Source organism: Parambassis ranga, chromosome 2 (genome assembly GCF_900634625.1).
Source record: "Parambassis ranga chromosome 2, fParRan2.1, whole genome shotgun sequence".
Taxonomy (NCBI): domain Eukaryota; kingdom Metazoa; phylum Chordata; class Actinopteri; family Ambassidae; genus Parambassis; species Parambassis ranga.
The window spans coordinates 26,207,121-26,276,696 of NC_041023.1; the positions used below are offsets into that span (position 1 = coordinate 26,207,121).

The following is a 69,576-nucleotide window of genomic DNA, read 5'->3' on the forward strand; positions in this document are numbered from 1 at the left end:
CTGGGTCAGAGGGGTCACCGCATTCTAAGGCTTCATTGTATAACAAGGAAGCTAAGCACTCATGTATGCAGGAGGACAGGATAGTAAACAGGTCCACACTTCTTATCCAAAATACATCTAAACACTTAAAACATAAACACTCTATAACTCCTCTATAAGGTCACCTGAGATGCTCCTTTCACTGTGATGTGTTGTGCTACCATTACACTTACAGTCCTCTTCTGATTCAGGTGGACTTATAAATAAAATGTAACACAATATTAGGTCTTTACATACAGCAAAACAGGAACTGAATATGAATGAAATACTAGTTGAGAACTACAATATATCTCTGTGGCAGCACAGAGTCAATAGTTTCTAAACTTTTACTCTGGCTTCCATTGTGCTGCATTTTATTGTTCAGGGAGCAGACACTGGAAAGCAGGAAAGCTGGTTGGTTGCTGGATGATTTCTATACAGAAACAAACCCTCTTTGCTGAGGGCATCACCATGAACTCAGAGGACAGGATGTGGCCATGTTGAGACACCTGCCTCTCCCACCAAGAATACCGATCCCTCTGCTGGACACCAATGATTTTAGAGACAGACAGACCACCAAACCAGCAAACTGGAGAAAAGGAGAAAGTGAACATTGCTCATTAATGTTATTTTAATTTTATAGGAATGATCCTGAATACTTTTCAGAAGCATTAGTTCATTATTATTATTGTGTGTGTGTGTGTGTGACCACAGTGTGTGTTCTGAGTCTGGAAGAGTAGAGAGAACTAAAAAGCTGTAAAGCAAGCAGTGATGTCACACAATCTGCATAATGTTAAGATAAACATGACTCCACACACACACACACACACAGATAACTCAGACACATACAGTGTTATCATAACCTCCAACATGCAACCGATGTATCACCTACAGAAAGTCTTTACACACACCCACACACAGGCTGAGCCTCAGCTCTTCCTGCCCTGTCTGCCAGCTGTGAACAGCATACGTGCAGTCTCTCACACACTCACAGGCCACAGCCTTTTTCTCACACCAGTTATTAACACAAGACCTGGATGATTCTCAGGTCTGGTGATCTAATGATGTATGGACTAAATTTATTATTCTTTATTATTCTTAATAAAGAATAATAAAGATCTAGAAATTGTAAATTCTAATGTCTAGTTTAAAAACACATGTTTTCAACATTTTATTTGATTGTATTCCTCCCATCAGCCTTTCTTACCCATTGCCCTTTTCCTGTATTTTAAACCCTGTATTAAGAACATAAGAATATCACATCTTTGATAGATACTATGTAATTAAAGGTGCACACCTATTGCTGTGGTAACCATTGCTGTGGCATGGTTACATGATTAAGTTTCCACACATGAAGAGACAAAACAAAAATAAGTCAGTTTATTAATCACAGTGACCAGTGTGAAGGCGTCTTGCACCCACCTGTGGTTAAACCCATGAAGTGTGAATCTTGTAAAATGTGTTTAACAGTCTGACTCCACAATATTTTTATAACCCTAACCAAGCAGCACCAGTGTTTAAAGCCGATGGCAGGTGATGATCTCTCTAATATAATAATATTATATGTGAGGATTTGATATTGTGACAGACATAACACTGTATATCTGCTACCTACGTTGGGAGCACTGAAACACTGGTCATTGCCCTCAGATTCCAAGTCGTGGGATGATAGCTGATTGGTTTTCAGACTAAGGAGCTCCTGCTAGGTGGAGTTTGTTTACTTACTGTTTACTAACTGCTTTCTCCTGCGTCCATTTTCACGGTCATGCAAACCAGTTATAAGACTGTTATTGATCTGTTATTGCTTGGGAACCAAGCCTCACACAGTGGGTTGTGTTGGCCAGAAGACAGGTTGAGTTAGTGAGGTACAGTTGGAGGTGGGGATGACGTTATCAACAGCTCCATCAAGGTACCATCAACTCACAGTGTGGCAGAAGAAATATAAAAATCTGAATGTCTAGCTTGACTGTTTAGACAAATATTGAGCTCAGTGCTCCATCAACATCAGCATCTGGCCAAAGCGTCACGCCGACCTTAAACTTGAACTCTGACTTCCTGATAACGTAGAACAACATATTTCCACCACCTTTGACGCATTCAGTACAAGCTTGTAACAACATCCCTAACATTTCACAATGTGTGGAGTGAAACTCTCTGTATCTTCCTTCATCAAGTCACACAGACACGCGTGCATTACAAGCATCAAACTACTCATGACCTTGACCAAAAAACTGTAAGCAAAAAAACTGTAAGCATTGTGAGTGTGCAGGCTTGGAACACAGCAGCACATCTGTCTGACAATGTACAAATGTATTATTTGAACTCTATACACATGCTCCTCATAGTGTTGCATACAGAGAAATGATCCCTGTCTGGGCTGTGATTAGGTGCTGTTGTTGTTTGGTGGAAAGGCAGAGAGCTCAACACTAACATGGCTGAAGCCTAAGACTGTTTATCAGAAAAGCAAAGCTATCCTCTCTCTACCAGTGAAAACATGAAAAAGAAAAAGAAAGTCTTTACCGCTGGAGGCACAAACCCCATGAGTTACGTAGGAGGGCTGTTGTGTGTTTTCTTCCCATGGGATATTGTTAGTGGTTTTGCACAATGTTTCATTATCATTCAGTGTTTACTTTCACTTTGGTGTGTTAGTGGTTTGTCTTGCTGTTTTAGATTACTTTCACTTTTTATTTGGTTGAATTTATCTGGGCCGGGCTCAGCTCAGAACAATGGTGATTATTGTGGATTCCCAGTTCTTCTCAGTTGATGGAAGTATTTACAGGAAGTGCAGCAGACAGAGATTTGTTCAGGCAGTAGGTTGGGCAACATGAGTGTATGAACAAACAGCCCATATGACTGTTGTTAAGATAAGAATGTATTTAAAGATGAATAACATGTTAGCTTTCTACAAGTGATGTGAAAACATTTTGATTGCCCTCTGGTGGCTGGCTGAAGTACAGATCATAAACCCTGGCTCACCTTTGCTGGTATGGAAAGCCGTTTTAGTAATAAATAAATAAACGGCATGTATTTATTCAAACAAATAATAAATAGATCTGTTAGGGCTCTCTGGGATGTTCTTCACTTACACACCCTGTCCTCCAGGTTCTTCACAGCATTGATCAGCTGGTGTCTTTTCAGGCCTGTGGTTCTGGACACTAACATCCCAGTGCTGTGTGATGCAGCTCTTGCAGTAGTTGTGTCCACATGTTATGGTGACTGGATCAGTGAACACATCCAGACAGATGGGGCACAGAAACTGATCCTCAGAGAGCGGAGTGCTGGCTGTGGCCATGTCTAAGAACAAACAGACAACCATTAAAACAAGTTACCACTGTCAGCAGAAGTCATACTCAAAGGTCTCTCACCTATTTGATTAAAATGGTTACATCTGTGCTGTTTTGGCAGCTAATAATAACAACATTGATGTGTGCATATTGTTGTAAATCAGTCTATGCATCATGTTAAAATGCTGAACAAGACAAAACACTAGAAGTTAAAACGTGTACACAATATTAAAACATACAGGTTTGCAATAATGCTATTTTTATCACAAAAACACATCCATCTTAAAACAAACAAACAAACAAACAAAACACATTTGAAATGTATTTAATTTATCAACATACATAGACAGGTGAACTATGACCATGGTCTAAGCTGACAACAGCAAACAGTGGTGTGTGTAAAGTTAGCTTGTGACAGTCCACCACCAACATAGCAGAATATCACACAGTTTATTTGAAAGCCGCTAACAGTTAGTGAATTTGCAGCACATGTAATATTTTTTTTAGACTCAAGAGTACAGAAAACTCATGTTTAATATGTTTTCAGTACATAAAGTTGATCAGTCTCTTGTTTAAGGCTTAAATGGCACAATGTCCCAACAGAAACAGAAGCTACATTTACTTTGAAGGGTTCCTCCTGCTGACTCTTTAAGCAGCACTCACATCACTTACCAGCTTTATTTTGAGACTGTTGTGCCTTCAGTTTCAGTTGTCTATTACAGAAAGAAACAGCAGCCCTTCTGCTGTGAGTTACCTTCACTTTCACTAACTGTAGTGCCCCACCTATTCCTGACATTAGGCACCTTGTGGATGATCCCACAGAAGTGTCTGCTGGCTTTTGATTCATTCACATCACTCAATTGTCATTGAGCGAAAGGTCTGAAAAACAAGAAAAACACTAAAAACACTTCATTTCCTGCAAACTCTTAGATTCTTCCTCTTTATAATTGTTACTAAATGTGCTCATTCACATGTGCTGTCAAAATATTATGTTAAACTCACTTTTTGTAATGGTTTCGTCTGAGCAGTAAAATTATTTTGAAGTGTTAAAATAAAATAAATGATAAAATATTAAAAAATGACTCCATCTAGTGGTTGAATATGATACTGTGAATGGAGGTCTCTTAGTGGTATGAATGTACCAAGAAAAATAAAACAAAAAGAGGAAAAATAGAAACATTTTTTAGACTAACTTCCATTTTTATTTTAATTGCACAATCTTGTCCTGTCAACATCTAGATCAACATCATCAACATCATTGTCAAAATCTATTTAATGACTTTGCATCTGTCACCAATATCTCAACATGCAAAGATGCTTTAGATTAGTCACAGTTTTGCATTGAGTCACATTTTATGATCAGCGCTCAGAGCCTGTCTGTTATGATGCTGAACATTCATTTAGTCAGAGTAGTAAGTTCACTGTATGTTTTCCACCTTTGATCGAATCAGACTTGGACCTAACAGCAGGTGGCTGGTCTTAGCTGTCCGTGTCAGGCCGTACCAAAGAGAACCTTCCAGAGGGGTCTGGTATGAACCACCTTTCCCATAGATCCAAGTGGACAGCAGGGTAGTTCCATGGTTTGAATGGTCCGTTCCAGTGCAGCAGGCGCGCCTCCTGGAGGAAACTTTCAGAGTAACGTGCATCTGGACTCCAACCTGTACACACAGGAAAGTGTTATAAACTGCAGTTCACTAGATTTTAAATAACTAATATGAAACCAGAAAACAAGATGATGATGTAGTGTTATTATTATTCAGTAGTGATGGTCTTACCGAGGTGTCTGACGTGCCACAGGGGGTCCAATGTGCTGTGTTTGGCATGAAAAACTATCAGCATGGGTGGAGTCGCCACACCTCCCGCCATGGCGCTGCTGTATATGTTCTGCCTGATAGATAGAAGGGAAGATCAGACTGATGCTTCTACTCAGACTAGAGACGTCTAATAAGGATGGAAGAACCATGATGCTGCTTTTTGATATAAGCTGCCTTTTAATTAATCCAATTAGGACACACATGGATTTTTTTTTACCAGGCTGTAAACATGTTTTCTTTGTGCTGTAAAGTTGGACCAAGTGTGTAGATTTGCTTTTGACATTGGTGGAGACCTAAGATTCCAACGGAATTTAACCCCTTCTGCACCCAATGAGAATGAGAATTTTTTATTTTAGGAGGGGATCAAATTATTGGTGGGGACGCGTCCCTTCCGTCCATGCTAAAACTACACCCTTTAGTTAGATGTTGTAACATGAAAGCAATTGATTCACTTTTAGTGTCATCTCAAGTGGCCACTTAGGGAACTGGAACTATTATTTAAACCACTTAGATTTCTTTATATGAATTTTCACTCATACAAGGTGTTTGTCATGCTGTAAGGTTGCAACATAAAATCAGCATTATTTCTTGAAGCCTGTCATTCCTATCCGTGTTTATATTGCCAGTTGTGTTATTTTTGTACTAGATTACCATTTAAAAGTAATTCTCCAAGGGAATCTGTTTAAACCGTTAAGCCTCAGATGTAGCTTAAATGCAGCATTAGGATTTCAACAAAAATGTATTTGGATTGTGCTGAAATGTACCTGAAATTCTCCTCCATCCATTTCTCCAGCTGTTTGGTGATCTTTTGTTTCTTCCACTCTTTGATATCTGCCACAAACACTCCAGGGTTAAAGGAGCAGTCGCTAGGGTTGATGCCCAGGTCTTTAACTTCCTGCTTCCTATAGTCCAGAAAGCCCATGTAGGTGGTCTATGGGATGAGCTCAGAGTAGAGAACACCATATCTCAATTACCGAAGCCACACATGTGTAAATACTTGTCATTTCCCTGACAATAGTTTAATAAAAGCAGTAGATATGCACCTGCATGCCAATGCTGCGCACCATCTCATGTGTGGACGGCAGATCACAGTCTGTAGCAAAAGCAGCAGCATGTCCTGGTTTCAGTTTGATATTAAACAGGTCCTTAATGTCCCCTGAAAAGCAAAAAATTGATGTAAATCCAGTTTAAATTCAGCACTGTCACAGTGTAACATACTGCACTCACAGCTCATCATAGTCATGCACATACCCTGCACAATGACATCATCGTCTAAGTATATCACCCTCCTGTGGTTGATGTCAAGCAGAGGCAGGTAAAAGCGCACAAAGTTGAGCTGCAAGACAACAGCAGTTCTTTCACTTTTTCTAAGACAAAGCATTTATGCTAGTACAGTCTTTTTATAGCTGCTCACTGGATGTAAGAGGTCAGGTCGTGATGAATCTGGCTTCACCTTTCCTTGTAGAATCATTGGGTTAAATTCCAGTATCTCATACTGGATTCCTTTCAGTTTTGTCTTCTCTATGTACCTCCTGAAAAAAATACCAGACATTTATGAAGATAGAAATACCATTCTGTGGCATATCAGGTGCTCCACCCTGATCTTCACTCCATGGTTTTAAACAATCACATTTACAGTGAAAGGAGGACAAATGCTTGTTAAGGTGAAAAACAAAACATCCCCATGAAGAATGGCATGCTTCACAGTAGCAAGTGATAAACCTCGTAAGTTTGACAGCATCGCGAAGAGTAACGATGTAGAAGAAAACACTGGCATCTGTGTTGCTAATGACGCTGTTGATGGTTGCCATGGTTGCACCCATACGCTCCTCCGATGCGCAGATGATGACAGGGATGACGTGATGCGTCTCTGACATGTACTGACCTCTGAGGCTCTTCCTGAGACCTGAGAGGAATCAAAGACGGACACTTTGAGCTGAGACTGTTGTATCAGTTTGCTGTGATTTCAAAGCAGGATTGGGCATTTAGTAAGAAGTTATTTAACAGAGTGTGCGCTCAGTGTGCTTTTAACAGCTATATGTTTGATTTGCATGCAACACATAAACAAACTGCTGTACCTGAGAGTCTAGGCCGAGTGGAGGCTCTGAGTGCACTGTGCAGAAGGAGGCACACCATCAGTACCAGCAGCACCAGGAGGACCCTGTTGACTGAAGCAGGGAGAGGCTTGACTCGCTCACTGTGGCTCTGTTATCTTATATTAAATAATAAAACATTGTCACCATGAGCTGTGTAATGTGCATGTCTCACAATCTCTGCAGTCATATAAAACATATTTTATGAATGGCTTAAAATGTGGCAGGTCTAACTATAATCCAAACTCTTACAGGCAAACAACACATTATCTTGTTTTTACAGGACACTGAAAGCAGGCGGGGAAAGAAAACAAACAGCTAGCCAAGCTAATAAATTGCTTCAGGGAAGATTTGGTGTAACTTCCTGTACAAAATAACAAAATAATACTTTACGTTAAATAATGTAAATAATTCAAAGGAAAGCATTAATGAGCTTTAGATAAGTTGATGGATGCATTTATGAAATGTGTACAGCTTCTCTCGCTCCTTGTGGTCTTTATGCTAACTTTTAATTTTATTGTCAGTGCTCCTAACAATGCCTAATCTTCCTGTGTGTGCCCTGTCGTCACCAGCTGTCTGACTGACAAAAACAAAAATAAACAAAAAGCCAACACAGGAGCAGCACATACCCATCTGCAAAGTGTTACAAGCTGTCTCATTTTTGGCTGTCCATGCAGGTACCATAGCTCATGTTGACTGGCACATGTTCCAAAACCCTCCCCTGTCTGCACAGCTTGCTATCTGACTGGAAGATCCAACCATTACGGAAACATTATTTGTTTCAATCATTGAATTTAATGCAAAAATGTTCCATTTTCTGAAGGAGCTGTTGAAATTATGTATACGTGGTTTGTGTGTGTGTTTCGTCAGCTTTTCAGCTTCTCACTCAGTGGATTATGGCCCTCTGTCATCTGGTTACCTCATCACACCCTCCCCCCTTCACACACACATTTAGTGAATGTGCATTTCTGTTCCCATCCCTGAAGAGAAATTATGGGTCCTTCACCGACAGCAGCTGCCACAGCTGGCCTTTATTTTTTGACATGTGCGTGAAGCAAACCACTGAATCTGTTTCTGCAGCTACAGGACACACAAGGCAGACACAAACAGCTCCACTTTTCTCATGTAAATGTGATTCACCTGAGGCAATAAATCAGTCATATTGCATTCACATAACACACTTACTTTTTCTCAGCACAGCCATATTTCATATTTGCCTCCAGTGACATCTGCAAAGTCACACAGAGAGAGATGAAGTGAGAGCGATGGAGTCACTGAAAACCGAATAGAATGACTTATTCTTTGGCTGTAACAACATTATATGGAGAGTTGAAGGACTTGGCTGTTTCCGAAGTGACGTGGTAATCCTGGAAGCTGCTAACAAAAGCTAGAGGGGCCTTAAAACGTCTGCAGTATTTATATAGATGACAGATTTCTTATGTTTCTGAAGTGGAAAGTAAACTTGGCGTAAGAGGATGGTTTCTCCTGCAGACATCTGTCTGTTTCTTGGCCAAGTGATGACCACTCTTAACAGGTTCTGTATCACTCACCATTTTTACACTGAAAAAAGGGAGAGTAGTATGCACAGACTGTTTCTCTTTTTTCCTGAAGCATGTATTCGATTACAACCTTTACATTCACCTGGGTGTCATGGTTACATCACTACACTGTCAGTACCCATGACAACTTGATATGAGGTATTTAACATTGGGTGTTGAATGCTAATTGTGTCCTTCTCCACTGCAGTGTAAACGAGACATTTTCTACCCTGTGCTATGTGTCTTCTTTGACACTGACAATAAAGAGTTAATCATCTGCTTTTATAGGATATAATAGTGTGTGTTAAACATATGCAAAGCGAATCTAGCAGTGTACTGATGCATGGGAAATTTAAACCCTGGTTGGCACATGTGGCTGCATTTTGTCCAAAAATGATCCACCATGTCCTTCCTTCCTGAAGCTCCATGAAAGAATCCTTTGCCTTCCAGCCCTTCAAACTTTTATATAACTGCAATAGCAATGGTGGAAATACATGCTGTGATCCCTCTCTGATTTCTCCTCATCTCCTCTACCTGAACACAGTACGCATCATCAGGCCTCTTTAATGGCACTAATGAACTTTCAGTGCAAATTAAAGACGGAAGCAGCTCACCTACTGACAGCTGCTCTCCTGTTTGCTTTTCATGTTACAGCACTTTCTTAAAAAACCCTCTGCCTCACACTGAACTTGAGTTTGCCAGCTAACATGAAATAAGACTTGCAGGTTGTGCCATGCATTTGTTTCTGGTTTGTTTGTCCCCGTTTAGAGCAGCCCCCAAAACATCTGGAACAGATTAGCTCCAGATACACTCCTTCCAGAGAGCAGAACGTCCTGTCTCAGGTCCACAGTGGCAATTTTATCATACAAGACTGAATCAATGAATTCATGCTACATGTACGGTAAATGTAAATGTACATTTACAGTTGCAGAAGTGAAACACACACACATGATTTAAAGTCAGATTTTTTTTAGTTCTATCACAATAAGTAGATGTAGTAGTGAGTGAGGTGGACCCAAACCAAGTCACAGAAGTCATGACACTGCAATAAAAAAAGATCCTAGCTGGGATTAAGTAGGACAATTTTTCCTGGACACTAAAGGTCTGTAACATTTAACAGATGCTTTGGGGGAGTTTTCTAGTGTGTGTGAGCGTAAAACACCTTTTCATATTTAAAGTTGGTTATTTCAGTGTAACAGGACAAAAAGTTCTGACGGTACAACGGGGCTGCAAAGAGAGCCATGTTTTCACAACATACATTCATGTATAACAGTTTGAGGCTAGCTATGAACGTCAGAGATAAAGTATAAAGGGGGTGTGTCACTTAGACCGATATGCACATTTTTATCTAAAATGTCTGAAATGAACTCACCAGAAAGACAAAGGGTGGTGGTGTTGGTCTGTCTCCTTCCTGGAGTTTTTAGTCCATGTTGTAAAACGTCTGAGGTCTGAGACTCACCCTCACCAACAATCCCACTTCTTCTCCTCTCCCACCTTTTTTTTCTTTCACTGCCCCTCTCCCTCCAGATGTGACTCATCATGTTCCCCAGCATTTATATACCTCCTGCCCTTTAAACTGGATTAGCTCAGCTCATTTCCCTGACCTGCATCCCTCATATTGAACAACAGTGTCTGGCCCTGATTTGTTACTTAAACCACAATATGAGGAAAAAAATAAGGCAAAATGACACTGACACAGCTCCATTATAACAATAGACAACCTATGGAATAATTTGTGGGACTCAATGTGTTATTTTGCTAAGAATATCCCTTCACAAGTTTGTAATCTGTGCAAAATAACTGATAAAAAAGGTTCTATGAGTGAGTCAAACTTCATGTTACCAGAAACACTACATTTCCCACAATGCCACAGGCATCGCTCCACTGGAAAGGACAACAAAGACAGAACCCTCTGTGGGTTTGACCACATTTGTTACTCTCTTGTAGCCACAGTTTTATTATTTTACTTATCTGTGATTTTATTATTTTATATTTTGTATGTTGTTAATCAGATGTTTTTTACTTGTAGTGGAATGCTGCTGTGTACTTTCTCTTGTACGTGGCAATACTTAACATTTTTTTTTACCATATGGAATATCCATTATCTTCTTTATTGTGTTATTATTAAAGATAAACCATATAACTAGAAGAAGCATTTCCTGAAGAAAATGCAAGTTTGATTGCAGCAGCTGAAGCATTGCTTTGAACGCTTTATCTGAACGATTGCTTTGAACTCTTTGAGAATATGAAATCTGATTCTCATACAAACACATTAGAATTAATAAACAGAAGCTGAATGATGGAACAAGAGCTGAATTACTCTGAACATAAGCTGAAATCATTAAACTGAATCAGTCATAAAAGCAGCTGAATTAACCTGAACAGTAGCTGCATAATTGCTTTGAATAGCGGGTGAATTGTCTGATCTTGGACTAATAGTTGAGGCTTAGGGAGACTAAATGATTTTGATGTGTACATGTAGCAAACAGCTCCATAGAAATGAATATGGCAGATATCATGTGTAATGATGGCTAAAGACTACAAATATGGCTGCTTTGTATGCTTCTTGTGTGTCAGCCTGTCACCATGGTAACAGCCCTGTCTGCCTAATTAAGCTTAATTAATGTTGGAGAGACAGGTGTGTCAGCCTCCTTTACTCCTCCTGCACAGATGTCAGAGGTAAAAAAATAAGCTTTATGTTGCTCACTTAAACGATCACTGCTCAGAACAGAGAGGGGTTAACGAGAGTCTTCGCCTCACCGGCAGCTCACCGCTGGACATGAATCGTGTTACGGCATGTAGCTGACAGTGACAGGGCTGGTTAACCTCCAGCAGAGCCACTTGGCTGTGTATTACGCTCTACACCTCTGACTTCAGCTACCAGACGGAGTCATGTCATCTTCAGAAGTTTTCTGATGACTGTGGTGGACATCTTTGTCACATGGTGTGAGCAGAACCATCTGCTGCTCAATGTGGCAAAGACTAGGGAGCTCGTTGTGGACCTGAGGAGGACCAAGGTTTTGGACGAAAAACTTGACTGGACTAAAAACACTGAAGCCTTCTACAACAAGGGCCAGAGCCGCCTCTATTTTCTGAGGAGGCTCTAGTCCTTTAACGTCTGTTGGACTATGCTGAGGATGTTTTATGAGTGTGGTTGCCAGTGCCATTTTGTTTGCTGTTGTGTGCTGGGGCAGCAGACTGAAAGCAGCGGACACAAACAAACTCAATAAACTGATCAGAAGGGCCGGTGATGTTGTGGGGGCGGAGCTGGACTCCCTGACAGAAGGATGCTGTCTAAGCTGCAGGGGATCCTGGAGAACAGCTTCCATCCTCTCCACCACGTGCTGCTGAGGAGTACTTTCAGTGCCAGAATGATCCCTCCTAAATGCACCACTGAGCGCCACAGGAGGTCCTTCCTTCCTGTGGCCATTAAACTGTACAACTCCTCCCTCTGAGATCAGACAGTCTAACACACTGTCTTGTAATTATATCCATACTGCATTTATTGTAGACAAGATTTTACTGCACACAGTATTAGTTGTATTATATATGACTATCAGTCTTCACTTGCCTGGATTTAACTTGAATGTTTATTAATGTTTAGAATTTATTAGGTCTTATTTATTTAACTCTTACTATTTTACCTTATTTTATATTTTTAAGTATCTCAATGTTTATGAGTGCAGGAACTGGACTGACCTGGTCTCCACACAACAGCCATTTCGGAGTCACCTGTGTTCAGCCACCCAGTCTGGCTGTAAATAAACCGCTCTCTGCCACAGTATCTTGTGTTTACCCTGTTAACCCTTCTCCAAGTGTCCTTTTCATCCACACACCTGACACCATTATTCTCCTCTTTGTGTTTCTGTCAATAAAAACATCTGCAGGCCGAACCTTTTGTTTTGAATTTCTGCATGGAATGCTGAGACCCTGAACTGCTAATGATGTAATGAGTCAGATTTAACATGTGCTAGATATTAAATCCTTTTCTGGGTTCCTACAATGTGATCGCTGTATACAATAGAGATCATTAAATAAAACCAACATTATATTAAACGTATCCTAATAGGCTATAGTTAAATAACGCCTGCTTCCTGTAAAGCTGCTGTGATTTCTGTTTCTTGTGTTTTTTTGCATCTAAAATATTTACCCTAAACGCCACATTTTCTTTTAAGCCGTGTTCTTTTTGTCCGAGGGTCCTTTAAAGCAGCGTCACGCGTCACGCTGTTGCCACCGTTACCAGGGAAACGGAGCAGCCGCCGCGCTCGGTAGAAAAGCCTCAAAACGAGGTGAGTCAAACTCGGTTTATTAAACTCCGGATTATAATCCACTCTGACGTTAGTTCCTGTTCATATTAGCTAGCGTTAGCCTAACTAATCCGAAACAGTTCTCTGGTTTAATTTTTCTAACCGTTACCTTACCTTGTGGCTGTTTAATTTGTTGGAAGATTATGATAACTAGAAACGAATTTCCTGAAGAAAGTGAAAGTTTGATTGCTGCAGCTGAAGCATTGCTTTGAACGCTAATGTGAAGGATTGCTCTGAATTGCTGGAGAATCTGCAATCTGAATTTAATTTGCTGAAACACAGTTAAGAAGTTAAAAAGATGAAGCTCTTATTTTGAAAAGTAGAAAATGTTTGAAAATTAGGAAGATATTAAAGAGAAACAACTGAAGACAAGAACAGTATGGAGTCATGACCTTAAAGAATAAAAAAATGCTGTCTGTTAAGGGCATAGTGTAAAGGTTCAGGCATATAACTGGCTAAGAAGGTCAGGGGGCCGAGCGACTGTGTAAGAGGCAAAAAGCTGTGTGTGTGCGAGCAAAGGAAAAACAAGCCTGAGTTAGCTGGTCAGTTAGGAAGTTTGTTTATTGCTACTGTAGTATCGGCCAACAGTAACCTTTTAGGTCTCCAATAAAGCACCGGCTTGTTTGAAGCTTTCCCATTAATGTAATATAATACCGGAAGTGATCCTGCGTCCTGTACTGCTGCTGTACAGGAAGAAACATCCAGGACATGTCTGCAGTGCTTCTTTACATAATGTCATGTTTGCCTTGTTAACCTGTGAGAAATCAAAATATCGAACTTTTTTTCCCTGTAAATGTGGGATTTATGCTGTTTTATTCACTGTGTGTGTTTGTGTGTGTGTGTGAAAGATGGAGAGTGTGCTGGAATCAGACAGTGAGCAGCAAGTCACAGGAGGGGAGAGTCAGGAGGAGAAGAGCACAGCACTGACGAAGGAGCTCCTGTGAGCACACACACACACACACACACACACACATTTGTATGTCATAGGTGTAGCAGGTGTGTGTTCTCCTCTCTCTGCAGCCCTCAGTCCTACAGGACTAACTCCTGTGATGAGACTCAGCTTCTGGCCATTGCAGAAAACTTCCGGCGTCAGTATTCTCACCTTTATCCCACCCGCAGACCGCTGCTGCTCTGCCCCACCAATGAATGTGGCGTCAAGGTAACACGGCCATAATCTCATCACGCACAGGCCGAGCCCTGCCTGTCTTAATATCTGTGTGTGTACGTTCTGATGTTTAGAAGTTTGTGTCGACGAGTCTTCGCCCCACAACCACGCCCCACAGCAGCCTTCAAGCCTGGCAGGGATGTGCGTCTTTTGTGGCTGACTTCCTCAGCCTGGAGCCACTGGAGCCGCCCACAGAGCTGGTCAGAGATGGAGCCAATCACACGTGTGTGTGTGTGTCTGTGTGTGAGTGTGTGTCAGACTGTGACAGTGTGTGTCTGCTCTCTCAGCCCAGCTGCCTGTCATCCCTCACCTGGGTGCTGCAGACACAGAGAGCCACATGTTTTGAATTTGCCACCCTACTGTGCAGCCTGCTGCTCGGCATCAACTATGATGCGTACTGCGTCAGCGGCTACGCTGTCAGAGAGATGTGTCTGCTCGACCAGAGCCTGCAGAACTGCCCCCTGCTGGATACAGAGGCCAAGGTCATCTCATTCCCTCTGTGCATTTTATACCTTAAATTGTTGACTCACACTTGTGTGTGTGTGTGTAGAGTGCGATCTCGGAGCAGAACCTCCAGGAAAGTGAAAACACAGTGAAGCCTCTGAGGGAGCTGAAGAGTCGTTTTTTGACCCAACAAGAACAGAAGAAGAAGGAGGCTGAAGCTGCTCTGCTGCAGAAACAGAAGCTGCAGGAAGTAAGAGGAAGAAGCGCTCATGTCAGAGCTCAGATTCACACATGAAGAGTCAGTGTGTCAGCTGATCAGACATCACGGAAGTTTTTGTTAGCATTACTGTTATGTTACTGCATTTCTGTTACTGCATGCTGAGCTCCTCCGGTTCCTCTTCAGGAGCTGCAGTGTGAGCAGCGCCCTGACGACCTACTGCGGGGCTTGCGGGTGCACTGCTGGGTGCTGGTGCTGTCGGGAAGTCAGAGCATCCAGGAGAACTTCTTCATCGACCCTCTGACCGGGAACACATACCCCACCCACAGCAACAACTTCCTGGGCATTGAGAGTGTGTGGAACAACTTCAACTACTACGTGAACGTGCAGGACTGCAGGAATGGCTGTGCTGTGAGTCCAGCACAGATCCAGACACAATGTCAGAATCAGTGGCAGATTAAACACTCTGTGTGTGTGTGTGTGTGTGCAGGAGATGGAGTTTGACCTGGAGGATTTAAAGATGTGGGAGCCACTTTTATACGGTTCAACCAGCAAGAAGCAGCTGGATCTGGCTGTCCTAAAGAAGAAGGAGAGGGAGGTGATGAGTCAGATCACCAAAATGGAGCAGGTACCTCGTGTATATGTGTGCACATTTTTAGTTTCAAATTCAGCACCTAAAACAGTTTAGAGGTAAAATAAAACACTAAAAAACTAATCTGTGTTCCAGCTGTTGAACGAGGAGGTGAAGCCCAAAGTGTTTGAGATGCCAAGGTCCTGGGTCAACAGCGCCCACATCTCACACACAGGTAGGCCGTGCAGTCACTCTGTTCTTCACTCACACCCAGCTACCTCTCACAATTCTTACCATAAACATGAGTGATGGTGTGTGTGCTGTGTGTGTGCTGTGTGTATGCTGGTGTGTGTGCTGGTGTGTGTGCTAGTGTGTGTGCTGGCATGGCATCAGCACTGATGACTTTGTCCTCTGTCCTCGTCACTTCCTGGAGAACACCTGCAGCCGGCACTTCAACCTGTGTGGCTCCTTTTGAACCCAAACACTCATGTGGAAATCTTTTTTGTTTATTATAAGAATGCTTTTTTGTAGCTCCCTTAACAACAAGCTGGACAGATAAACTTCTGATCAGAGCAGCCCTGCACACGCTGAAGCACAGCACACAACAACAGCAAGAATGACACACTGTGTCAGGAGACAGGAGAACGAATTTAATGTCACAAAGGTTGTTCACATGTATACAACTCAGTCCCACGTGCACACAAGTATGCGACTTGAATGATACTTTTGCTGTGTGTGTTTGTGTATCAGTCACAGTGCACTGTCAGATTTGATCTAAAACTTCAGGACGTCCTCCTCTTTATAGCTATGGCGGTATCACCTTCACTGCCTCCTCTTTCTCACACAGACCTGCAGAGCCGTTTCCCCGGAGGACAGAAGACGACCCACTTCAGGAAAGCAAAGCTGGAGAGGTTTGCTCCGTGTCTGAGGTCCAACGGCCTGATCACGCGCCTGACCACGTACAGAGAGCTGGACTGTGAGTGCAGGGGAGAAACTCACAAAACGTACAAATGGCTGATCTCACTGCTTCCTCTACGTGTGTGTGTGTTGAAGGCATGGAGGAGGCTGTGGTGAAGGAGTGGTATCATTATAGAAATGACCACCTGGAGGAGAAAGAGGTCAACAAGCTGGAGAGCGTCACCATAGAGCGCTTCAGACCAGGAAGACGTTTTGACCTCATCAGTGAGTCTGCATTAGTTCTCACTCTGCAGACTCTGTTTCTGTGCTTTAACCCTTCGGAGCATCTGTGTGTGCTGCTCAGGTTACGGTTACAGATCCCTGACCAGGGGCACTCAGCTAGAGGTGGAGTTCGGCAACACACACCCAGACAATCTGGTGAGGAGGGTGCTGTCACCGGTGGAGATGATCGACACCTACGAGGGCCGAGCCGACTTCCTCTATTACCGACACGCCTACTTCAACCAGGAGAAGCCTTTAGACCCGGATAAGGGGGGCAGGAAGGGAGAGATGGAGAATCTCAGGGTAAACAAGAAGAATCTGGTTTGATTCACCTCCCAGAATCCCACTCTCATTCAGCTTCTACAGCTAGGCTGAGTTGTGTTACAAGAAACAAATAAGATACACAACAATATTGCATTTGAGGGTTTACCTATTTTATATTAATATTTTAATGACATTTTTAATGTTTTAATTTTAGCTTTCATGTCATGACCGTGTGACTGTGAATGTAAGCTGAGAACGACAAACGAGACCCTCCTTCTGATTCTTTGTCATTTTTTGAAGCTTAAACTTCATGATGTTGTGTTTTCTGTGTGTGTGTTGTCAGATAGTGGTGGAGCGTTTCCACAGGAACGAATCCAAACCAGCCAACGAGGACGTGGCTGAGCGGGTGTTCCTGGTGGCCCAGGGACGCATCGAGCTGACCTATCATCTCATCGGTCAAAGATTCATCCCCTCAAAGAGGAGCTTCATCAAACCCCGCAAGTCTTCAGACAAACAAAAGGACCAGGAATTCACACTGGACATGGTCTCCACCTTCCAGGTACACACACCAGGACAAATCCAGACACTGTTAGAATCCTTCTAATCCAAACGTGTGTGTGTGTATGTGTGTCAGGTGGATCTGTCAGAGCGGCCCCTGGGGTTCTGGGCTCTGCGGAACATGCTGGAAGCTTTAATAACGGATGAAAAAGAGGTGGTCGGCCAAATCACCAACGCAAAGATGGAGGTAAGAGAGTGCTCAGAAACATGTACATGGACACTCACTTCAGCCTCCTTCATGCTCCACATGCTTTCTTTGTATTGTGTTTAGAATATATGAATACATGAATTATCATCTTTGTATGTGCTCAAATCAAAGATACATTATCAGGAGTCAAAAATAGCATCTCTGTGTCCTAGTCTGTGTTCTTATGTCCAAAATAGAACTCTTAAATGTTTAAAAAGACTAAATACAACCAAGCAGCAGCCTCCAGAGCTGAGAAATGAAGCAGAAACTCGAGTTCCACCCGCAGCCTCTGGGGCCGGGCTCCAAAAGCCATTGATCCTTACAGAGCTTCAAGTGAACTGAGAGAAACATGTTTACAGCCCAAAACATTCATGGATTCTTTCTGTGTCACTGCGGAGCAGATGACAAAGATCATGACCTGCAGAGAGGAAGAGGAGAAAGGAGTTCAGATCTGTGATCCAGAGGCAGAGGCCCGCAAACGGAGGGCAGAGGTGACACACACAGACCCACACACACCCGCAGAAACACACACAGCCACACACACACACAGACCCGCAGAAACACACATACAGACCACACTCAGTGTTTGAGCTGTTTGTCTGCAGCTGCAGGCGCAGGTGGAGATGGAGAAGTTACAGAAGGACCCCCTCGCTCCCTTCCTGGTCCAATACGGCTGCGACAATCCAGAAAGCATCACAATGGCCTATCAGGACTGTCTGGCTGATTTTAAACACAGATTAGAAAGGCAGACCGCCCTCATACAGGAGCGCCTGGAACAGGTACAGCCTGGTGTAACCATGAAATCCATACTTCAAGTGAGGTCTCAGTGATTTCACATGGTCTTATTCATATGTGATAACCTTGTCCATTGTGTGTGTGTGTGTAGGAGACACAGGAGCTGCAGAAGAGGCAGCAGTGGTACCAGCAGAATCAGCCGCGGCTGAGCAAACAGCAGGTAGACGGATACAAAGACTACTGCTCTGAGAAATCACTCCGAATCTCTGCCACCAGGAAACGCCTCAACTGGTACTCACACACACACACACAGAGACACACAAACACAGAAACACACAGTGATTTTAAACCCTGCCACATGCTTAGTGATGTGATGTGTTTGTTCCAGGCACATTGGAACAGCTACTGAGAAATACAAGGCTCTGGCTGAGAGGCTGCGGAACGACCCCCGGGTCCAGGGTTGCCAGATCTGAGTGACATTTCCCAACCCAAACTGACACGTCATAAGCACATGTGACTTTACTGCTGCGCTAAATAAACAAAGTAACAAAAACAAAAACTTGGCCTGAACGCTGATGATTAGTAAAGCCAGGTGAGCGGGTCGATACATCAAACCTCCAACAATTGCCGGTCTGAATGTGGCTGATGTTTATGTTAATGTAGATTGGTTGAACTCCACTGACCAGTAGGATTTCATGTTGCCAGTGGACCAATGACTGTCATCCTTGGTGCCACTCGATCATTTTAAAACTAACTGAGGGGGAGGACACTGCTGTTTTTATTTAAATTAATCAAATGACATTTACTTTTTGCAAAAAACAAAATATATAAAAATATTTAAAAACCAAAAACGCCAAATGCTGTGAAAAGCAGCCCAAATTTTACCCAATGCCATTTCTTCCAGCCCAATGTGTTTAAAACAACAACACTGCCTGGGTCGCCCCTCACCTGGAGAACTGAGGCTCAGCTGACTCTAGAACATCTTCAAATTGTAACAGAGAGTACCAGCTGTGGTATTGTTCTTGAACTTGATTGAACTGAATCCATTGGTGTCACCGATGTTTGACATGTGACCTTCCTCAGCCTTCTGTTGTCTTTAACCCGTGAGTGTCTTGCTTCAGTGATGCTAGCTCCCCTGCTAACACAGATTAACTGCTGCCACCTAATTCATCAAAACCATTGACAGTAAAAACTATGGACAGAGCCTCCGTGACGTCACCCGTTTGTTTCTGAAGAGCCGTTTTGAGGCTCAGTGGGAGGTTCCGGGACGTGATGACCGCCGCCATGTTGGCAGCGTCACGTCAACTAAAACTCCGAATATGGACAAAGAGGGGGGGCACGAGCGGGGTTTAGGGGGGCGGGCGATCGTGGAAGCAGGAAACTCACGCTGTGATACGTCAACTGTCTGTCACTCAAGCGGCAACGCCCATAATTATGCGTAATTTTAAGTCCGAATACAATTGAAACGAGTGAGTTGTAAAAAAATTCACCCCCCCTACAACTGACACTAGAAGAGAACCAATCATCTGAGACCAGAGCGATTTTTTGTACCAGGCTGTAAACATGTTAATTTCTGCTGTGAAGTCGGCCATTTTAACATGGGAGTCTATGGGAAATTACTCGCTTTTGGAGCCAGCCCCCAGGTGTTGCAGCGTGAATTACAAGTTTTGACACTTCCGCATGGGCTTCCACTTTGAGCCCCGAAGGTTGCCGCTTGATCAAAACAAAAAATCTGTGTCATCTCCAACAGTGTACCCAGTTATAATAGATGAGATGTTACACAGCTGTGTGTTTAGATAACAGTAGTTTCCAGGCAGGTGCAGTTAGCCAGCGCAGCTCATTGCATTGATCTGGGGTTGCTTCATATCTTCACCTGAGACAACAAGCCAGACAGCTTATACATGAGTTCCTGGAGTTTGGACTCACTGCTGCTGTCCACTGCAAACAGTGTTCTGGTGATAAAAACATCAACGATTTATTGTGCTTTATTGCAGTGGTCCCCAACCACCGGGCCGGGGACCGGTACCGGTCCGTGGGTCATTTGGTACCGGGCCGCACAGAAAGACTGAGCAAAACATATATTATTCATTATCTGAGTCTGACAGCTGTTTCATTTATAAATCGATCAGATTCATCCGCCTGTGCCTTTAAGCACCTGCCCAGACGCTTGTCTCGGTCACGGGATACGGCCCCAAAATTAAGCCCACAAGCAGCAAAAATAAATAAAAAACAAACGTCTTTGGAGAGCTTCTTCGGAAAGGGGAAAAGGCCTAACGAGGAGACAGAAGAAGAGGAGCCTACCCCTTCAAAGAAAAAGAAACCCGCATTTAAAAGACTATATCAGGAGTCCTATTTAAAATACGGATTTATTGCAACAGGTGATTCTCACACACCAAGTCCGCTCTGAGTGACATGTGGCGACAGACTCGCAAATGAGGCAACGAAGCCTTCAAAACTGCGAGACCAAGCACCCTGCATTAAAAGACAAGCCATGGAAGAAAACATGAACAAGAACGACTGAAGCAATTAATGACGGCCAAAACAAAATTACGGAGTGGACTGGAAACACACTTCGGGTGTCATGTCTCCCATTATCCCCAGATGGGACCGCCTCATTGCTGGGAAAGCTCAAAGGCTCCCACTAATTAAGCATAAGAGTAAGAGTCTGTTTATGCACTTTGTTTTTTTTTTTGTTTTGTTTTTTTTTCTGTGCCGGTCCGTGAAAGTATTGTTTTACATGATACCGGTCCGTGGTGCAAAAAAGGTTGGGGCTGCTTTATTGTACTTTTTCTGGTTATCAACCTGATGCAGTTGTATGTAAATAATACACTTTGTGTAGCAGATTGTAAAGCCCACTCTGGGTCAGTCTGTTCATTCAGAAACTGAATTGGACTGATGTGCCAAATAAACTGTGTTTTGTCCTAATGTGTCTTCATTAGCTGCTAGCTAGCTAGCCATGTGCTTATCACCCCAGCTGACCTGACAGACTCACAGTGTCAGACACACACACAACACATAAATCCTCTCTGTTGTTTGTCTGAGGCTGTTGTACAGTCTTATTGATTGAAATGTGGTCTTATTATTCATTATATTCTGCAGAACAAACGTAAAATGGAAGAAAGTGTGGGACAGATAAAAATAAGCAAGCATCCAAACAATGACATAAATAAAAGGTTTTTAAAGTACAAACTTCAGGCCTATTTTTTTTTTATAGGGGTTTATAGTTTATTTAACCATTTAGGTCGTTTATCTATGATGAAGAGGCGGTTTTCCCATAAATAATTGATTATACAGTTACATGATAGAGTCATCAATAAAGGCTTTTAGGCTCTGTATGTAAAATAATAAACTGATTAGTGCATTACAAAATAGAAAAGCATTTCCTGAAGAAAATGCAAGTTTGATTGCAGCAGCTGAAGCATTGCTTATTTGAATGATTGCTTTGAACTTGCTTGCTTTGAAACAATGAGATTAAAACCCAAAAAATGCTCTTTTACTTGAGGAATGTCTTCTTGTGACACTGTCCTGACAGAGAGGTGGTCCTTATGACTCAGATCAGGGGTGCAGTCTAAAATGATGGAGAAATATTTGGATATTTTGATCTCTGTCACAATGTGTTCTATTATTTTAAAACTGATGGAGTCTATCAGTTCATTTTGGATTGTTTTGCCAAGATAATGTACATGGCTGCCAGCTCCACTTTCCAATACTGGAGCAACAGAAGGTCCGCTTGAAGCTGCTGCATTAGTGCTGGGTGGTGCTGCTGAGGTGGAGGTGACAGGAGAAGGAACCTCAGCAGTGCATCTGAAGACAGAAGAGCAGTATGTGACAACAGTCTAATAATAAACACATGATTTCAAGAATAAAATAACATGAAATAATATAAATGAAAAACCTAGAGATACATGCATGATGCAGACTATACTGTATAATATACAGTGTACTTTATCTGATATACAAATTATATTGGTAACAATGCCAACTAGAAAAGGGCATTTCCTGAAGAAAATGCAAGTTTGATTGCTGCGGCTGAAGCATTGCTTTGAATGCAGATGTGAGGGATTGCTCTGAATTGCTGGAGAATCAGAGCAATTCAGAGCTTTGTATGCCTCTGTGTATGCCTGTGTGTCAGCCTGTCACCATGGTAACAGCAGAGGAGACCTCAAAAACCACTCCAACTTTGAGAGCCTGGTGTGCGGAAACGATCTGGAATTAGAAAATTCTGAATACAAGTTTGATAGAGCAGCATCTAATGAGCGTTTCAAGACTAAAATGGATTCTGTAGCTTAAAATTTTGAAACTGCTTAATATTTGAAAAACTATAATTTTTTTTTAAAAAAACTTGAAGTTGACCTGGAATGTCCTTTGTGTACGGAAGAATAAGAAAGAAAGAAAGAAAGAAAGAAAGAAAGAGGGTGAAGAACAATAGTTTGCCTAGCAACGGCAATCAAACTAATTAACAGTGAAATGCTAATTAGCAACATGCAAAGAATCAGTAAACTGCAGTATAATACAGCATGTGGCAATGTGTGCTTAATGTGCACTTTAGACTATGAACTGTAACACATCAAACAGCTAGGCTTACAACTGTGTAGAGCATTCTGATTGACTATAACAAGCTGGGAACACGTCAGATCACCATGTCAATGCAATAAGACCTGTTGAATAGATCTCATATTCACACGTTTGCCTGAGGAAGGAATGATGGGGAGTTACATGACTATTTCCATTACAACTAGGCTCGTCCATAACATTAGCTGACATTAAAACTAACAGATAGTGCTAGCTATTTATTGATTAGCAAACCATGTTATGCGAATTGTTAATAACGTTATCAATCATCGTTCTGCAACAGCAAAATCATATCACTGACCATCTTTACCGTAACATTACCTCTGTCTTTGTGGCGTTTTTCCTCCTCTTCTTTCCTTCTTTCCTCCCCTGGGCACCGCACCAGACAGAATCAGGAAGTTTTAACATGTTGTGGCCTGTTGACCAATCAAAACACCGTGTAGACGGTAAAGTCCATTATTCAGAGGAGGAGGGGGGGTCTTAGCAAAGTAGACTATATTATTATTATTGTTGTTATTACTATTACTATTTAGTAGGCTTTGCTATGCAGTTAAATTAATGTGGGCTTATTCTTTTCTGAAGACATTATACCAACTAGTTTTATGAATAGTGGAAGTTGCACTTTTTTTCTTCCTCAATTTCTGGCGCCCCCTGGATGTACGGCGCCCTTAGCATTTGCCTATACTGCCTATGCCACGGGCCGGGCCCAGGCGCTGGTAAACAGTCCTCTCCAACGTGTCTACAACAGCTTTACCTTTTCTCTTAATCTGACGGGTAAACCACTTCGTGATCATTCACATCGAGCCTGCATGGATGAAAACACTTTGAAGCTGTTGGTGAAGCTCACTCAGGAGGGACAGTTCAGCTCTCTGGAGGAGCTGACGACATTATGTGGCTTCGAGGCAGTGCAGGCTGCCAGCAGAAAACACTTTGGCCGCTCAGGAGACACATTGCTTCACTACGCTGCCAGACATGGACACCTGGATATTGTCGAGTTTCTGATCAAGCGGGTAGGCATGGATGTAGAGGTGTACAACAACGACTACAAGAGACCGCTGCATGAAGCTGCCTCAATGAGCCACAAGGAATGCGTGAACTACTTACTTTTGGAGGGAGCCCAAGTGGACAGTCTGAAGAAGGCTGACTGGTGAGGATGGACCTTGATTTGTGAGCATCAAATGTCCTGGTAGTGGTGTGGCGCCCTCTGTAGCTGTAAAAAGTGAACTGTCGTGCAGTTGTCCGCAGCTCCCTTCGATAGCTCAGTTGGTAGAGCGGAGGACTGTAGCGGTATGTCACCGAAATCCTTAGGTCGCTGGTTCGAATCCGGCTCGAAGGAGCAACCTTTTAACTTTTTTATTGATTTTATTTTTAACAAAAAAGCACTTTAAAATGTCCTTTTGGAAATCATCATTTATTTTTACTGTGTTTCGCTGAAATACGTGAATATACAAGGCACATCTGGATTGTCCATGCAATTGTTTAAGAAAAGCTTTTTTTCTTTTGAGAAAAGAAACAAGCCAACTTTGTACTAGTTTTGACCAAATTTTCATTGACTTTCTTACGTTTAAATGGCATAAAACCTGTCTTATTTAGTCTCTATTTACTCTGACTCTGAAAATGATCACTCTGGTAGTGATAAGGATTTTTACATTTCCATTGTGACTACAGCTGTAATAACTTAAACTCTGCTCTGTTAGGACTCCTCTGATGATGGCCTGCACCCGGAGGAAGCTTGAAGTGATCCAAGAGTTGCTGTTCCATGGCGCTGATCCCACACTGAAAAACAAAGATGGCTGGAACTCCTTCCACATCGCCTGTAGGGAGGGTGACCCACAGGTTGTACAACACCTGCTTTATACCACACCGGACATCTGGAAGACGGAGAGCAAGACACGCAGGACACCACTGCACACTGCAGGTGAAGCCTCCTTACATAAATGTGTGCTGCAGTCGTAGCTGAGTAAGTTCTTAGATTTAACCTACATCATATCTGTCCATTATCTAGCAATGCATGGCTGTGAGGAGGTTGTCAGGATCCTGCTGGAGAGGTAGGTGCAATTTGGATGGATGCATCTCTAGATCTTTTCTACAGAACTTAGTGTAAATGTATTAACATAATATTATAAATTATACTTGACTTTGAGTGCAGAGCCTGACCTTACCTGGTATTTTTCCAGATGTGGCTACTCTCCAGACTGCACTGACAGCTGTGGAGTCTCTCCTTTCATGGATGCTGTCAGAAATGGACACATCTCTGTAGCTAGGTTGCTTTTAGATAAGCACCAGGTACAACAAAGGATTCCAAAAGTCATCCATGTTTAAATTCTCACACAAACATTTATGTGTAATCTCTTGAACTGACTTTCTGACTGTAGGCATCTCCAACAGCAGCTGACACACTCGGGGCTCAGCCAGTGCACCAGGTGGCTGTTACTGGTCAGGATGAGGCTCTTCAGTTTCTGGTGCAGGACCTCAATGTAGATGTAAACCAGAAGGCCACTAACATACAGCTCACTGCCCTGCATTATGCTGCAAAGGTAACATCAGCCAATTCCAGCCATGGGTGCCTGTAATATAAACATTATAAACATTATGGTGCAGATCAGTTAATTTATGAAAACCAATACTAGAAAAAAATGTAACATGAACAGCATCTGTTGAGATTGTGTGAAAACAAATTACCAAGCAATATGCAATATATTAGACAATATAGCCTAACCCTAACCTCGGTGTCCACTAAACATAAGGTTGGTGGTTCAGTCCCCGCCCTGTCGATGTGTCCCAATTTAATCAAACACTCAAGCCTGTCTACAGATAACTCAGCTTAGTTTTGCACACACCTGTATCTTGGATGCACATATGCACGTAAAGATGGATGTTGTTTGACAGTGATTGGGTATATATGTTGTGTAATAAAACACGACCTAATCTCAGTCCATGTCCTTGCATGTAAATGAATGGCACTTGCACTGCCTTCTAACATATAAAGTGCATTTATGATCAAAATGTAACATTCACATTAGCAGATGAATTTTATAATGTTTAGTAGAAACTCTGATAAATAGATAATGGCTAAAAATAGGTAATGATAAAAGAGCTGAAATGATTAGACAGTAAATAAATACAGGATCTGAGAATAATGAATACCTAAACTGCTGGATAAGAACATAAAAAGGTTCACAAAAAACGTAAAAAAAACAAATTGTTGATTAATTACAGGGTAAAAGAAAAAAGGGTTTTCAATGTATTGGTTGTAGTATGTATGAGGAGGCCCTTTCTATGTTTACATCACAGATTTCTGACAAAGCATCTGTGTTTTTCAGGAGGGCCACACGTCCACTATAAAAACCCTGCTGGATCTGGGGGCGGACCTTCATGTTCAGGACACAAAAGGAAGAACCGGTAAGTTTGTTACCTAAACTATATGTTATCAAAGCCTCTGAATCTGTACGTTGTTTTGCTTGTTTTGCTTAAATTGCTGGATAAGCAACGATCACAGATAAAACGTATGATTCATTCAGCAGGCAGTATTGAAGGCGACTGAATGTTCTGTTTCCATCTCACTTTCTCCTCCCAGCTCTTCACATGGCCTGCATCGGGCAGCATGCAGCAGCAGCCAGGATGCTGCTGCTGCTCGGGCTCAAAGACTCTGAGGACGCGTCTGGTATGACAGCACAACAGCTCGCCAGGAAACCAGCCGTAGTGAAAGTGTTTGAAAGTGGGCTGCCAGACACATCGTAAACAAAACCTCTGTTCATCTTAACACAATTAGTTGTCCATAATCATTTAGGTAGAGGAGGATTCATGTGACGGAACTTTACACAGAGTATCTGTAGGTTATAGTAAAATATGAATGCTTACTTTAATTTATGTTTTTTAAATGTCATTGGACACTCAAGTGGAAACCCTCTGCTCAGATAATAAAGACTCCAAAGAAAAAAAAGCTTTTCCTGAACAATTGCATGGACAGATGATAAAGGGAAGATTGATCATTTGCACCACTACACAGCTGGTGGACAGTGTTATTTTGTCTTTCTTGTCCATATATAAACGAGCATTGGCTCCAAAAAACGCCTGCTCTGCATTTATTATTATTACAGTTTGTCAGTAGCTACGCCCAATAATAAGCAGGTTTCTGCAGATATAACGTGGTGACACAACTTTATTATGTTTACTGGGTTTGCTAAGAAGGTGTGTCGATCATCAGTCTTGCTGACGCTGGCAACACAAATAGTGACGCTGCTTCATCACTCTTCCCTTGTTTGTGGAATTACTGGTATGAGTTGATGCATAAACATGAGTCCGACATGTGTGCATAAAGGTTAAAATGTCATCTTCTACGATGTCAGTCTGAAGTAGATGCACTATTTCCTCTGTAGAAGCAGCAAAGTCGATGAGACATTTACGCCTTTTCTTCCCTCACTAAGTTTGATTGACAAGCAGAGAAGTCCCGCCCCTTGAGGCGCCTGACGCTGAACCGCAGCCCCTTCTCATTTCCAGCCCCGCAGATCTCCATTTTCTTCGTTCCCGATACTCTGGAGCTGAAGAGTAAAGATTTGGAAAAATGAATGAAGAATACGACGTTATCGTCCTGGGCACCGGACTCACGGTGAGAGAGACGCGAAGCGTAGCATGGGAGTGATTTGCAACCTGTTACCAACGCAGTTAGCGCTTGACAGTATGGCTTTGAGATAACTGGGCCTAATAAGCGGTGCTAACGCTAAGTAGCTAGCTTAGCCGCTAACAAACTGTTGGCGACTACATGTTAGGTAATGGAAACTGTAAAGGAAAGGGCTAACGCTGACTGTTAGCACTGAGCTATCCGCCACCGAAAAATATTAACAATATCAGTTGGTAACTTAGATATGTTTGAACACACAGGCTGTTGCTGTTGGTCAATAGTTATATGCAAGTGCAATTAGCACATTTATTTAACCGGTTATTTTGGAAGTTTATTGTTCGCTCGCACACTGTCAAGATTATAACACGGAACATAAGTCGCTAATGTTAGCCGACCTACATTAAGCTAATAGCCTGATTCTGAGTGTGGTGAGTTGTCAAGGATAGGAACCAATCCCTGCGGTGCTTTATAACTAAGATATTGAGTTTATTCTAGTCTGGTGTCTTTGTAAATAATGGTGTCCATATTCTCATGAAAGTAGTTGAAACGCAAACAAAGTCGAGTTTTGTTAAAGTTTCCGTTTAGCGCCTGTGTGTGTGCGGTAGACTCGACAAAGTCCTCCACTAACTAATCTTAGCTGTGCAAGCTTTTAATGTTAAACAATGATATCTTTGGTGGGGAAAATACACTGACTGTGTGCTGATTTGTCAGTCACACACTTGGCTGTAAAGTTGAGGTCGAACTTGTACTCTAGGCCCAGTAAAATCTAAGCACATATAAATGAGGTTGCAGTTTATGAGCTATTCTCGGATGTGTAGGTTTTGTTTACCAGGAAACTATCTTTGTCAGCATTAACCATGCCAAAGCCTCGTGGAGAATAGTATACTTTTTGACCGGCCTCCTGACTCGCTGTCAGTTTTTCATTGCTTGGCTTGCCACAGAAATCCCGTGATGACTGTAGAACTTCATTGCAGGTCAATGTGCAGCTTCCTGTCAGCTCTGAGACACTGAATTTAGTTCAGTGTTCTGCTCAGCTCTTAACTGTATATCAGCCTACAACCCAAATGCTAGTGTTGCATAGTAACTTTGTTAGTTTACTGTTAAATTGTATTGTAGGTAGACTGAAATCGTTGAGTTATGCTTGGCTTCGCAAAGCCACATTGACAGGGCTGGTTTAAATTTGGTAGGAAGGGTGCTACTTTAGCTCACTTTAGGGTGTGGTTCCACCAACTCAGAGGAACTGAAAGTACACTGCAAATACTCTGCAGGGCCAGTTAAGCGAGAGCTGGTCTCCAGCCACCCAAACAGACCTGCGGACTGAGAAGGCAGTGTAGTTTCACGTGTTTGCGCTTCCTCATACAAGTCAGTGACTTCATTTTTGTGTATCTGCCATCTCCCTCTTTTCTGCTACACATGGGTACTACTAATAACTGAGCTGTCTCCACCCAGTATATGGAGCAACATTAGACTATGCTGTTCAGAAATCCCACTGATTATGTGTGCATTATGTGGGTTTTATGTTTAATAGGAAAAACATCAACATTTAGTTTGATATTTTATATAAGTTTTGAGCAGAGATGAGATGCCTTTCTTTGTAACCCTCCATGCACTTTTGATGGGTAAATGGCTGGAGGTGGGGGCAGGGTTTCCCATCTGTCCACTACTAATGACACATATGGGGAGTGGCTTGGCACAATGATCAAACTGTACCTAAGTGCTGTCTGGCACACATTATGATACTGTTGGTAAGCAGCTTTTAGTCCTCAGGCGAGACAAGTACACAGTGAAGCTTTTCATTGGTCTTTTGACTGATGCAAACTATCTGGTGGTAGCTGGGATTAATTAGTAATTAGTAGTAATTCTACTAATAATGTCCTAAAGTAAATACAAAGCAGTCGCTAAATCTCTTCACAATACTATAGCATTCTCTGCGTAAGTGGTATACAGCTGCCTCTGTTTGTGCTGACAAAAGGAGGAAGTGGTGCCAGAAAAAAGGAAATGGACACAAAGCTTACCTTCACTCACGCTATAATTGAAAAAAGAAAGTCAACACTGAGACTTTGCTAATGGATGTGGATCTGTAACCTTTGCATCAGAGCTAGGAGCTGCCTCATTGCCATTAGCAGCAGAGCCTCTTGCATCCCTGCTAGGTATGCACTGTGGTATGGCTTATCAACAATAGCTTCAAAATGAAGTATCCACATTGGCCCTAAATCACAATACATTTTTACTGTGATCCTGATGCCCTGTAGTATCCTACATGAAACTACATGATGGCGCATGTATTATGTCAGTTGTAGTAAGTATCCACAATTAGTTGGACAATATTGCCGTGTCGGATATTGACAAAACTTTAATATCCACCCTAATCCTTGGCACTTCATCATAAAAATATTGTAGTTGGACCTTTGGATGGTTGATGTTATAATCTGTCATCCTAATCCATTTTGAATTGCAACATATTTCCTACGACCTGATCCCTCTATTTTGTCTGTCTCTACACAAATGGTTGGAATGGTTGAGACTTAAGGATCTGCAAATGATAATAAAAATCAAAACTTAGTCTTATTCAAGTTATGTTACCCCTCATTTAAGTTTAGTAAATTAAAGTTCAGCTTGTGACTTGCAACAGTTTAGTGTGTTTACTGCAGTAAAATCTTGCAGTGATTGTGACGTTTTGTCATGTGATCTTATCTTTGCAGAGCCTTCTGTGTTGAACTTCCCACTCGCTGACTTTTTATGTGTTAAAACTTTAACTTGGACTTTGGGTCATCCCCAAAGGGAAACATTGGCTACACTTTCTGCCTCCCTGTACAGTGGATTAATTTGTTTTCTCCTATGTCAGCATGGACTCTACGATCTGGCTGAGGTAGTGATGACTAGGCTGCCTCCAGCTCTCCAGCAAAGCCTGGTTTTATGTAGGTGGCAGTGGCTCGGCTTCAGTTGTGCGTCCCTGACACATCAGAACTGCACAATCTGACCCAAAGATTTATCTGTATCTTTGCGGTATGTCCTTATAGCCAGTGGAATTGCAAGGACATGATCTGATTTCACTCTAGGATGTGATATTTTAGGAAATCACTTATCTAAATATGATTTAGTGTTTTTCATACACTGTCACCCCTGATGTTGTGTTTGCTCACCTTCAGGCTAGAACACTATTTTAAAGTTTTTGCACATTGGCAGAGAGATAAGATACAATAATATTAAAGAAAACTTGGGCGATAGCAATGGAGAAGAAGATACCTGAATTGTTTTGAATTAAATTGGAATTAAAGAGAAGGGTCTGAAGAGTGCAATGGCCGAGCATATGAGTGGTAAAGAGCAGAGAGTACAAGAGGGGGGGGGGGTGGTGAGTGTTGCCTGATGTCCTCTTATCATGAGTTCAAAACACACCAAAGCTTACACATGGCAATATATGACCCATTAGTCCGGTAGGACAGATACTGCCAGAGACCATACGCTGGGTGCTTTATCAAGTGCACAAATATACACATGAGGAGGTGGTGGTTAGATTTTTTTCTGTATTGCCCACCTCTGATTTAGGGTGTTGGTATATCTCTACATGTGTTTTCTAGTAGAGAAGATGTGCAGATCCATCACATGCACAAGGGGGTGTTCCAACTGTGATGATTCATGATGACCAACAGATCAGCAGCCCTTCTGGCTGCATCTGATGGAATAAACGCTTTCACAAAGGGTTGTCTGCTCCTGGATTTTGAACTGCAGCAACATGGTAACTTGTTTTAAAGATTTCTCTGATACCTCACATAGTTAAGGGAAATGTACTTCTAAAAGATTTGAGGTGAGACATAATGTATGCATTTTCTGAATCTTCCCAGCGGTGAGCGATGAGTCCTACAAGTTATGAATGACATGATCCGACACAGTGTATGCTGAACTTGTCTGTTTGATGACGAGATGTCTGAGAAAAAGATCAGCCAAGAGATTTGTTGTCTTAGCATCTGTCAGAACTAGGAAGACCTTGCATACATTATGAATGTTGATCTGATGTTATAGAGAAGAGTGCAGCTTTTCTGAAAATGTACTTGAGTTGTTTTAAGCTGAACAGCGATTGTCTTCAGTTTACAGCATTGTTTGGTTAAGGAGAAAGGACTGTGTTGGATGTAGGCACCTTTCAGCATGTATTTATATTTATATATATATATATATATATTTTTTCCAATGGTCCAGTGTTAAGAACAGCGAGCTTTCATGTACTTTTGGCCTTGGGCAAGTCACACTAAATTTCAATATTAAAGAGAAACACTAACACCACCACTTCCTGTGTCAGCTATCACCCACAGGTGATGTCACCCACTAGGAATCATGATGCATTGTTGTGTTATATCATGTGAGAAACAAAATACCTCTCACCACCTGAATGTGACTTTCATTCATTTGTAAAGCTCATTTTAGAGTACAGTCACATGAGGCACACAGCATCTGCTTGCACCTACAGACCAGCTGCTATAATCGTATTAAGGCCTTTGGTGTGTGAGAATTCCATACTCTGGAAAACATGCACATTTTCCCACATCATCATGAAACTTGAAAGCTACAATCATCCTCACAGTTTCACACAGGCACGTCAGATATTATGCTTAAATTGATGCGCGTGAAACCTGATTGTGCATTTAGATCAATAAGAAGGCACTTACAGACAAGACAAGAGTCCAATCTAAATTTTGAATTGCCAAATGTAGCACTATTTTTATCAACTAAACATCAGTGATACAAGGAAGCAATACAGTACAAGTATTTCAAAAATGTTCACAACGCAAAGCCACACTTTAAGCAGCTTTGCTTGTGTATGTGAGTATAGTGAGTCTGTATATGTGGTGTGTTCTGTATTATAACCTCCAGTGAACATATGACCTGTTGGTTTATGCTGTTGACACAGGATCAACATTGAAATAGTCACAATGTAGCACAACTGAATCTTCTGTGTAGGTCAGTGTATCCTATGTTTATAGATTTTTAGCTATTATGTATTTTTAGAGCCATAGTTTTTCAGTCTTCTCTGCACAGATCAGCCAGATTTATTTTGTCAGCTGGTAGCACGTGAAAGATTTGGTAAAAATTTCAGATGCAGCTACATCCTACACACAATGCATTTAAAGACCCTTAGAAAGCATTTAAAACTTTACTGTTCTAGTGTTCAGAGATCCCTTTGTTGATCCCACGTAAGCCAAAGTGCGGAGCCAACACCATAAATTCTGAAAACATGACCAGTAATGATGTAATTATCCATATTGGTGTAAGCGTTGTTGTCCATTATTAGCTGGAGCAGTTGGTCCCGGTCCAGCTGGCTCAGCATGCTGGGAAAAGGCAAACAAAAAGTCCCCACGGATCAATCATAGCCATCCCAGGCGAGCATCAGTAAAATATTCTTATTTTTCATATAATCACAGGTTATCAGACTGCATATTACTACAAACAGAGGGCAGAGGAATCCTCAAAGATCTGTAACAGCACATGTTGATTTTTGTCTGTCTTCTCCCAATAGGAATGCATTCTGTCAGGAATCATGTCAGTGAAGGGGAAGAAGGTTCTGCACATGGACCGCAACTCTTACTACGGAGCTGAGAGTGCCTCCATCACACCTCTCGAGGACGTAAGTCAATCTTTGACCTTTATGGTTTGACAGCATACAACAGCTGAGAATGTGATACTTTGAATCTTAGATAAAGTTTTCTTGTTTTTAGCATGGATAAACTTTACAAGTTCAAGTTTTAGCTCAAGCTTAAATGAAACTTTTTTGTGAACATATGTCATGGCACAAAGCATCATTTACCAAAGTAACACCAGTGCAAATGCTCACACTCTTCTTCAGCTCTACAAGCGCTTCAACCTTCCTGGGAACCCTCCTGAGTCAATGGGAAAAGGCCGGGACTGGAATGTGGACCTCATCCCTAAATTCCTCATGGCCAATGGTATCTTTAATTCACACCTTGACTGTCCTACAGCTTTAACTATTTTAAGCTGACACTTTGACATACTAAAATGTCATGATCCTTCTTGCCTCCCACAAAGTGTTGATTGGCATCCCAGCAGGAGTCACAGGTGTTGTCTCTTTCTTCCAGGTCAACTGGTGCGCATGCTGCTAATCACACAGGTGACTCGCTACCTGGACTTCAAAGTGGTGGAAGGCAGTTATGTGTACAAGGGTGGCAAAATCTATAAAGTCCCCTCCACTGAGACTGAAGCTCTAGCCTCCAGTAAGTCTTGTAAATTTGTGGACCTTTTTGGTGGAAATCTTGTGACATGAGTTCACTCAGGGTCCAAACTCTCCCAAAGGTCTGATGGGGCTGTTTGAAAAACGGCGCTTCAGGAAGTTCCTCATCTTCGTTGCCAACTTTGATGAGAACGACCCAAAAACCCAGGAAGGAGTCGACCCCAACAAGACAACTATGAGGGCTATTTTCCAGAAGTTTAGTCTGGGCCAGGAGGTCATCGACTTCACTGGCCATTCCCTCGCACTCTACCGCACAGATGAGTCAGTTCTCTTTAGTGTTGTTTGACAAATTAAATCTTTCTTTTTTTATTGAAGCCTTAAATTGTCTTGTCTCCCCTCAGTTACCTGGATCAGCCCTGCATTCAAACGATACACAGGATAAAGCTTTACAGCGAGTCTTTGGCCAGATACGGCAAGAGCCCATACCTGTACCCACTGTATGGCCTGGGAGAGCTGCCACAAGGCTTTGCCAGGTATGGGACTCTTCTTTGTTATCCATAGTAACATTTTTCTCGTGTTTGTGTATTAAAGCATAAACTTATTTACAAAAACGTTTAGAAGATGACTTCATAGAATGCCATACTATGATAAAACACAAGAATAGTGTGAAGATTAGGAATGCACAACAAAGACAAGTTGACACTTTTAAACAGTATTTATGTAGTTTTAATGAAACTTCAGTACTCATTAATTTGCAAACTAAAAATGTAAACATTTCATTTTGACTGTTTCTGTAATCCCACTGTAATAGATGTGCTTGCGAAGGTATCATGTGTAAAGTTGTTCCTGGTTTTGAATGCACCACACTGTGATTTCATTCCAGACTGAGCGCTATCTATGGTGGGACGTACATGTTGAACAAGCCCATAGAGGAGATTGTGATGGAGAACGGCAAGGTTGTGGGAGTAAAATCTGAGGGGGAGGTAAGGAGACTGGATTTAGTGCTTTGTAAGCTAACCTTTCTAGCTTCCATTTAGTGAGTGAAAAGCTCACTTAATTTTTTAGTGTTATAGATGTTGTCTAGTGCTAAGACAATAGTTGGCCTGATTAATCGGTTGACCTCATTAAGGCAATAGCACATCATTAAATTCCACTCTTCGTGACTTAAACATATCCCTTGACTCCTTGGCTGTTTGAAAACTAGATTGCACGGTGCAAGCAGCTGATCTGTGACCCCAGCTATGTTATGGATCGTGTCACCAAAGTGGGTCAGGTGATCAGAGTCATCTGCATCTTGAGCCATCCCATCGCCAACACTTCAGATAACAACTCCTGCCAGATCATCATCCCCCAGAATCAAGTCAACAGGAAGCACGGTGAGCCGCATGTGGGGAAGTAGAAGAAGTCTAATCAGCTAGTGATTACAAATGGCAGACTTTGCACTAGCTGTGAAAATGCAGCTGTATAATCCACTGGCGTCTTTTACTAATGTGTCTGAAACTACAGGCCTATTAATTCATGAAATCTTCTGTGACCTCTCTCTCCAGACATCTACGTTTGTATGATCTCCTTTGCTCACAGTGTGGCAGGAAAAGGTAAATATATTGCCATCGCCAGCACTACAGTGGAGACACAAGACCCTGAAAAGGAGATCAAGCCAGCCCTGGACCTTCTGGAACCCATCGAGCAGAAGTTTGTCAGTGTTAGTGATCAGTACATACCCACTGACTCGGGGACTGAGAGCCAGGTAAGACCAGAGGGTGTTGCATAATAATCCTATTTGTCATTTTAATATGTGAACATAAGAATGAGGTATCCTGATACTTTAGCCTAGTAACCATTACTTTATCTGCTCTGAACTTTGTGGTGGAGTCTTACTAAAATGTGATGGGGAAAAAATAAAGAAAATAACTGAGCAGCAGAGTTAAACTTTTTCTCCCCTCTAGATCTTCACTTCCCGTTCCTATGATGCCACGACTCATTTTGAGACCACTTGCGATGACATCAAAGACATCTACAAGAGGATGGTGGGCGCAGACTTTGACTTTGCTGAGATGGAGCGTGGAAGGCAGGACGTCTTTGGCGATGCTGCAGAGTAGAGGCCATGCATCTGCACACTCCTGAATATCAAAGACACAGCTGCCGACAACCGAAATATTACAAAAAATAGAAAATCTACACAAATATGTACACACCAGTGGACTGGCTGATTATCCCAAGTATAACGCTTGCCCACTGAAGAAGTTGATGATATATAGAGAGATATATAGTATTGTTGGATAGGGTTCAGGGAGGGAGCTATGCTTTTGCAGATCACCTTCAGGTGAATGTTGCACTAAACTGGTCATGCCTAATAAACATCAGCATACATTCTTCTGATTCTTCATGTTAGGATGATATGTAGTCCAAAGATGCCAAATCAAATGAAAATTCAGATCCCATAGTATCTTACAGGGGGACGTAGGAGAGGGGGGTGTGGGCTCCAGTTTTTCTGTCACTGTGTAAAAACATTTTGGACAATGTATAATATCTGCACATATGATATTATATTCTTTGCAGGTATTTTTTCATGTCAGGTTGAGTAAGAAGTGGCTTGGCTTTGTGCGTCTTTATTAAAAGGTGTGAGGTGAGCAGAATGGTCCTCCCAGCTGTGGGCATCTTGACTATGTTTAGGAATAGAAACAGCAGACAGCCTCACGAGGCAGCACCTCAGCCGTCATATTGTGTGGTCACATTTTGTAAAACAGTGGTATTGTGGTGTGTGGGCTCGATATTGTGCATTTTTTTACCCCCTCAATGTTGTCTAATTTCTACAGCCAGCCAGTATACTGTAAGAAAGTCGCAGGATTAACTGTGGCACAGCATAAACTACCTGAACCTGTTTTCAACAGCTTGAGATATAATTTTAACACATCAGAGGAGATATACTAGTTCCTGTATTATGCAAAATGATGGAAGACCCAAGCATTAACAGCAGATTGTGGCAAGTGTGGTTCACTGTAATTGCTTAAGAAGGACCAAATGTGTACTGCAGCAGTATTGAATTGATGAGAGCCCTGTGAGATCTACTGTTTTAAACGGCAACAACAAAATCTTGGGCTCAAATGATTTCTGTACTGCAAAGTAAAAAAAAGTCAAAATCTGAAGCTTTGTTTATCTATTCATTTATTGTCATCAAAGGGGGTCACATGAGACGAAAGGTAGTTTTATTAAGTCATTTTAAGCTTGACGTTTGTGTCTTTGTTTTGTTTGTAGACCTTATATACCCGGGCACAGGAAACGCTCCACTTCTTGACTACTAATCCCAGAATTCCGTGTGCCTGCTTACGACATTGGCTGTAATATTTCGAGCCAGCTGCTTTAGCTGTGTCAGTAGCGTAGTGCTCAAGTGTTTGTACCAGTCGAACATGGAGGTGACGGCGGCCCGCCGTTCATTTCTTTGCGATATTGGTGAGCACCGTTAGCTTTAGCAAAGTGATAGCATACCAACAAATGTTAGCTAGACGCTAAGAAGGTGTGGAGTAACTAATGTTGTATCTTTTGTTGCTTATCAGCGTATTAATTCGTACTCACCGTAGAAATGCCGGTGTTGTATGTCGTCTGTTTAATATTTGCCTTTAATTTAACGCAATAAGCGAGTTAATAGAAGGTTGAATGCGACTATTGTCAACAAAAGTTCTTTGCAACACAAACGCCTTAGGAATGCTAAGTAATCTTAGATGTTCCTAAGTAGCTAGCTAATATAGTTACCTAATACAACCACTAGTAATACACTGATAGCTAGATAGATAGTGTACAGTCATTAAAACCTAAGCTAAAATAGTAACGTAAAAAGCAAAAATCTATTTGTAAATAAAAATGCATACAAAAAGGCTGTTGTGAACTGTGCCCTCCCTGAGGGATGTCATAGAAAACATCATTCACTTCTTTTTTTCTGTCATGGAAAAGTGGGGAAAGTCTTTTAACTGTGTGGATGTGTGTAAGGTTTCTGGGCTGACAGGACTGCCCTGCATGAGGCGGCGTCCCATGGCAGAGCTCTACAGCTGAAACAGCTGATAGAAAGTGGAGCGTCTGTCAACATGGTGACAGTGGATAACATCACTCCGCTCCATGAAGCCTGCATTCAGGCTCACCCAAACTGTGCCAGACTACTGCTGGAGGCTGGGGCCCAGGTGAGATTGCTCTTCATGGGGGACCAGACTTTGTGTAGACATGAAATAATAGGTGGGCAAATAAAACACAGACCCAAAGCGATACTATATACTGTAATACAGAATAAATATTAGCATTGTGGTTGTGAAGCAACCTGCAGTATTCATTCGAGTTTCACTTTACACCTCTTTGACAACCTGAAACTAGGTGATGTTCCATTTAGACACAACAAATTGGAGGATTAATGTGAAACCGTCCTTTGGCTCCTCCAGGTGGATGTACGGACCATCCATGGCAGCACTCCTCTTTGTAATGCCTGTGCTTCTGGTAGCCTGGAATGTGCCAAGCTGCTGTTGGAGTACAGAGCCAAAGTCAACCCATCCCTCACAGCTCTTACGGCCTCACCACTCCATGAGGCCTGCATACAAGGTAAACACACAAAATCCAATCAACCATACACCATCACATGTCTTCACTCTGAATGAAAACTTTACATGTCTCTTAGGTAATGCAGAGATTGTGAGGTTGATGATAGCCAGTGGTGCAAAGTTGGAGGCTTTTGATGTCCACTTTGGTCCTCCTCTTCACATAGCATGTGCTAAAGGAAATGTGGATTGTGTCAAGGAGCTGCTAAGTGCTGGTCGGTAAGACAACATCAGATCAGACAAAATGTGAAAGCTGTCATATCAATTGGCCTCAAATCTCCACTTCATGCAGGTGCTAATGTGAATTCGGTAAAGTTCCATGAGACAGCATTGCACCATGCAGCTCGGGTTCACATGGCGGAAATGATTGAGCTGTTGGTGGAGTTTGGAGCCAATGTGTACGCCAGCGACAATCTGGGAAGAAAGCCTGTGGACTACACCACCCCTGCATCCGCCTCTTACACCTGCCTCAGGTTTTATGAAAGTAAATGTTTGCACTCTCCAAAATTGCAGTCATAAAATATTTCTATTTTGCTTTTGAGTTGTTACCTAATGAAACCTGCTCTTGACAGGTAATCCTTTGAGCCTGCAGCAGCTTTGCCGAATTGCTGTGAGGAAGATGCTGGGTACGAGAGCTTTAGAGGTCATAGGTCAGCTGGACTTATCCCACCGCATCCACAGCTATCTCCAGTACTGTGACCATCCCACATCACTACTGAGTGACACATGAACAGCCTTTCATTTTAAATTGAATATCCAAAATGGAAAACGTTTTCTTAAATGTTTAAACATATTTTCCATAATATTTCTAAAATATATGTCTTATATGTCGCTGTGACATAAGAGTTTATTATAATATATTAATGCAGTTTGTTATTATTTAAAAGCTGAATAAATATTCTGCTCAAATCATGAAGTGCTTTGTGTTGGTTAAAAACTACAAGTCCCGACATGCGCTTCGAGTTCCAGGTATGTCACGTGACTCCTGTCGGCTTCGGCGAGGACGCGGCTGTTTACAAACAAGTCGGGTACCGCTGCTTCTGTGTTAACGTTGCTCAATCTGCAGGGGGAGAGAAGACACAGGATGGAAATTGAACATTCTCAACCGTATTTCTTTGGAGACATCGGTGAGTGTGAAGTAAAAGCAACATGGACCCTGTTTTCCAAATGTTGACCCACTTTAACGTCGGCATGTGGATAAGACAGCTAGCTGGGCTCACTTGCTAGCTGGTTGTTTCTCATACATGTTATTACAAGGTGTGTGTGCTCACGCTCTTGACAAGAGTAAAACGTTATGAGGGGACAATGAGAACATATGGTGACGCTGTAAACAATAAGGCATACACGTTTATACGTGTGTGCCGCCATTGATGGAATGTGGGTACATTTAAACAGGTGTACTTTTTTTCTACGAGTGTTTTGCCATTTTGTTCTTATACTGTACTGTATTATATGATGTATGACGTATTATGCTGCATTTTACTAGCAGCTTAAGTTGCATATTATGTTTCAGATTATATTTTAGTTCTCTCCCTGTCCACTGAAAATGACGTAAAAAGTACAATGTTTACTTGTTTTATGCTGATAATAACACATTGTTGCAAGTCCTTTTGAATGCAGGACTTACACTAGTTTTAAAGTGTAGTAATTAGTCTGTAAATGTGAAGTAAAAATACAATGTAAACATATATATATATACACATATATATGTATATATATATGTGTATATATAAGGGTAGTCACTGTTGGGTCTGCTGCTCCAATACTAGGCTGCTGGGCAGAGAGGACGGAGGTGCACAAGGCAGCGTCCCTTGGCCAGACGTCCCAGCTGCGGCACTTAATCCAGAGTGGAGCTTCAGTCAATGTGGTGGCTGTGGACTCCATCACACCTCTGCACGAAGCCTGCCTGCATGGACAGGTCCAGTGTGTGCAGCTGTTGCTGGACGCAGGAGCACAGGTGAACCAGGGAGACAGAAACTGAATGCAGGAAATTGTGAAAGATTCAAGTGAATATATGATCCTATCTTACATAATGCACCTCAGGTGGATGCAAGAAATGTGGACGGCAGCACCCCACTGTGTGACGCCTGTTCTGCTGGTAGTTTGGAGTGCGTCAGGCTCTTGCTGGAGCACGGTGCCAAGGCCAACCCTGCCCTCACCTCACGCACCGCCTCACCCCTGCATGAGGCCTGCATGGGAGGTGAGTGGACAGTTCAAGGTTCTCATGCCTGTTGCTCAGTTTTATGGAATAAACTCAATAATAATAATACGTCTGGGATTTTGTTCCAGGTAACTCAGAGTGTGTGGAGCTGCTGATTAGAATGGGTGCCTGTCTTGAGGCGTATGATTTGTACTATGGGACCCCCCTGCATGTTGCCTGTGCTAATGAGCACACACACTGTGTTAAAGTGCTCCTCAATGCAGGTGAGTGTCAGTGAACCAGGATCAGGGAATAGAGCAAACTTAATTTGGCTATTGTAAGTTTGTTCATTGTTTTAAATCTTTGTGTAGTAAGAGGGGGTTTGATTCCATGCTAGCTGGTGTTTGCTTATACCAGATGCCAATGACCATTTTACAAGCAATGTTCAGATGTATTCAGTATGGCTGACTTTGTGATTTTCACTTTCTTCATTTAATTTCCTGAGTGGTGCACTTGTTTTAATTGAGCCACCATGACTTGTTTCTTAGCTGGACCTTTTATGCCTCTGTGCTAACTGCAGAAGAATTTCATTTTGTCCTTGTACATCACTCCCATTGTTGTCTCAGACTATGTGATGACCTAATTAAGAAACTCAGAACTCCTCTTCTTTTCAGGTGCTAAAGTGAATGCCGCCAGGCTGCACGAGACTCCTCTCCACCATGCTGCTAAAAACATGCGAGTGGAGATGATTGAGATTCTGTTGGAGTTTGGGGCCAATATCTATGCCAGAGATCAGCACGACCGGAAGCCTGTGGACTATACCACACCGGGTTCTCCCTCTGCAGCCTGCCTACAGCTTTATGAGAGTCAGTATTCAGACCTACATTGAAATAGTAAACAGAGCTGTGTAACAGTGTCAATGCAGCACCAGCAGATGGCATGCAAGGATCAATTTTCACCTCTAGGACGTCTCAGCCAGGGACACCTGTTGTTGACCATTATATACTGTACAGCTGGAGATCTCTGTTAGTCACTATAACTGGATGACAGGGTGATAATTTAGACCTCTTTCATCCAGAGCTTTTCATAGAATCGAATGTCTTTTCTCTCTTTTCCTCTGTCTGTAGCTACTCCCATGAGTCTGCAGCAGCTCAGCAGGCTGACGGTGAGGAAGACACTAGGCACCAGTGCGCTGAACGTCATAGGTCAGCTGGACGTGCCAAAACTCATCATCAGCTACCTCTGCTATCAGTGAGTGTCGGCCGCAGGAAGAGCTGGAGACTCACAGAGCTGCTCTGCTGCACAATTCACTGCAAAGGTGCCACTGCTTTACACAAGCACAAAGTCATCACGTTTCATTAACAGGAAATACTTATCAGAAGTTAGGATGGAAACTCAAACAGAAGCTTTCTCTGGAAAGGCAGCCACGCAGCACTGCTAGGGCTGCTAAACATGCTCCTTTTTTAGCTAGGTTATTCATTTGTGGTGGTGTCACCAACATTTAAATGTAACTATAAAGTGCAGCTATAAAAAGTCTTAAATAGCATTTTAGTGTTTGCCATGTAGGTAAATATAAACACAAGGGGTATAACAGGAGAGGGCTGCTTCTATTAATACAGTGCATTGGTATTTGTTTTAACTGGAGAGGATGTCACAGAGCTCAGGGAGAGGAGGTCTTACACGACCCGGGCAGCTCCGGCAGGCAGGTCTTGATATTTTTAGCATGAAGATGTTTATAAATTCCACAAATTTCTTTTGATTGCTTTGGTGACCTGTTTTAGAGGTTTCATAACTTGTTACATCCCTGCTGGCTGAACCAGGCTGTACACACGCCCTCTGTTCCACAATGTAGGACACAGAATGGCACACATCAGCTCTGATCTGGCTTCTTCTCTCCAGCACATATGGGTTTATCCAGTAGGTTATGTGCTTCCTTGTCTTAGTCTGATGACAACATTTGCTGTGTGCTAGTTCAGGGGCTACATTTTGAGAAGCCTGCTTCTCGGCTCCTCGAAGCGTGGCTGACAATAGTGTCCTTTGTTTTCCCTGGTAAGGAAGGATGTGTCAGGTGGATCCTTTGCAGCTTAACATATCCCAGGACTCAAAGCACAGTGATGGATGGATTCCATTTACCACAGAATACAGACTGACTCCACAAACTGAACTCTAATGGCCAGAGAATAAACTTCTGGATGTTAATATCAACTGCTGGTTGCTAGGCAGCAAGAGCAGTGTCGTGATAAACAGGAAGAGCCACACATTCACCAGTCTATAAGGGACACACCTCTGTGGGCCGCAATCATTGAAGAGTGCAGCCCGTGAAGTAAGACACAGTGAATGTGCAGAAACATTAGCGAAGCTGAAGAGCTGTGAATGTGAACCTGACCAAACAAAGAAATGATCAGTCTATAATTTCAATGGTAGGTTTAGTTGAACACAGAGACTAAACAATAACAAACAAATCCAGATAAATGTATTTCAAAAAAGTTATACATTTCAGTCATATTTTGTATAACTTTTCTAAAATGCAAAAATATAGACAAACTGTGCACATGCTGGCTGCAGTAGACGCTTGACTCTTTCTTTACAGTCAGTGCTTGTTTTGGTTTTTTGGCATTTTGCGCCCTTGCAAGTGAGGTGAACAGACGTTGTTGGGTATGTGGACATCTATGCAGAGGCTCAGGTTCACCTTCTGATGACAGAGTTTATACACACACACCTTTGTAGATTCTCGCACAATCACAGACACAGAAGGTATAAATGCGGTTGAGAAACCATAGCAAATAACACGTATTTGACGCACAGTACAGAGATTACTTTAATTATTTATCAGATTTTACCAAAACTGCCTGTCTTTTAAAAGTTAAGTACTGTGTTCACAAAAAGCTCAACTCTCTGTCTTAATATTTTTTCTCTTGACCCTATTTTCCCCCTTTCATATAAAGCCATAAACCACTGTTCACGTGCAGTTAAATGACATCAGCTCTCAGGATTGTTGGGTGTTTAATTTTTCTTTTTCTATCTGAGGCTGCCAGTGGGCACAGCTAGCCAGCAGAGCTTAAAAGAGCACATCTGTCAGCTGCACCTGTGTGTTTACTGTTTGTCTGACAGATCTTTATCGAGCATTCAAATCCAATAATTCATACTTTCATCCACATATCTCAGTTTGACTCCTCTCAGTTGGCTCTGGCCCTGAATGTGCCCAGGGTGCACGATGTTGGCCATGTCTGCTGCGCTGCATAAACATGCCATTCCTAGAAATTTCCATCACATTAACGAGATATTTGGACTTTTATTCATGCTAAAAAATGCAGTCATTATAATCCCAGCCTGTAAATAATGTTGAAGCACTTGTGATTGTTTAATATGGCTGACCCCGATACAGACAGGCTTAAAATAACCTGTGCAAAACAAGCCTGGGTTCACAGCACTTTAAGTCCTCGGGAGGGACTGGAAAAAGAGAAGAGGAGGGCTGAATGTCCAGTTATCTAAGATGAGAAATGCTCCTTAATAGGAATGTTGAACAGCAGTTGTGAAGCCTTCCTCCTGGTCGGTCAGATTAAACAGCCTTGGCAGTGCTGTGAGTTATTAAAACATTAGGTCTGATCTGCTTTCATGTTCACAACACACTGATGATGTTTGAGGTGCTAAAACACTGAGGACTTATCCTCCTACAAAAAATACTTATCTTATTAAAGTGTACAGCGGTGTTGATCTGACTATGATAAATATGTTGAGTTATTGAATAACTTGTACTGCTTATAGTTTTGTGAGAATATGGATTCATACAAAGGACACGATTACTGTATGTGTAAACCTACACATGTAAACATCATGAGAGACGACCTATCAGCAGTGTGTGGTTAGCACATTTCCTGTATCTACGTTTGAATAAAAACAATAATTAACATGGAAACATTCAAGCCAACCTGTTAATATGACACATACATACAGGCCGTCATGTCCCGCATTGGTTTTGTTGTACATTTATCTGCTCATTTAGTATCTATTACCGGTATTTTCATTCTGCTCATTATTTATTGAATGTGTTTCAGTTGTTACATTGCTAACATAAGAAATGCTAAACTGCATGACTATGAGTAATAAAAGCCTCCAAAATTATAATCTTTAAGCTAACTTTGATGAATATTAAACATGTTTTTCTGAGCGGTATTTCGTATAAAGACAAAATACTCTTCTATAATATTGATTATTCTGCCTGGGAGCTTTTATGCCTCTTACAGTAATGGTCAATTTAAACTGTTTATGTATCTTGGTAAGTGTAAAACATGTATAATGAGACATCTAGCAACTTCTGAGCAGTGAAAAAAGTTCCATTCATTTCCCACTAGGTTGTGCCATAGATAAAGAAATCAGCTGGAACTCAAACACACATAGGACCAACAACTGCTGTGTCCACAGCATGTGTTCAGGCCCAAAGACAAAGCAGCTCCTGTAGCTGGTCACTGGACACTAATAAATCCCTCATCTGACAAACAGATATTTTAAACAGGGCAGGAGGGGGATTTCATCTTGGCAGTAAAAGAGGAAAGCAGACTGGAAGAATAGATTGTAGGTCTGAGGTGCTAAGCAGACAGGAAGTGGGAGGCTTTGTTTGAGAATCAGAGATAAACACAGATCTGGATGCTGTGATGGTCCAGTGCTACGCTCCCCCCACCATCAGACAGCACAGCCTGGAGACCACTACCCACTAGAAATGAGCTGCAGATGTGAGAGGCTACACTGAGGACTGCCTTACACAAAGAGCAGAGATACACACCGAGAACACAAACACTTTATTTTCTGCTGAAAAGACACACGACATGTGTTACTATGAAAGCTGCTCTGCATCAGGATCATTAATGAAGCCCTGCACAGACTTGGAAGCTGTTCTGGAAAGAGCAGTTACTGTTTAGGGTGGTGGTGGTGGTGATACATGCATCCAGAAACGTTTTCAAACAGAGCACAGAGATATCTGACATCAGACTCTAGTGGTCTGTCAGAAACCTATGTCAGATTGTGTTGGGATCCCATCTTCCCATCAGCTTTCCAATTTTGGACATAAAGACCCCTTTACTGAATCCTCCAGCTTGTTGCACAGAAATAAAAGAGTTTACAGCATATATTGATTTAAAAAGACGTTTTAGCAGAATGTATACAGGCCTCCTCAGTTATCATGGCTGTAGCAGGGGTGTGTGAGAGAGCTCTTCTGTCCTACACACTGCTGCTGCTAGTCAATCCTAACAGAATGCTATGATTGACCAGAATCGGATAAGAATAAGAAAGATAAGAAATCAACACAGCTACAATGAAAATGAATGGATTTGTCTTTTCTGACCTGATTGCCCCCCCCCCACCCCCACAGCATACAGACAGATACAGATAGACTGACTGATACCACACAGAATGACACAAAGACATTATCTTTAACCTTATCATCGTGTGTGTTTTTGTTTTTAGTCTCACAGCATTCAGACATTATACCCCATTATTATAAATGTACTTTTTAAATCAACTGTCCTAGTAGCAGCTGTTTCTTTCCAAATATTTCTAAAAATAGAAAAATGTCCACTATTAAAAATAAACTTTACGGGAGTTTCTGTTTCACAAGACACATAATATCTTATCAGATTATAAGGAGTGACTCATCCTTTTAGCAATAACCTACAAAAGCAGACAACAAATGTGAGTGCAAAACATCTGGTAATACTCTAAAACTCTACTAAAAAGGACCACATGTAAAGTAATGAAACTATACTGTAAGTTCTAATGAACATATTTTGTTACAAAGAGAGCACATTTTTACATTTTTAAAACCCGCCACTATGAGTTGTCAGCTCAGTAGACCAGACTGGCAGATGTGAAATGTGAAATGTGTTGAGCTAAAACCTAAAACACACTGATAACTGCTGCAGCTCCTCCACAGGATGATGCTGACACTTGGTTCAGCCACAAAGCTCATGAAGGTCAGATGAATAACTGTAGGTTAAGTGAAAACACACTGAAATAGCTGCTAACTAGCCTGGCTTAGCAGAGTAGCAGGTTTGTGATTTTTTTTTATCAAGCTGTGTGGTTGGTTAGATAAAACTTCTTCAGTGTTTCTAAAGAACTGTTTTATGGCATTCTCCCTGAACCCTTCAGTGTATTTTATTAGGTGTTCTACAGAATAAACAAACAGTGCTGTAAAGGATCCCACTAAGTCCATTTATAGCCTCATGATGCTGTTACTCATCCACAGTGTGTGTTTCTGTTCAGGCTGTGGGACACTTCCTGTCCTCCTTCAGCCTTATCAGACAAACAGACAGTAAGATCTGACCGAACCCAGCTTGGCTGTAAATTCCCCTGAAGAAGACATTCCAGCACCACCCACAAAGCACACATCTTCCAAATTGCAACCCTGAGAAAAGCCAGCGACAGATTTAGATGATTAACATTTTAATTATAATCATTTATTGATTATACCAGTAAATGAAAGACTTCCAAAGTTAATTGTTTTCAGCTCCAGAGTCTGGCCTCCACCCTGCAGTCTGCTCCCACACTCACAAAGACTGTGGTCTGAGAAAATGATATTCACGTGTGTCTGGATCTCTCTCTCTCACACACACACAGGAACCCTTCAGAAGCAGCGTGATGGCCGAGCCATCTGGTAGTGTTTTATGAAGGGAGTCCCCCGTCACAGAGTTGCCAATCTGAAATGTAGCTGCTCCGGTGTGAATGAAGTCAGTGGAGTTTCCTTCCCAGACGCTCTCTCTGTTAGTCTTTGTTTTTGTGCTGCTGACGCAGCCTGTGCCCCGTGTTCCAGCAAAGGTCGTGATGGCTGGCACAGATGCCAGGACTGGTCGTCTCTTTGCGGTTCTAAGCAGTACTCTGTAGAAGATATTACTTACGGGAAACATTGTAGGACTGAGCTGTAACTACCTAAAGTAGGCTTCCTTGCAAAATGTGTCACCAGTGTAAACAGAAGTGGACAGAAATGGTCTTTTTTAAACCACTGAAGCCATGTCCTGATTTTGGTCACACAATCACATACATAAAAATGTGAAAAAGGATGCAGCTGGAACACTCTTGTACATTTTCAGTATCTAAGTCCAGGCAGAGATGACAATGATTCTGATGACATCATCACTGGGAAGATATTCTCATTATTTGAGAGTGTTTTGTCTGGATCCTCCTACTCAACATGATGAATGTAGTTTGACTGGTCAGATAGTGAAAACACCTCTGATATATTTAGCTTAATGATGATGTCACCCAAACCCTCCAAAGTTAGTCAGCTCAGATCATGCCTGTGCTGTCTTTGCTTCTACTCCTGCCTGTTTGGACCCTCTGCGCTGCTAGTACACAACGGTCCTGTGGTAGTGTGTGCATTCCTGTAGCATCGCCCTGTGGTGCTCGCAGACATGCGTGGTACTTTACCTCTTCATGTGTGATACTGTAGGACAGGTGTTTTGGTAGTGGTGCCACATGTTTCTGTGGTAAATCCCTGTAGATTGTTTTGGTGCACTGCTTTTCAGCAGAGAAAAAGCCCACACACCACCTGTCCAGTACTAATCCCTTATTATGTTACCTGCAGATTCTTTAGCATTTTAGCATTCTGGTTTCTATGTTTTTATGAGCCCAGAGGTCATAAAAGAAACCAGTTGTGCAGGCATCTAAAATCTTCAAATGTTGAACATTCATGAAACAGCAGCAGAGAACATTGTTTTCCTAAACAGTGCTGAGCTGTCACTGCTGTGTGACCTAACTACCTGACAGGCACATTTACACCCCTTCATCACACTCACTCGCCCTGTAGAAGCATGTGGACTGACAGCATAGCATCTGTCTGCCTGCACTAAATGTTCTACCCTGAAGCTCCCTTTTCTACTCCATCAAAGCCAAATGCTCCTGTGGCAGGTCAAATCTGTTGTATAACATAGCTGAGAAAATGTTATACAACTTGTTGAATGCCTCCACACATTATGCTGTCAGAGCCGTCACTGAAATCTGGTGCAGTGTTATAATGTCATCGTCTCAGAGGCTTTTCTAATCCAGTCGTATTAAGATGTGGTGTAAAATATGGCAGTGTTATTGTGAGTTCTGTGGTACTGCTGTGGTCCTGCTTTCCTATTTATGGTGCAGGTTGAAATGCTAAACAAGTCTGAGTCTGTTGACTTACATATTACCTGTCCAGGGGGGTGATGGGAAGTTTGGGAATTCACATAATCTAATCCTCTAACATCCCACCCACAGTATGAAATCTGTAATGTTACACATTGTACTACACCGCATATTAATCACCACAGACACGAACTATCTTCTGATTTGTATATTTATGTAACTCACACCCTCCATCAGCTGTTGCAGAGCCTGTCTGTGCCCTGATGGATGATGGAAGGTCATTTCCCAGCCTGAAAAACCTGAAACTTGAAAGCACAGAATGTGCTGAAGGTTGTTCTGTGCTCATCCTGACCTCACCTGACACACTGGCAGCAGTGTAACACTCCAAACCAGCACACAAGTATGTTGACGCTGGGAAAAACCAGAGAGGAAGGTTGTAAATGCTTCTGCGGAGGGACAACATGTTCATTAAGTTGCATAAGGCCTGTTTGTACTATTGCTTTTGATTGGTGGTTATTTATTGAGATACTTGAAATATATTTACCTGCCACGTAACAGTGAGAACAAACATGCACGCAACCTCATTCTGACTGGATCAAGTAAACAAAAGTTGTTACCTAACTAATTGGCACCTACAGTCTGACTATGAGTTGTGATGCAGACAGTATCGCCTCTCTTGCACTTGGTAGCACGGAGGTTCCTGGTTCGATTCCAGCTCGGGCCTTTCTGTGTAGAGTTATCTTCAGGTACTCCAGACAGGCTTGTCAGGTTAATTGGTAACTCTAACTTGCCTGAAGGTGTGAGTGTGAATGTTTGTCTGTGCATGTTGCCCTGTGATGGACTGTGTGACCTGTCCATTAGCTGTATAGGAGTATACTGCAGATTAAATCTCATTTGTAACTTCTTCTAAAAACAACAGAGCAGGATCAGGAATGAGTGTGAACATGCCCTCAGAACATTGCTATAGAGGATAAACAGTGCCTCGGTGACAGATTAAATGCAACTGATTGTTCGCATACATGTTTCACCGAGCCCTCTCTGTATTTAGTGTAGGTGCGTCTGTGGGTCTGCATACTCTGTGTGCCTAAAGCCATAAAACAAAGATTCACAGTTGATTCAACAAAGAGTTTTCCTGCAGCATTAAATCAGCCCTGCTTTTAAGCTGTAATAATAGTTTATAGGAAGGTGAGATTAGCCTGAACATATCAGCCTGGCGCCTGTGTGGTGCTGAGGAGAACAGTTTACACCTGTGGCGGGCCTGTTCTGCTTTCAGGCCTCACGTGCCTCTTTATTTTGGGCTGGAAGGTGAGACTGACGGCTCATGTCTCAGTCTGCTGTGTTTATCTGCTGCTGATAAAGCGGAGCACAGTGGGACTGGAGGTACTGAAGCATGGAACGCTCACAGCTTGTCTTCAGTATCAAACAGACAGCAGCAGTATTAAGCCTGTCTCATTTGTCCCATAACAGTTAAACCTAATCAGTGTTTCCTCCCACAGAGATGCACATTTCGAACAGTCACTGCACTTACAGTCATATCCATTGATTTGATATGTTTTTTAATCACATTTAGATGAAGGAGATGAAGTCTTTGTTAGAAAGGAAATGTGTTAAACCTTTAAATATGATTACTCACGTAGTGGGTAGCTTGACAGGCTGGTAGCTGCCAAACATTCATTTACAGAGTTTAATATGTGTTGTCTGTACCTCTGAGGTGTAAGCGAATGCCTCACTCAGGATAACGGCTCCATAAATATCTCTCTTATAGTACAGGCCTTGTGCTGCATCCTCAGAATATTGACCTTTGACCCTGACCTGCCACCCCCCACCACCTCCTCACACTCTGAGGTACATGTGGCTCTGTCCTCTCACTGTTGATGCAGCGTTTTCACTCCTTCAGCTCACATCTCTCTGATAGCAGCGTCGCGGCTGCATAAGTCAATTACTATGTTGAAAATACAGTTTTCCACAGGAAACACTTACTCACACTTTCCAGGCCTGTGTGAAAACTGGAAAATCACTGAAGGATAAGAGGGCAGGAAAAGGGACGAGTGTGATTCCTGGAAATCGTCCACAGCAGCACCATCGCCGCCGCCGCCTGCTGCACTGCTAACCCGGTCGTAGCGCGACCCCTCTGACCTCTGTGTATGCATGTGCTAAAGGGCATCGGGTCAGCGCTGCTCGAGGGAGCGAGTGAGAGGGTCAGCCAGCTGGCTCAGACATCAGGGGGAGGATGGTGGTGGGGCATCTGCTCCTGCATTTCTGCACACACTGGTTGCGTTAGCAGAAACACGAGAACATTCAATTACACAAGCCCAACAAATCCACCAATAAGCCTTCTAATTACTTCTAACTGAGACTTTTCCATTCTGTACTGCAGAACCTCCCGAGACCTGGGCCACACGTACATGGCTGTTTGACCTTATACTGTGTTTGCATTTGGACAAAATGCCCAAATATATACATGATACATGTAATGTGATTCATTTCATGGAGACATAAAATGAACAGCCCACATCTATATGCTGTTAAGAAAGCAGCACACTGCAAGCTCTGCTTGCTTCACTTCAGCAGCTGAGTGCTTTACCAGGGTGGTCTCAGTCCACACCTGCAAGCTACCACTTGGTCAGGTTCACACAGTGTCACTTTTGAACACTAGACTCCCCTTTCCCCCTTTAGCACCAATTTAAATGTACAGGTAAGAAATTGAGTCCAATAGAACTTCATAGAAGAGCAAATGTGTACCTCCTGAAACCAAAACAAGGAGCTGAAAGACTCTCTACAGAACAACAATGTCCATTAGCATAGCATTAGCAATCTAACTTATTCAGAGAACCTGTTTTATGCCCAGTAACTTGAAGAACTTAATCGTCTCAGTTTACAGTGGACATCCAGGTTTAAATGTCTGCCAGTGGTTATTTCTCCTTTCTACTACTATTGACTTATGTGTCATTCATGTCTGTCCTGATATGTCCTCTGTGAATTCAGACCGCAGACCTGTGGAGCAGTCTCACGGTGTATTGGCATGTGTGTGAGGGAGCAGCACGTATCCCCCTGGACCTTCTCAGGATATTGGGTAATGTCTGGATTCCTTGCATTGTGGCGGTGCTGGCGGACTGCTAATGCAATTGTCGCGCCGGTGAAAGTTATTAGGATCGGCACAGCCAAAATATGAACTAACGACGTGAATGGACTGCAGTTTTCCATCAGAGGCTGGATGCTGAGCACCTGGAAAACAGACACATGTAATAAGAGACTGTGTGTGTGTAGTGCGGCTCCTGGATTTTTTAAGCGTGTGGAACTCACTTCTTCAGAAGTTATTCTCTTTTTTGGTGTTTTGATGGTGTTGCTGACGGAGAACGCTGTGTAGCTGCCACTCTGAAAACTCCCACTTGTAGCTTGGTGTTATATACCTGTGTACGATTGATCTGGAGGACTGAAAGGTGTATCAACATGGGGGCAGATACAGCCTAGACATTCCCTGTTTTCATTGTGAACAGGAACTATGGCAACACCAGAGAAAACCTAAGTAAATATTTGTGTTTCTATTCACCACTGATGAGATAATCCTGATATTCTTTGCTAGTCCTGTGCTTAATTGTAATTCATAGACACATTAAGTCCAAGCAGCAACCTCTAAGCACAAATACAGCCAAAGACTGTAGTTCCTTAAGTGGCCACTTGACTTCACAATTGAGACCCAGTAGACTTCCATGTTAAAAATGTCAATCAATCATCTTTATTTACAGCCTAGGAACTTCACCTTAAACTCGCAAAGCCTACACGCTATTATATTAGCATGCGGATATGTTAATGTGTTGAGAGCCACCACACTACTCAGCATAGTCCCACCAGTCATCCTAGGAGTGACCGTCCGCTCTTCAGACATAAAAACAGCAGAAACAATTTGATGGCTTTTAGGGGAAAAGGAAACTGATGGTGCAGAACAATCCTCCCTTTCCTCTTGCTTTTTGTTAGCATATTTTAAGCTCATGTACTGGCTGCAGTCCAGTGGATACACTGTATAGAAATGATTTTTACTTGAAGTCTGTGGTCTAGACAGGCAGTGCTCGGAAGCGCTCCGCCTCTAAAATGCTCTCAGTTGTACTTGAAGTTGTGTTAAGGATGGAACAGAAAAAGCAGAGCACCAGAATGCAGTGCTAACGCACCCAGCGGGAGCCCGACCTGAGAGATGAATTTAGAAAGAGAGCAGAAAGAGGAAGTTTTGCCAGCTGGCACCATTAAACGATTGTGTGAGTTTATTGGTGAGTGTCAGCTTTCTGAAGGAAAACCCTCTATGGATATTTTACAAGACAGTTAAAATTCTTCAGGACCCTTCAAGCAGATCAGTTTCAGGGAAACTGTTTGCACGCAAGAAACTGTTGACACACCGTGTGTGTCCTAAATGAAGGCGTGTGTGTGTGTGGCAGGCAGGTGCACTGTCCTCAGGCAAAGGGTCAAAGGTCAAATTCTTATTTAGCAGGCCAGTGGCAGGCCGTTTGACAGCTTGTCAGAAAGTTGCAAACCAAGCACAGCTGACATCCGCCACATACCTAAATAGATGGAGAGCGCTAAGTTAATGTTAGCAGGAAATCTACCTGGAAACGCCGGCCCTTGTTTTTTTGATCAGATTTGGTGGGATTACCAGTTAGACAATGGGAGGAGGTGCAGATGTTTCAGGCTATGTGGGACATCACTTACAGATGATACATCACATTTTAATAGGATCTGCAGTCAGGTTGTTCCTCTAATTAAATCACATACATGTAAGAGTTTAAACCTGTTCCCATCCTACAGAAAGACACATTTTCCACTTGTGGTTGACCTTATGTAACAAAGCCACCACAGACTATATGTGCCATACCTGCAGCAGGAGTCCCACATGGGATTGGATTACGTCTCTCCTGCAGTGATAGATGAGGATGATTTTACCTCATCCATCTGAGGTTACGCTGATTATATAACCCCTCTGCAGACACTGTGACAAAGCAAATGTCTGCTAGCATGGTGACTGCTGCTACATACTGTGTGTGTATGAGATGTTTGGCAGCGTGTGTTTACATTAATCTGCACAGATTACCAGCTACCACTAATGTTTACATGACTGCTGTATTTTGGCTTTGACAAAGACTGAGTAAGACGTTCCCATGTCAACAGAATTGTTGGATAACCTTAACGCATTAAGTGTAATCAATTTAAGACTGAGAATTCCAAACATCTGCTTATGTATAAACCCAGTCCAAACAGAGAGCATTTAACAAACCATAAATTAATGCAACAATTTAACTTTCACACAGTAAGCTATGACTACATGCAGTGACTGAGTGCACTTGCACAATACAGTGTTTAAATATAAAGCAGGTTAGCATAGTGACAAGCATAGAAGGTCTTCTTCAGGTACATGCACACTGGTTTCCCTCACTGAATTACATCAGGAATCTGAATAACAGGTACTTTATGTGCTCTAGAAGCCACAGTTCTGAGCCAAATAAACCCTGAAGTAGGATTTTAATGAGGTCTGAGGATGATGGGAACAGTAGAGCAGCAGAGGCCTTATGGTGAACCCAGCCACTATGTAATGAGTTTCTGCTTCATAAATCAAGCAGTAATTACACACAGGCTGAGTGCAAATTCATATAAAGACACAGAACCATTCTGGCTGCACTCTCTCTGCAGCTACTGTAAATCAAATATCAAGTATCCCAACAGTACTCTTTTTTTCTCTGCTATATGCACTTAAACCTTTGCTATAAACTTACATTGAAGGATGATTTGAGCAGCACACACTGACCTCTGGAATCACTGCTGTGGTAACAAATTGTACCAAATGTGTGCCAACATTTGTTAAAACAGGACATGAAGTTTCCATTTGGAGAAGCAAATCTGCCAGCTAACCTTTTTCTTACAGATAACCAAAAGTCATGAATTCCTTGTGTTGAACCTTTCCCGCCCTCCACTCTCAATCAAATGCCTGCTGGGACTCCTTCTTTCCTTCCTGGCCTCACACCTCTCCATCTGTCTGATCAGTTGTTTCCACAGTCCACGCTCCCCTTTTTCCACCCTGTCCATAGGTTAAAGATGGAAAACAGCTGCCTACCCCCCCCCCCCCCCCCCCCAGTCATACAGGCCTCACCTGCAGCTTAATATGCTGCTCTCTAGACGGAAACAATGACAGAACACAGACAGATCCATGGCTGTCCACAGCCTTTGATCCAGGAGTTAGCACCTAATACCTGACACATGTTCAAGGTGTTCACTGCACACACACACACACACACACACACAGGAGCCTTGCCTCTCAGTGATGTTGAAGGACTCATGCGGTTAGGCTCATCCTGCATCCCAGTTTGCTCTGATTGGCCAGTGCCATGTTAATTAGATGTGTGACATCATCACAATGACTGTAACAACACAACTTTTTTCCATTTTCTTCGTCAGTTGTTATATAATTTGTTTAAGTGGTTACAATTACTGGTGCAGGGATCCACACACCACACACACACACACACATTTCTCCTAGAAATTTGAAGAAGAAAAACTATCAGCCAGAAAACAGGCATCACCATCGTCATCTATGCAGCCTGCACGCAAACATGTCTGACTGTTTCTGTCATGAAAACACGCACACTCCTCTCGCCTAATTTTCTCTTCTTTTCTGTGTAAACTTTTACTTCAGGGAATCTGTTGGACAAGCCATGTGTCCTCCTCCTCCCACACACACACACACGTCCTCTCAGCCAGCCACCGTCCAACATCTGCTTTTGCAAGACATTTAAGTTCGTGTTATGTCACCGACTTCCAGTAGAAGCCATTAAACGAGGTCTGAGGCTGCGAGACAAAGGAGGCTTTTCAGCAGTGCCAGCCAAGCTCTGACTGCTGGCTAATTAACATCAGAGAAATGTGCAATCACTGCAGGCATGAGTATGAATATTCAGACAAAAACATGGAACTGCTTGGTCCTATGGTGTTAAATTATACAGACAAAGGGCGATAGTTTGGGGAACAAATATGTTTGTGTGTATGACAACACTGACTCAGGATGCTGCTAGAGACAGACAAGAGGAGGAGATGGAGAACACAGGCATGTTTCAGTGCAGACAGGAGAGACCATACAGTAAGGAATTTCATGTGACACGTTCAATAATGCAGATGAGTGTTATCTGCAAGTCCTAGAACCAGCATTTAGCATTGAGCTAGACACTGAGACAAAGCTGTGAAAACACTGAAGGCTGATACCATGGACTTTATACAGGTATCAGTACACCATCTGTGATGTCATCCACAGAATTTATGGAGGACAATCCTTAAAAGTCATTTTGGTTTATATGTATTTGATATAAACGTAACACATGAAAAACAAACAGACAGCCCACAACCTAAACGGTACTTAAATGATGAAGACAGGCAAAAACAAACAGCCGGTCAGCAGCTAGCATCAGGCTACCATAGAAATACTGCAAAGCGCTGCTATAATGTGGCTGCTACTGGTCACTGCAGCGGGTTGTAAGCTACAGGTAGCATTGTTGTCAATGGTGCTATTGTGGGAGGAAAACTCCACTATACACCAAGGATAAACTGATACATTTGGAGGTCTACAGAGGCACCGACTCTGTTGATAATCCCTCAAACCCCTCAGCTGAGTTTATTTACAGCAGCATAAATAAAAAGCTCAATATGCACTATGTCCCACTGTAGTCTGACAGTGTTTTCATTAGCAGACACCAGTACAAAACAAAGGGCCTAGCCTCTGGCTTTCATTTGGGGATCTGACACCAAGGGCTGCTGGGAGATCTGTTAGGCTGACAGGGGCATTCTGGGAGGAATGGGGTGTAAAGGGGTGGGGTGGGTGCAGTCTGTAGCGCCTGACTGGACTGGAAGCCGAGGCTGGAAAAAGACATGGTTGGTAAAACAGAGGGGAAAGTTCTGAGCGGTGGTTGTGGCACGGCACGTAACAATCATACAAGACGAAAGGGCTGCATGTATGTGTGTGCGTGTGTTTTTGTTTGATGTGCCAGATATGTGGGTTCATTAGCTGCTCTCAGAGGAAACCCAATCTCTTCATGGCTGCTGTAAGTCATTTTGCCATGTGGAACTGCCAGGGCCTTTAAAACTGTCTGCTGCATGCATTAGAAACCAGGCCAAATAAATAACCCCTGAACCAGGGCTGAGTGTGTGTGAGTGTGTGTGTGTGTGCTTCCTCTGCATAGGAAATGAAAGACCAATCAAACTGGGCTGTGTCAGGCTTATTAGTGCAAACTGTGTTTATACAGGGAGGCTGGGGAGAAAGAAAAACAGAGAGGAGTGTGAAAAGGAGCTGAAATCAGCAGCAGCAGGGATACACAAACACACACAGACACACACACTGTAAGAGGCACACCGAGACATGACGAGGTAAAAAGGAAAATATTTAGTTGTTAGGTTAATGTAGATTGTAAGTTAAACATCCTTTTTAAGGGACTTTCCAAAAACAAGCTTATAATACTGTGGCATGTTGAGACTGCCCGAATCAGCCTTCTGTCTGGCTGATACAAGCTATTCACATTCAGTGTTAACTTGTTTAAAGGTAAAATTCTACTTTAATTTACTAAAAACTCTGACAGAAGTTTCTGCCTTGGTATCAAAGGGACCAGGGTCTGATTCAAGTCCTAGAAAATAAAGCATTTTTTCATTCCTTTCAAAATAAGAGTCCCCTGTTGATGGTAACCCTCAGCCTGGCTTTAAAGCTGTATAAGAATTAGCAGGATTGTATAAGGCAGATTTAGTTGAACCACAACTGAGGTGTTTGTTTCATCCTTTGTGTGACCTGTACAAAAGCTGGGGCTGCTACAGTTTTCCTGCTTGACCTGTCGTAGCTGTTTCTGTGACTCACTGCAATGAGACTCTAATCCATGTCATCCATCTGTCGCTCTGAGTACCATTTCAATTGTATCAATCATCTTTAGTTAGATAAAATTGAATAAATCCAAACATTGTCAGTAGTTAGGGCACATTTTTGCTAAAATTAACCCTGTTTTTGGTCATTGGTTGGTGCTTTAGGTCATATTTATGTTAAAATATTAAAAATTCTGTTCACAGAATATATGAGCTGTGACTTAACTCATGACTCTTGTCATCTGTCGTTCACCCCCCCACCACCAACTGACCCATCAGTCTGCTGTCAGACTGTGGAAAAAAGAAGCTCCGGTCACAGCAGTCACGTATAAGTTCAAAGGGCCATGTCGCCCTCTAACAGCACTTTGGTTGGACCGCACACATGTGAGCACACGAGCAGATGCAGTGGCTACACACACTCTGGGATCACTCCCATCCCGTGATTGCAGCAGCACACTGCCAGAGTTTGCCGGGCGCCAGCCATTGTTCAGCATTGCCTTAGCTCCACCTGTCAGAGCGCCAAGCCGCACTCACCAAGGACCTGAGGGAGGACAGCAGCAGGGCCGCGAAGAGCCTGTGCATTGATGCTGCTCCACAAGGCCAGGACGCAACAGGGGGAGCGACTGTCCAAGCCAACTGACTTGGTTTTGGGAGTTTTCCTAGACATTCTGCAGAGCCACGTGTGTTTAAATTGAACATTGTAGGAAGAACAAACTCACATGTTCAGGCTCAAGAATACACGGAAATCTAACAGACCTAAAAATGTACTCAGAGCCTGCCTCCACAAATCCTTTATTTGAATCACAGTCACTAGACTTCGTGACAGTTTGTATTATATTTGACATTTGTGGTTTTGGTAGTTTGAGAGGCTGTGAGGATCAGGTATGCTTCTGTAAGGACATACTGTACACGCACTGTGTACAAACACAGAGGGGGAGTCTGTGCTTCAGAAGTACTTTTTTTAAATGTGACTTTTGTTCCATATTTTAATATCACTCATTATTGTTTGAACTTTTGACAGAAACAAAACACACCCACAATGACCTTCTTCATGAGCCCGTCTTCATGTTTTAACTTGCTCATGTGCAGAAAAGTTTGACTGTGGCCTGTCGATCCTAAACCTGCAGACCATGTAATATATTGCAAAATAAGAGCCTACGTGGAGGCACAGGGAGTACGGCTGTCAATGTGAGGGCCGATGTAAAGGACAGCGGTGTGTGATAAATGTCTCTGTATACAATATAGCGTTTATTTTGTGTATTTCCTCTATAAACTGGGGATCCCCTGTCTTTGAAAGCCCAGCATGCTCTCTAGTTAGCTGGTAGCTAAACATGGAAACAGACCTTCTGAAGCCAGCAGGAAACAGGAAAAAAACAGGATCAGAAGTCAGAATACACACCACTAGGACAAGGCATTAAAATTAAAATTGTTTTACATAAAGTGAAAAAAATCCTAAAAGTAACCGTGGTCACCCCGTGACAGACACCAGAGTATAGGTGGTATTTAGTGCAGCTGAAGAACAAAATAACAAGGAACACCTGAGCAATCTGCAGCATTTCATGACACTACCGAATTTATTGCAGCACCACAAAAATGCCCTGAGATGAAAAGCTACAGTGTTATAAACCAGCAATGGCCTTCACCGTGGTTATCTCAGGTCCATTCCTGCCAAAATGTGCTGGTTTATTACAGCCCTGTCTGCAGATCAGCTCCATGTGCTGTGACCTGCCTCTGTGCTCTGGTTGGAAACTCTCCTCTGGAGTTTTTGTGTGTGTGTGTGTGTGTGTAAAGCAGGTCATTGTTGTTCAGGTATTTTGGCAGGCCACACACTCTGTGCAGTGACAGACAAATGGTACCTCTGGCTCACCTGCTTCAGATGCTCACAAAAGCTGGATTTTGTGCACCGGTTGAGCTCCCTGCTTGGTTCACAGCTTTCTTTTGGGAATTAGGAGAGTGAAGCAAGAGGGGAAGATCAGGAGATAGTATGAAGTAATGTGGCTTATCAGATAAAGCTGTACTTTCTGCCTGCCAGGTCATTACGCAACTGGCACATATGCACAAAAGCTAACACACATACACTGTGTGCAGACACTGTGACTTCATGCAGATAAGAAGACGAATGTCAAGCCAGTTTTTCATAGACGTCCACCTTGACGTTGACATTTAAAATCCCTTACAGAGACAGAACGGTAGAAGTGCGTTTAAACTGTAGTCAGCTCAACTCTCTCAGCTAAATGCTGTCATATGTTTACCCTTTTAGAAAGTGTACACTACCCTCCCTAGCGTCTATGTGTTATTGTAACATTACCTTTAGCATGCAACATATGTATGACTAGTAAACTAGTAAACAAAGCAACATGGAGGCCTGTTTACTGTTGTTCTTTTTTGACTGATATGGCAACTTCTGTAGAAAACAGGGTTAAATGAATTCCGCTGTTAATATTTAGGTAATGTTTAATGTCATTGCTGCTGATTGGAGCTTGTGCTCTCATGGCACAAAGGATCATTTGTCCTAAAAGTGAACTGTGGTTGTGTCCTTTCTGCAGGCTAAGGTCAGATGTTAGTGGGTCTCAGCATGAAAGAGGCTTAAAAACTTCATGTAACCTGAAAAATCAAAACAAACTTCCAAACCATTTAATGAATGACTCGTGCAGAGCTGGCTTTGACTGAGTCGGAGTCTCCTGACAGGTAATTATGCTATTTACACTACAGCACTACCAGCTGAAGAAAAGTACACCTCACTTCTGCTGTATCCTGCTATTATCCCCAGCCTTGTTTGGCAGGTGTTACTGTTTCGTGTTAAGGTTAAATCAGAGGTAATTGCCCTCCATTATATCCATGTGAATCACGGGAGGTACGGCGAGGTGATGTGAAGGGTGCACAGAGAGAGAGAGGGGGGTTAAGTTTGGAACAACAACCTGTAATAGACCCCTGCAGGCTAAATAAAGGCAGCCCAGAATACTCGCACAAGCTCACAAATGAGGGGTCGTGATCCCTGATAAGTGAACAAAGGAAGCGTGTGTGTGTGTGTGTGTGTGTGGACATGGACAGTAAGAGAGTGTGCAGTTGGCTGGTCAGCATGTGGAGGCCAGAAGTCACCTTGTCCCACAGGGGAGGCAACTGATCCACACACACACATCCCGCAGCCAAGAAAAGCAGGACGGAACCCTAAAACCAGACAATGCAGTCCTCATCATGCAGATTGGAGCTGCCAAACACACAGGCTGCAACAAAAAGGAGAGGAAAACAACAGCCAGCGTGAGGATCTGGAAAATCTCAGCGCAGACAGGAGAACAACACACTGCTCTGCAAGGAGCTGGATCTCAGAGTGTAAACATGGCACAGCCTCTGGACAGGCTGATCTGAACCCAAACATACAAAGAACCAAAGGCTGGTACAGCTACATCCTCTGTCCATGAATAAGTAGTGACACATCTAAATAAACAAAGATATGACTTCTTGACGGCTTGTATGAAGCACAGCTGTCTGAAAACATGCTCTCTAATTACTCCTGCATCATTCTCAGGGAGACTGACTCCACGGTTAGGAAGCTGTTAAAGACTTCATGCTGTGTTATGTATGCTAGAGCAGTGCACAGGAAAGGAGCATTTATTGCCGATTATCTGTTAAGCATGTTTTAAAATACATATTAAGACTGAAAGAGTCATTGGACTCTATGAAATACTTACCATTGAATAAAAGAATAAGTATCACACAACATAAACATCTGAGGCTTTCACTCTGGTGCCTGCAGTCATGATGCTGACAAAATCACATGCTAGACCAAATGCTAGACATTACCCAGGGAGAGAATGAAAGGAGATGCAGACAGCACAGTCATCATCAGAGACATAGTGAAGCTTAAACATATGGGCTTTTTGGCAGTGAGCAGACTCTATACTCAGCACATCAGTCAGCCAAATGTGGACTACTTTCAGGACAGAGTGCAGAAAATCAGAATGCAAGAGTAGGAGAGGAGGCAGCCTGTCCAAACAGGACTGTCTGAGGACCACGAAACCCAAGTAGAAGAGGAAGAAAAAGCAGTCCTCTGGGCTGTGCTGTGGAGAAGTGGGTCGAGAGGAAAAGCTCAGACCACCACGGCGCACAGTCGACTCACTTCAGCTTTTCCTCAGGAAGCTCAGGAAGGGGGGAGCACATGTGACCCCGAGCTCCGGCCTTTATATGAAGTGTTAATTGAGTCCCATGGGCGAAGGCTCTCAAAAATAGGCCTTCCCCTGTTTCACTCCCGGCCGTTCCAAAAGGCTCCCATATCACATGGTTCAGAGTGAGTGCAAAGGTTACACAACAGCTCTGCAGGAGCAGGAGCCAGCAAGGTTTTTACAGAGGGCTTAGTGAGGATCGCTGAGGCAGCTTTTCCTAAAGCTTCACGCTCAACTCGACTACTTTCAGGCACTTTTCTCCTTTGTCAGCAAGCAGGAGCTCAGTGCTGAGAATGACTTATGAATAATAACATTTCAACTCAGAGTGCTTGAGAATTGAGACATCAACATCAGGCCTGATAACACCAGTATTTATTATTATTTGTATATTTAGTAGATTGTTGCATCAATGAACTCTTTGGACAAAAGTCCACTCAAGCATGGTGGTGGTAGCATCATGCTGTGGGGCTGCTTCTCAGTACCTGGGGCAGGGAGGCTGAGAGAAGGATGCCAAATAGGTCATAAAAGAAAGTGTGTTCCAGGGAGCAGCGAAGTGATACTGGACCAGTGGTTCATCTTTCAGCACAACACTGAACCACTGAACACACTTTTGTGGTGCAGGGACAAGACTGTAACTGTTCCTGAGCAATCCAGCCAAAACCCTGACTGAAACCTCACCCCACCGGAGAGGTTGACCTGACTCTGTTCTGGCTCATCTGTTGCCTCACTTGAAAACAAGCCAACAGAGGCAGCCTTACCTTCATCTCCATCTTCATCTTTATCGTCCCATCTGGAATATGTTGTCAAATCCAAAAATCTTTTCATAAGGTGTGAAACACTGGCACTCTAAACACAGCTACAGTAACAGTTTGATTTAAAAGTAGTTGTGTTTGCAGCCTAAGGTAGCAGGAGATGAGTTATCCAGGTTTTGTTACGTTCACTCACAGTTCAGCACTTTGCAGCAGAGCAAAAGAACGCATCAAGGTGTCAGCTTGCTAGCTAATGAGATGTGGACTCTCAACAGTATGTCAAGGTATAATGCACCATTTTAAGGTGGATACTGAGAGATTTCTGCAACCGATCTGCAACTATGGGAAAGACTTGGGTCCACAACTTACAACCAGAGACCAAAACAAGCCAAGAGAGTCCACCAGGGAGGTCTGCATCAGAGTAGCATCTATTTTTGTAAGTGTACACATTAGTTTCTCAGTTCCTATACTATTCTACCATATTGTCACAGAAGTGACCGTATCTATTGAATGTTTTAAACAAGCTGTCTGGTTGGTATTTTACCTGTTCCTGTGAGATGTGCAGACTCATGTGACTGGCTCAGTGAGGTCTGAGTCTGAGAGGGAGCCTCATTTACAGTGTACGTTGCTTTCACGTGAGCTGCTTGTATTACAGGCTTTGAAGGAGTTTAAAGAGCTTGTCTCTCTCCCCCAGTTTTGTTTACAACAGTGTTGTGTGTTTGCAGATGGATCAGGCTTTAAAAAGCTGCATCACTTCTGCCTGGGTGGCTTCATGTTCCTACTACGTGGCGGTTTGTACCCCCCATGAGAGGAGGCCTGCCGATGAGCTGTGGAGGGCGGAGATCAAGTTTCAGCCAATAAAAACTCTTCTTCTTGTCTCTATCTAGACCCTCCACGCAGCCCTCAGCCCGCCCCACACCCCCTCCATCCACAGCCGGTGTGTTGTCTTGTGACCCATTTTGAAAGAAAATCAAAGGCAGGCTTTGCTGTGTCAACATCACAGGCAGCAGGAGTATCATTGTTAGGCTGGGCTGAGATGGAAAGAATGAGCCGCTCAGATAAAAGCAAGGATCCTGTGTCAGAGCCATTAAGGAGGCTCCTTTGACTTTGAGTCTGAATCAGGTTCACTGAACTCTTGGCCTTAAACAAAAAAGTATGAGCAATTTGTAGAGAGATTGAAGCCCTGACTGCTTTCTGTTTATTAGTCTAGACGGGGGACTATCTCCATAAACAATTAACACTGAGGCCTCATGGTCAAGTGCATTAAAAGCTTTAGTGGAAGCCTGATATTATACATGTAGATGGAATTACACTCATTTGACATTATAAGTCAGACTTGTTTAAAAGTAAAACCTCTAAAAACAAACCCACCACTAACATCAGCTGTAAAAAACAAAAAAACATATGACTGCAGCTACAGTTAAAACCTCTCATGTTGCTCTAGCATATTCTGTTTGTGTTGCTTCCTTTACACTGCACCTCTACACAAAAACACAGCTACACTCATAGTGCTGCACTATGGATGGCAAAAGGTTTTCATCCACTGCAGGCACATGGCACAGGAACTGTCCCTGATCAGCTAACTTCTCCTTTCTATTCTTACGTTGTTGTGCTTTATTTATTTATTTATTTATCTATTTATTGGTTATTGCATTTGCCCAGTGTTTACCCACGGTGCCCTTTTAGGGAAGGTGCAGTGCAGGCCAGGTTGTTTAGAAGGAACAAAAGAATCCATCCGTTAACCCCATCGGTTACAGCCTAAGATGGTCTGACATGGGTTTCCTGTTGTCACAAAGTAGTTCCTTGGAAGATGCTGCAAGAAAGTTTATAGCATGGAGCAGAGGTGGACTGCTGTTCATCTTTTCGTTCCATAAGAGGTCAAAACTCTTGCACGTTTCATATCTTGAAAAGCTGTAAATCTGGCAGTAAATCATGTTTTTGGAAAGCTTATTGTCTAAACAGTTTTTCATATGAATGTGGGAAATCAGCCCCAGTCATTTTAATGTGTGACTGTAAAAACATCACAGCTACTTTAAGAACTGAGGAAAGAAAGTCCTGTGGGCCCCTCGTGGCTCCGCAGAACAATCTAGACATACACGGCTGTCAGGTTAAAAAACAGGAGTGTTTTTCTTAGCTCCTGAGAACCTTCTGGATATATGCTCTTACTCCACATCAACAATACGTACTGTGTATAAACACAGGGCTAATGAATGACTCTTCAGCTCAGGTTGGTCCTCCCTCTCCCTGTTTTTTCTGCTTTGCCTGGAGACACAGGGGGCCCCGCAGTGCAGATCTCCTCTGGATTAGTCAGGAATGCGGCTCCATGAGTAGGGGGGCGCTTCATAATGCACTTTGCTTTTCCAAAGTTCTCTGCTTCTATCAATAGCAGCCCGCTGTGCACCCAGTGCCTAAAAACAAACTGGACTGGGACTTATCACAGCATGGCCTGCTACTGTATGTACAACCACGTGCTGGAGCCATGTTTGTAACACACACACACACACACGAAATGTGCAGAGACGAGAGGCGCACAGTGTAATACACACATAAGCATTTATAGGTACAGCTGTCTACCTGAGGATGCAGGACACCTGTCTGAGGTTGTAATCAAGTTTGTGGGAAAAATATGAAGTGCTAGTTCAATATGAAGTTCAATGTTAAAATACATTAGATTATAATTGCATTGTCACAACACAACACAACACACAACACAACATTGTCAGTCTATTGTTGTTAATCGTTGGTGGATTCATGTTTGTACCTCCAAACAGGCAGTGTGGTTTTAAACAAACCACTTCTCTTAGCAGAGTATTGCGGTCAGGGATGTTGCTGAGGGAGGCTGAGCACAGTGAAACCTGTTCGCCTTTGGCACAGTGAGATAAGAAGATAAGAGCACACAGGTCAGTTTCCCTCCAACACTGAAACCTTTTCCTCTCAAGGTAAAAGCCTGAGAAGTTTACTTTCAAATGATGACCTTTATTGTATGGTATGTGGCTGATTATGCAATAAAGCAAGTTGTATACACAATGAGCACATATATTATGATGTAGAATTGGTTAAAGTGTGACACATGCATCACATCTGCTGTTTCTGCCACTCACACATTAAAATACTAAACAGTATGATTCTTTGTTCTTGCCTTCGAATAAGAGAAACGCAGCCGAGGCTTCCCTCTCACTAACAGATCTAACAGCTCTTTCTATATTTGGAAATCTATTACTAAAATTCAGTAGTTCTTATGTTTCTGTTCACTTTGATGGAAACACACTTCATTCTCATTGCGGTGCAGCTTTTTACAAGCTGGCAGAAAGTTTACATGAGCGAGCGGTGAGGAGAAAAACAGGCTGAAGGTGCTGACCCAGCCGTGCTGTGTGGAGCTGTACACCGGCCCTGCAACTCACAAGTCAGCACCCTGGTCTAAACACGGCTCTGCTCATCATCGCACCCCTCATAACCACACGCAAACACACCCTCCCTTCACTCCATTTGGCAGATTCTCACATGAGAGGGTGGTCCTTCCACTATCAGTGTTTGGATTAGCCTCTCATTACTCCACCTCTGAGGCTAATATACAGAGTGTGATGGAGCTACAGTTTACATGAGCTCATAGCTTTCAGTCTCACATGTGAGGAGGAGGAGGAGGAGGAGGAGGCCTGAGGACAGAACACAAAACAGCAGCAGGACACCCAGATACCCAGACATCATCTCTGTCTGAGGAGGACATCAGAAGCTTTAAGACTCACTGACTCTGGAGATCTTATCACATAATAAAACTGCAATCTCACACATCGACCTTTGCTACTTTGAACACTGTGTGCACAAACACACAAACAAACATGACAGTATCAATCTAAGGGAATGGGAATCTATGGGCTAATGTGTGTGTGTAGTGTGCAGTCAAAGGGTAATATCAGCCGTTATAAGAGCTTCTCCGTGCCTACAGCACTGATCCCATGATGAACACTGTAGCTCTTGTGCAGCTGTCGAAGCTTGTGATGTAGTGATTCATGTAAATCTCTGCTTAACCAATATTTAAAGCCACCAGCCATGTTTAGCACAATGAAAATAATAAACTTATTTAGGTTAGATTAACTGCATTGTCTCGTGATGTACTTATAGTGGGCTGTAACAGCAACATAAGAGCATCAAGTGTGACACAATAACTGAATGTTGGCTACTGTATGCTGCTTATGTTTCAGGGTCAAAGGGCATTTGAAATGAAACTTCCAGCTGGCAGCGGATGGACGTGCATGCCCACGCGTTACAGCAGCGCGTACGTGCAGCCACACATTACCGCCGTTCGAAGCACCTGGCTAATCTCAGGGGTATATCTGCACCTGTTGTGATGTCAGAGTTTGATAGGGCAGGTGTGACTGTTTATAGCACACCTTCTGCGAGGTCCAGAAGCAGCCTTCACAATCATTTCCTCTCTTATTCACAGATAGATTCTCAAAGTGCAAACAGAGATGTGCACAATGCCATGGCTCAATAAACCATGTTCACACCATACTGAGGGACACAGCTGGCTTGTTAGCAGCTCCATACTCTCTTATATCCACTGTTTGGACGCTAACATGTTTAAAGTTTATGCATTGTTGTAAAAGTTAGCAAAACAACAGCACAAGAAAAAGCAAGTAGACTTTAATGGCCCAAAAACAAGAATGCACTGTCCTTCTCACAGCTAGCTGTGGCTTGTTGTTTTGTCTTGTGGGCTATTATCCATCATTCTCCTTATTACAGGTCAGTGAACCATCAAATGATTTTGGTAGAAGGCTACTTGATGATGTGGAGCTGCAATCCAGAGAGAAGAAAAGAAAGAGCTCATCTTCTGTCTTTGCATGTTTGCATTTAAAGGTATTTTTGTGCAGTTCACTCCCTCACTGTCTAGGTTTTACATTCTCTTACAGCAGCTCAGACACAACAGATGTCTCATTTAGAAAAATTCTTCAAATGTCTGAAAGAAAACCTGCCGACCCCCTCCATGACCTGGCCTGAATCGTTATCGTTAACAGGCCTTAGAAAGTGAGAAGAACAGCCCTCACCGTCCTCCTCACTTGATGAATGAGATGGCAAATGAATGATAAATGCCCTGTGTGCCCCTGCAGAGAGAAGCCACATGTGCATTCAATTCAATCTGCTCACGTGAGCTGGTCACAGGAAGAAAAGTGTGTGTGTGTGTGTGTGTGTGTGTGTGTGTGTGTGTGTATGTGTGTGCACAGGAACAAAAGAACCTTTGTCACTGGAAGGCACCACAGGTGAATGACATCATCTCTCCCACTGTGGGACTGTAGAGATTAGAAATGTGTTTTTCTGTGTTTCTGTGTATGTGCGTCATTCACTTTTTTTCCCATGAGAAAAATAAATAAATAAAAGCAAAGACACACATGAACCAATATCTTCCATGGATACAATCATACCTCTTCAGACAAGGGAGTGAACATGTACTCAGCCTGAACACAACACACAAACAAACATGTGACTTCATGCATGTTGTAGTGGCAGATTGTGTTACGCACAGTGATACTAGTTCCAAACATAAAGGAGCCTTCTCAAGGCTACATGTAGACTTAAAAGTCTTAGTTGCTTAGTTGACCGTCACTGTAGGGATAGCCAGAAACCTGTTAACACATAATGACTCATTTGTTCAAAATATGAGCATTGTCTGTTCTACATGACACAACAGTAATAACACACTAGGGTTAGTGCGGGGTGTCAGTGTTTGCTCATGTAAACCTACTTTAGTCCTTCCTGTAGTGTACATGTGACACCATGCTGCATGACTTCACCTCCTCAGATGTAGCAGCGCCCACACAAAGACAACAACAACAATCCACGTCAAAATGAGGTCATCTGGACCAACAGGTCAGATCTCTTTGCATATCACTGACTTCTGTGTTTTCATACTTCTGTCATCAGAGCTACACAGATGTTGACTGGTGACCTGTCCTGGGTGTGAGAGTCATTTTTGTCCCTTTTGGTTGTCAGCAGAAGACTCACAGGGTCCATCAGTGCAGTGTCAAACAGCAAGGTGTAAATATAACACAGTTTTAATGCATGAAGTTGACATGATGTATGTACATATCAAACATGTTAGCTTGACATCTGTGAGAGTAAACCATGAGTGAACTAAATATAAACACATGTTTTAATCCAGAGTTGTAATGAAATATTCATGAGTGTAGCCTCAAGACACCAAATTAAGCTTCAGTGGTTTTCGACTTGTGATAAATTGTGGTTTTGTTGAGCTCTTTGATTAAAGCTGTGCAGTACAGCATGTCTGATGAGTGTTCCAGCTCTGTCCCAGCAGTGTGTTTACTCTGTCAGAGATGCTCAGTGTTTACCTGGCAGCTGAAATGTTCGGAATGCTGCTTTAATCAGGTTACAGTGAAAACACCAGTGTTAATGTTAATGCAGCGAGCAGCACGCTGTGTACAGTGGGTGCTGCGGCTCCACACAGCGCTGATGTGGTTAAGCATTGTGCTCCTGATGATAACACCAGATGCTGCCCCCCCCCCCCAACTCCCTGCGGGTTGTAACCCAGGAGGACTCACACTGATCCCACATCAAAGGCCGCCCTCATACACACACTTTAATCTACTGTATAGGATTCTTCATGTGACCTCTGACCATCCTGCTTTTAAAATCTGCTGTATACATTAGACATCCTCATTGTAGTGGCTCAAATTGTTGTTGTAAAGCTTAGACTCAAGTGAACATAGAGGACAAGATCTGCAAAGTAGGCCCTGTCCCATCAATCCTGACACATCTTAAGTGCTGTGCTCTGCTTATTTTTTTAAGGGCTCAACAAGCTCCTACACCTGCGTAGTTGATTATATCTTCCATTATGAGAAACAAACATGCATTAGCAGCTTAACATGATGCTCTCAGCAACAGAAGTGCACACTTTCAGATCTTCAACAGGCCTCAGTCGAGTCATTCAAAGTGACAAACTGTTGAGGAGATAACAGCAGAGAGGCACAGAACTGAGCCCATAATTGAAGGTTGAACCTCTAAAAGCTGCTGATGAACAGCAGGAACTCTGCTCACTTCTGGCCCAGACCTGCTGGACTGGCTTTACTGACAGCTTCCAGAGGTTACCTGGATGACTCCCATTGATTCATTATTTGTGTATGCTGTGTACACTATTCATATCAACCATTTCTTACATCTAGATTTTTATGTGTTAGAAAAGGAGCTCTCATATGTAGTTTAGCATTTCAAAACAGCTGAGCAGCCG

At 42.7% G+C, this 69,576-nt stretch overlaps 6 protein-coding genes, 1 long non-coding RNA gene and 1 other non-coding gene across 9 annotated transcripts; 6 read left to right on the forward strand and 2 right to left on the reverse strand.

Moving 5' to 3' along the window:
• Positions 1–3,830: 3,830 nt before the first annotated feature.
• Positions 3,831–10,236, reverse strand: glt8d2 (glycosyltransferase 8 domain containing 2). The gene is made up of 10 exons (XM_028399160.1): positions 10,120–10,236; positions 8,395–8,438; positions 7,195–7,284; positions 6,839–7,022; positions 6,531–6,648; positions 6,368–6,452; positions 6,160–6,272; positions 5,881–6,047; positions 5,078–5,190; positions 3,831–4,960 (listed from the first exon to the last, which is right to left on the reverse strand). Exons 2-10 carry the CDS (start codon positions 8,411–8,413, stop codon positions 4,782–4,784), a joined length of 1,068 nt encoding a protein of 355 aa, XP_028254961.1. The 5' UTR covers positions 8,414–8,438; positions 10,120–10,236; the 3' UTR covers positions 3,831–4,781.
• Positions 10,237–13,008: 2,772 nt separating this feature from the next.
• ccdc135 (coiled-coil domain containing 135) lies at positions 13,009–19,115 on the forward strand. Its single transcript, XM_028399505.1, has 18 exons — positions 13,009–13,036; positions 13,903–13,994; positions 14,075–14,213; positions 14,294–14,419; positions 14,507–14,701; positions 14,770–14,913; positions 15,067–15,291; positions 15,371–15,508; positions 15,608–15,686; positions 16,299–16,427; positions 16,505–16,633; positions 16,713–16,933; positions 17,238–17,453; positions 17,529–17,639; positions 18,041–18,130; positions 18,245–18,418; positions 18,526–18,665; positions 18,763–19,115. Exons 2-18 carry the CDS (start codon positions 13,903–13,905, stop codon positions 18,845–18,847), a joined length of 2,433 nt encoding a protein of 810 aa, XP_028255306.1. The 5' UTR covers positions 13,009–13,036; the 3' UTR covers positions 18,848–19,115.
• Positions 19,116–21,137: 2,022 nt separating this feature from the next.
• LOC114429091 (uncharacterized) lies at positions 21,138–24,141 on the reverse strand. The gene is made up of 3 exons (XR_003669626.1): positions 24,051–24,141; positions 23,268–23,362; positions 21,138–22,178 (listed from the first exon to the last, which is right to left on the reverse strand). It is a non-coding gene; the product is annotated as an uncharacterized LOC114429091 (long non-coding RNA).
• Positions 23,627–26,940, forward strand: ankrd16 (ankyrin repeat domain 16). Its single transcript, XM_028397932.1, has 7 exons — positions 23,627–24,093; positions 24,644–24,864; positions 24,952–24,994; positions 25,124–25,232; positions 25,322–25,483; positions 26,270–26,348; positions 26,524–26,940. Exons 1-7 carry the CDS (start codon positions 23,756–23,758, stop codon positions 26,685–26,687), a joined length of 1,116 nt encoding a protein of 371 aa, XP_028253733.1. The 5' UTR covers positions 23,627–23,755; the 3' UTR covers positions 26,688–26,940.
• Positions 24,195–24,282, forward strand: trnay-gua (transfer RNA tyrosine (anticodon GUA)). The gene is given in 2 exon segments: positions 24,195–24,231; positions 24,247–24,282. It is a non-coding gene; the product is annotated as a tRNA-Tyr (tRNA).
• Positions 26,941–27,391: 451 nt separating the features above from the next.
• Positions 27,392–35,914, forward strand: gdi2 (GDP dissociation inhibitor 2). The gene is made up of 10 exons (XM_028399606.1): positions 27,392–27,555; positions 33,077–33,184; positions 33,404–33,503; positions 33,654–33,788; positions 33,868–34,066; positions 34,147–34,278; positions 34,629–34,728; positions 34,950–35,121; positions 35,293–35,492; positions 35,692–35,914. Exons 1-10 carry the CDS (start codon positions 27,511–27,513, stop codon positions 35,842–35,844), a joined length of 1,344 nt encoding a protein of 447 aa, XP_028255407.1. The 5' UTR covers positions 27,392–27,510; the 3' UTR covers positions 35,845–35,914.
• Positions 35,915–37,091: 1,177 nt separating this feature from the next.
• asb13a.1 (ankyrin repeat and SOCS box containing 13a, tandem duplicate 1) lies at positions 37,092–39,179 on the forward strand. 2 transcript variants are annotated; one of them, XM_028399167.1, is made up of 6 exons: positions 37,092–37,195; positions 37,730–37,917; positions 38,170–38,326; positions 38,412–38,537; positions 38,615–38,806; positions 38,895–39,179. In XM_028399167.1, the coding sequence occupies exons 1-6, from the start codon at positions 37,153–37,155 to the stop codon at positions 39,050–39,052; spliced, it is 864 nt and encodes a 287-aa protein (XP_028254968.1). In that variant the 5' UTR covers positions 37,092–37,152; the 3' UTR covers positions 39,053–39,179. The 2 variants fall into 2 exon arrangements, with proteins under 2 accessions (XP_028254968.1, XP_028254967.1); XM_028399166.1 differs by having other exon boundaries at positions 38,403–38,537; positions 38,895–39,176.
• A 126-nt stretch (positions 39,180–39,305) lies between these two features.
• Positions 39,306–44,584, forward strand: LOC114451652 (ankyrin repeat and SOCS box protein 13-like). Its single transcript, XM_028430438.1, has 6 exons — positions 39,306–39,449; positions 40,092–40,279; positions 40,366–40,522; positions 40,612–40,746; positions 41,137–41,328; positions 41,590–44,584. The coding sequence occupies exons 1-6, from the start codon at positions 39,407–39,409 to the stop codon at positions 41,715–41,717; spliced, it is 843 nt and encodes a 280-aa protein (XP_028286239.1). The 5' UTR covers positions 39,306–39,406; the 3' UTR covers positions 41,718–44,584.
• The last annotated feature ends 24,992 nt before the right edge of the window (positions 44,585–69,576 follow it).

What these genes read in the sequence shown, in the direction of transcription:
- asb13a.1 (XM_028399166.1), top strand. Translation starts at nt 37,153, where the DNA reads ATGGAGGTGACGGCGGCCCGCCGTTCATTTCTTTGCGATATTG. An exon ending in TGCTGGAGGCTGGGGCCCAG is followed by an intron (nt 37,918 to 38,169) that starts GTGAGATTGCTC and finishes TGGCTCCTCCAG; the next exon opens with GTGGATGTACGGACCATCCA. An exon ending in CCATGAGGCCTGCATACAAG is followed by an intron (nt 38,327 to 38,402) that starts GTAAACACACAA and finishes CATGTCTCTTAG; the next exon opens with GTAATGCAGAGATTGTGAGG.
- gdi2 (XM_028399606.1), top strand. Translation starts at nt 27,511, where the DNA reads ATGAATGAAGAATACGACGTTATCGTCCTGGGCACCGGACTCACG. An exon ending in TCCTGGGCACCGGACTCACG is followed by an intron (nt 27,556 to 33,076) that starts GTGAGAGAGACG and finishes TTCTCCCAATAG; the next exon opens with GAATGCATTCTGTCAGGAAT. An exon ending in TAAATTCCTCATGGCCAATG is followed by an intron (nt 33,504 to 33,653) that starts GTATCTTTAATT and finishes TCTTTCTTCCAG; the next exon opens with GTCAACTGGTGCGCATGCTG.
- LOC114451652 (XM_028430438.1), top strand. Translation starts at nt 39,407, where the DNA reads ATGGAAATTGAACATTCTCAACCGTATTTCTTTGGAGACATCG. An exon ending in GTATTTCTTTGGAGACATCG is followed by an intron (nt 39,450 to 40,091) that starts GTGAGTGTGAAG and finishes CTCCAATACTAG; the next exon opens with GCTGCTGGGCAGAGAGGACG. An exon ending in GCATGAGGCCTGCATGGGAG is followed by an intron (nt 40,523 to 40,611) that starts GTGAGTGGACAG and finishes ATTTTGTTCCAG; the next exon opens with GTAACTCAGAGTGTGTGGAG.
- ankrd16 (XM_028397932.1), top strand. Translation starts at nt 23,756, where the DNA reads ATGGATGAAAACACTTTGAAGCTGTTGGTGAAGCTCACTCAGGAGGGA. An exon ending in AGTCTGAAGAAGGCTGACTG is followed by an intron (nt 24,094 to 24,643) that starts GTGAGGATGGAC and finishes CTGCTCTGTTAG; the next exon opens with GACTCCTCTGATGATGGCCT. An exon ending in GTCAGGATCCTGCTGGAGAG is followed by an intron (nt 24,995 to 25,123) that starts GTAGGTGCAATT and finishes GTATTTTTCCAG; the next exon opens with ATGTGGCTACTCTCCAGACT.
- glt8d2 (XM_028399160.1), bottom strand. An exon ending in GACCTGACCTCTTACATCCA is followed by an intron (nt 6,453 to 6,530) that starts GTGAGCAGCTAT and finishes GTTGTCTTGCAG; the next exon opens with CTCAACTTTGTGCGCTTTTA. An exon ending in TGCGCAGCATTGGCATGCAG is followed by an intron (nt 6,048 to 6,159) that starts GTGCATATCTAC and finishes CTCATCCCATAG; the next exon opens with ACCACCTACATGGGCTTTCT.
- ccdc135 (XM_028399505.1), top strand. Translation starts at nt 13,903, where the DNA reads ATGGAGAGTGTGCTGGAATCAGACAGTGAGCAGCAAGTCACAGGAGGG. An exon ending in ACATGGTCTCCACCTTCCAG is followed by an intron (nt 17,454 to 17,528) that starts GTACACACACCA and finishes TATGTGTGTCAG; the next exon opens with GTGGATCTGTCAGAGCGGCC. An exon ending in ACCAGGAAACGCCTCAACTG is followed by an intron (nt 18,666 to 18,762) that starts GTACTCACACAC and finishes TGTTTGTTCCAG; the next exon opens with GCACATTGGAACAGCTACTG.